Source organism: Saccostrea cucullata, unplaced genomic scaffold (assembly GCF_032062105.1).
Source record: "Saccostrea cucullata isolate Sc308-1 unplaced genomic scaffold, CSIRO_AGI_Scuc_v1 ctg5225, whole genome shotgun sequence".
NCBI classification, from domain to species: Eukaryota; Metazoa; Mollusca; class Bivalvia; order Ostreida; family Ostreidae; genus Saccostrea; species Saccostrea cuccullata.
In genome coordinates this window covers 1-55,939 of record NW_026933398.1, presented here as the reverse complement: position 1 = coordinate 55,939, position 55,939 = coordinate 1, and the positions used below count along the sequence as shown (strand labels likewise).

Here is a 55,939-nt window from a genome sequence, read left to right as displayed (position 1 = left end):
ATTAGGCATTGACTAATTGAAAATGCTCTTTAAAATGCCTCTGAATTCTCAAAGTAATATGTTTTTACCCACGATCATTATTCAAACCTCATCTTTAAAAGTAAATCATATTATATAGGGAAAATTAGAAAATTTCAAATAAATTTTCAGGATATGCGAACATGCATTTTCCAATTCAAATTTGATCAGAAACACATTTTAGAAATAAAAATTATAGGTATCCAGGCTTCCGAAGAAATTGCACAATTTTTACACATATTAGGTACTTAACATGCGCGGATCTAGAGGGGGGGTCGGGGGGGTCAGGACCCCCCCCCCCCTGGAATTTACCAGGTTAAAAAATGTATATACTAAAACAAGAAAAAAGTTCCCATGGACCCCCCCCCTGGAAATCGCTGACCCCCCCTGGTAAACGCGAATATATGTGAAATGGGTATGAAAAGTGAAAGATTTGAGGCAATAGAAGTCACCCCTACCCCCCCCCCCCCCCCCCCACGAAATAGGTTTTTGACTTTTTTTTTTTTTTTTTTTTGCTTGTCAAGAAATTTCTGGGATTGGATTTTTTTTCTGACTGGGGTGGACCCCCCCTGGAAAAAATTTCTGGATCCGCGCCTGCTTAAGTTTCTTCTATTTAATTTGATAATTTTACAATGCATAATGTATAAAGATTTTTCTATCATAGCAAAACACCATATTTTTAAAGTCTTATTTCATATCATGTTAATTTAAAATCGGTAACTATGGTTAGATTAAAAGAACCCCAATTTCATTATATCGGTATACGTCACTTTAGAATACTTTTATGGGTATTATTTTCAACTTTTTATACGTGTAAGACCTTTCTGAGAACTTAAGGAACCTTGAAGCACATTGAGACGCATAAAATGAAAATTGTTGCATGAAAAGATTTAATTTTCAAGCTTCATTATGAGACGTAATGAATTAAATTATAAAATAAAGATTTAACCTTCCTGGCTGAGTATCGAAGTACCTTAAATTTTTTATTTCACCATGCATTACAATTTAAAAATGGCGTATCAAAAAAGGGTTATGTGCTTCTATGACAACTGATTATTATGAAGTGTTCCAATGGTTTTGAATAATTTATTTATGGCAAATGTACATGTAGACGGGAGAAGCATGGACCGCTGGAATGAATTATATGGTACTTGGACACAGATTTGAAGTTAATATTTTCTCAATTTCTCGGAATATTATCACGACTTAAATATTTCTCTGGCATTCAATATGGAAATATAATAAAAAATTAATTTTATCTGCAAGTTATTGAAACCACGAATTTCGGGACGTGTTTGATATATCTTTGCATATAAAAGTAAAATTTTGTTGTGTATGAATGAAAAATATTTAACTATAATCCAAATAATTAAGAGTAGAAATGCGAGAACGCAAAGCCAACTCACCAGTATTATCAGTCCTTCTCAGTGATATGTGCCGAAATGAACAAACCTGTGAAACGTAAACTGTTTTTGTAAACAGGACACGATTCTATTAAATGTATCATCTATGTTTACGTTTCACGGGATATACATGTTCAATTTGTTTAGCTTTTACATTACTGATGAGCTGGTTTAGTTTTTTCACATTTCTTCTCTGAATTTTTAGCTCACCTAAGCCGAAGGCTCAAATGAGCTTTTCTGATCACATTTTGTCCGGCGTCCGTCTGCCCATCTGTCTGTCAACTTTTCACATTTTCGACTTCTTCTCAAGAACCGCTGGGCCAATTTCAACCAAACTTGCCACAAAGCCTCCTTGGGTGAAGGGGATTCAAGTTTGTTCAAATAAAGGGCTACGCCCGCATTCAAGGGGAGATAATTGAGAATGAGAATTAGTGAAAATTTGGTGGTATGTTTTAAAAATCTTCTTCTCAAGAACCACTGTGCCAGGAAAGATGAAACTTATGGGGAAACATCCTCAGGTAGTGTAGATTCAAGTTTGTTCAAATCATGTCCCCCGGGGGTAGGGCGGGGCCACAATGGCCGACCAAAGTTTTATATAGAAATATATAGGAAAATTCTTTAAAAATTTCCTTCTCGAGAACAGCAAAGCCATAATTGCTCATATTATATGGAAGCATCCCCAGGTAGTGTAGATACAAATTTGTTCAAATCATGACCCCTGGGGGTAGGGCGGGGCAACAATGGCCGACCAAAGTTTTATATAGAAATATATAGGAAAATTCTTTAAAAATCTTTTTCTCAAGAACAGCAAAGCCATAATTGAGCATATTTATATGGAAGCATCTCCAGGTAGTGTAGATTCAAATTTGTTCAAATCACAACCCCCGGGGGTAGGGCATGGTCATAATGGCCGACCAAAGTTTTATATTGAAATATATTGGAAATTCTTTAAAAATCTTCTTCTTAAGAACAGCAAAGCCATAATTGCTCATATTTATATGGAAGCATCCCCAGGTAGTGTAGATTCAAGTTTGTTCAAATCATGACCCCCGGGGGTAGGGCGGGGCCAAACTTTTGGTTTTACACTTTTCAATAGTATTGTAAACCAATTTCTACTTTTTCTTAGCCACAATGCTCGGGTGAGCGATGTGGCCCATGGGCCTCTTGTCTGGATTATAATTTGAATACAACACAACAAAATTTTTACTTTTCTTAAGTATTAAGAATAAAGTTTGCTTTATGAGAGTGCAAGGATGTATCAATTAAACGCGTCCTTAAATTCGCAGTTTAAATAATTTCAAGATAAAGTAAGTTTTTTTTAATATCTCCATGTGAAATTCTACCGCAACATATATGACATACGAGGGTCGTTAGAAAAGTTCGCGGACACATTGAATTACGGAAAATCTATTGTGTACTGTGAAGTATGACCTATGTCTGAATAAATTCCTACATTTTGTTTATTGATATGTAAAAATTCAGGTCCATATAATAAAATCTTGAAAATTTACAACGATTTTTACTATGAGATTATGGGATTCACGGAGCAATCACTTGACGTAAGGCGACGTAACAACCAGATTTCAACCCGTTAAGCTTTGTCGCAGTTCTATAAATCTTTAGATTTTTCTGATCTTTTTTCTACTTTAAAATTGAATATCTATATCAAGACATGTTACTTTTCTTCTACAATGTCTTTTGTACTGATTCGGATATTACGGAAATCTTTAAAAAAGTTTATGCAGTTAATCAGTTAATCGATCAGGTATGGAAACTATGCAAAACCATATAGGCGCTACGCAACGTTCATGCGATACGGGGGTATTGATGTATCGCTGGAATTATATCTTTCAAAATGTCAATCCTTCCATTCTTATGAAGCTACAACCATTTGAAAACTTGTCCTTTGTAGGTGTAGGAAATTCCCGGCAGCATCTTGAACATTTTAATCTCTTTTTAGACATTTTCCAGTCTGCATACATAATTTTTACGTAGTGCAGTGCTCCATGACGCTTAATGACGTTCCGATTTTTGGTTGCGTTTTTACGCAATGATCATATACAAACGGCTATAAAACAGTCATATACCCTCCAATTTAGTTCAAAATTTCTCCCAGTGACGTTTCATGAATACTTTAGCGGCAGGTAAAATATCATAAATCTCTTTGCGCTACAATTGTGCAGTTTTTAATTTTAATAAAGAGTCTTTGTGATGTAAACGTGCCAAAATGTAGCATGCTCCGTGAAGCAAGTTTTATCAAAATAAAAAAGCTGTATATTTTTTAATAATCACTGGAGAGCAACAATTTCTTGTACAGTTATTGGAAAAAAGGTAAAGATTCTATCTGGAAAGTTTGACCGATTTCGTGGAAATAGCGCGCTCACAATTGAACTTGTCCGCGAACTTTTCTAACACCCCTCGTATAATACCGAAAATTAAAGAAAATATTAACTTCAAATCTGTGTCCAAGCACCCTTATGTTGTGGAGTGAATAACTATCAGTTAACCCATTGGTTTTATACAGGTAAGAAACGCATATATAAACTTTATATTCCAGAATTCTTTAAGAATATATCCTGGTGAGCTTGAGATAAAAGATACCACAGAGTCCGACACTTCTGCGTCATACTTGGATATTTTACTTGAAAAAGACACTAATGGTAATCTAACAACCAAGCTATATGATAAACGTGATGACTTTAACTTTTCTATCGTCAACTTCCCTTACTTATGCAGCAATATACCTTCATCACCTGCATACGGAGTATATATATCTCAGTTGATTTGATACGCAAGAGCATGCTCTACGTATGAACAATTTCTTAAACGAGGTAAATTATTGACAAGCAAGTTGATGAAACAAGAATATCAACAGTCTCGTTTAAAGTCATCATTTCGTAAATTCTATGGTCGATACAATGACCTTGTCAGCAAATACAATTTATCATTGAGTCAAATGCTGGCTGACGTTTTTCATACCAATTGTTAGTCCATTATTTATACACTGAATTGACGACGGATTTTTTCCGTTATTTCCTGATCATGACAACGAGCACACGGCGGGTGTGACCGGTCGGCAGGGGATGCTCACTCCTCCATGGCACCTGATCCCACCTCTGATGTTTCGGGGGTCCGTGTTTGCTCTGCTCTTATTTTGTATATTGTTTAATGGACGTTGAGATTGAATACTGATCGTTATTTCCATATCCTTCTCTACCAATACTATGCTATTCAGAATTTTAATGATACGAAAAAATTTCAATTTAGAATATTTATTTCTTAAACAGGCACGTAGCAACATGGAGGCCAAGGGGACAATGAAAATGTCCATTGAAAGGTTGGTTGCCCCCCACCCCCCACTTTTTACCACAGTATAGTGACATCTATGAAATGTACTATTGTATGCAAAAGAAATGGAAGTGAAAAGAAGTTGGATTTGAAAAAGTTGGTCAAAAACTAAAGATATAAGTATTGGAATGGGAGTGTAAACAGTGGTAGAGAAAGTTCAATGATTTGTCAGAGAAGTTAGATAAAACTTTAGAAAATTCTGAGCATTTGAAAGAAAAGGTGAGAAAGATTGATGTCAGGAACTCGAACAAGAAATTGAAGCGCAGAGAGGGGAAAATAAAACAAGAGGCCCATGGGCCACATCACTCACCTGAGCACTAAGGGTAGGAAAAAGTAGAAAATGGCTTTTTATTGTAAAGTTTAAATCCAAAAGTAGTCCCATGACCAATCATGGATTTGCTATTTTTTAGAAAATGATTTTTAAAGAATTTTCCTATATATATCTTTAAAAACTTTGGTCAGCCATTTTGGCCCCGCCCTACCCCTGGGGGTCATGATTTGAACAAACTTGAATCTACACTACTTGAGCATGCTTCCATATATATACACGTATGATGTATTATGGCTTTGTCATTCTTGAGAAGAAGATTTTTAAAGAATTTTCCTATAACTTGGTCAGCCATTTTGGCCCCGCCCTACCCCCGGGGGTCATGATTTGAATAAACTTGAATCTACACTACCTGAACATGCTTCCATATAAATATGATGAATTATGGCTTTGTCATTCTTGAGAAGAAGATTTTTTTAAAGAATTTTCCTATATATTTCTATGTAAAACTTTGGTCGGCCATTTTGGCCCCGCCCTACCCCCGGGGGTCATGATTTGAACAAACTTAAATCTACACTACTTGAGCATGCTTCCATATAAATACGATGAATTATGGCTTTGTCATTCTTGAGAAGAAGATTTTTAAAGAATTTTCCTATATATTTCTATGTAAAACTTTGGTCGGCCATTTTGGCCCCGACCTACCCCCGGGGGTCATGATTTGAACAACCTTGAATCTACACTACCTGAGCATGCTTCCATATAAATATGATGAATTATGGCTTTGCCTTTCTTGAGAAGAAGATTTTTAAAGAATTTTCCTATATATTTCTATGTAAAACTTGGTCGGCCATTTTGGCCCCGCCCTACCCCCGGGGGTCATGATTTGAACAACCTTGAATCTACACTACCTGAGCATGCTTCCATATAAATATGATGAATTATGGCTTTGTCATTCTTGAGAAGAAGATTTTTAAAGAATTTTCCTATATATTTCTATGTAAAACTTTGGTCGGCCATTTTGGCCCCGACCTACCCCCGGGGGTCATGATTTGAACAACCTTGAATCTACACTACCTGAGCATGCTTCCATATAAATATGATGAATTATGGCTTTGTCATTCTTGAGAAGAAGATTTTTAAAGAATTTTCCTATATATTTCTATGTAAAACTTTGGTCGGCCATTTTGGCCCCGCCCTACCCCCGGGGGTCATGATTTGAACAACCTTGAATCTACACTACCTGAGCATGCTTCCATATAAATATGATGAATTATGGCTTTGTCATTCATGAGAAGATTTTTAAAGAATTTTCCTATATATTTCTATGTAAAACTTTGGTCGGCCATTTTGGCCCCGCCCTACCCCCGGGGGTCATGATTTGAACAAACTTGAATCTACACTACCTAAGGATGTTTCCCCATAAGTTTCATCTTTCCTGGCACAGTGGTTCTTGAGAAGAAGATTTTTAAAATATGCCACCAAATTTTCATTAATTCCCAATTATCTCCCCTTGAATGAGGGCGTGGCCCTTCATTTGAACAAACTTGAATCCCCTTTGCCCAAGGATACTTTGTGGCAAGTTTGGTTGAAATTGGCCCAGCGGTTCTTGAGAAGACGTCGAAAATGTGAAAAGTTTACAGACAGACAGACAGACGGACGGACAGACGGACGCCGGACAAAATGTAATCAGAAAAGCTCACTTGAGCCTTCGGCTCAGGTGAGCTAAAAAATCAGAGAGTTGAACTTAATGACAAGAATCAGTTGATAAAGAAGAGAGAAAAGAAGAATTAGAACAAATGAGCGATGAGAGTGTAAGAAATTTGGATGAACAACTAGAGAACTTGAAAAAAGAAAAGAGGAATTTGTTAGTTAAGATTTGTAGGCTGAACAAAAAACAAAAAGAAGACAATGATTGCGACAATTTTCTTGCTGAAAATGCATTAAAAATAATGAATCTCAGAGAACAGATAAAGGCAAAAGAGGAAAGATAATTGAGCTAGAAGAAATTAACAGTGTTCTCATGGAATCTGAGATTACCTGCTTCTATGATGGTAAGTATAGAAATGAAATACGGGAAACTATCATGGCACTAATTTAACTACATAGTGTGGAGTTAGTTGTTAGAAGGTTAATCAGGTCATTCAAACAGTCTTAAAAATATTACAGTTAAGACATTGTCAAGACTACCAAGTGCTGGGGTTAGGTCAAGGTTACTCATTGAGGCAAAAGAATAGCTCAATGTCAGGTGGTAGATGCCATGGTCAGTTCTGCTGATGTTGGTGAAATGAGAGGCCATTGTCTGCATCAGGATGGAATATCAAAATTTCACTAGCATTTTCAGTCATTCCAATTAACTACACCAGAACATAGGACATACTTAATTGGAATGACTGAAGTTGGCAGTGCTGATGCAGACACGTTAATGAAAACCTTTGAGGCTAACATGTCTGGCCTTTCAAATTATCTGAAAAATGAAGATCAGGATTTTTCGAAACTTATTGCTACTATTATATCCACCATGTCGAATCAAGGTGCAACCAACCCAGTTTTCAATCGACAACTTGAAGATACTTCCAGATGTCATTGAAAACGGGGATGGAATTCCTAATGCCAACGAAAAGGAATTGGGAAAAGTGTCATCATTTGTTTTTTTTTTTTTGCAAAATGCATGTATTTACTAATATGGCCAGTGAAGTTGACAAATGTTGAACTGTTTTGAAAATTACTAATATGGCCAGTGAAGTTTACAAATGTTGAACTGTTTTTGAAAATAATGTGTGCTCCGGTAAGAACCCTTACAGTTTTGATTGGAAGGAAAGTGGTGCCTCGCGACTGACCAGGACGGCCAGCAAGGCATTAACAATGCATGGATGTGAGAAGTCAGGAGTGGGGTGCCACTTTTCCACCCATGTACAAGATAAAGGGCTTAAAAATAAACTTATTACATTTCGAGATCATAGGTTTAATCACCTTTCCTATGAAGCTGGTGCCACATACCATCATCTGAAAGATATACGCATATTTCTAGACAGTTTTTTTTTGTGGATAAAAATGATCTACTGAAAAGCATCTCTTTTGACATCAATGAGAAAGCATATACAAGCAGTCTCAGAGCTTGAGGTTTTATCGATAAGGTCATTACAGGTCCCCTCTGCAGAATTATTGAGAAAACTGAAAACATCATTGATTTGAACCCTGTATTACTAAATCTAAAACTGAGTTTACAGGACTTATTTTTGACGCAACACCTCTTCTAGGTGGCCACTTAATTTTTCCTGGAGATAGTGTGCATAAGGATGACATTTATGATTCATTATTTGAAATTACAAATGATGCAACTTTCGAAATGTGGCTTAGAGTAAGCTCTTGGTGGTATGCTGTTGATACTGGAGAGGCAGGCAAAGGATCAACTTCCAGGGGGGGGGGGGGGTACATGTATTTCATAAACCATCTGAAAGTGATCAATTAAGAGCCTCAGCAGTACCAACAACAGACATTTGCCCTGAAGGAGATTTTGCCCAGTTAGATGTTTTAATGAGACTCAAACCATCAGCATCAACAACAGCTTATGAGTCTGTGACAATGTGGACTAACAATAAAACCATCTAACTGGCTAAATTCTCTCCCGGACAATGAAACTCCATTGTTGATGATGCAAGAAAATCTGCACCTGAGATAATGAGATTAATTAAAGACAGACAAAGGTCTTTGCATGAAAGAAACTTGAAGTGCTGAGAACCAAACAGGGCAAAATATTATGCACGAAAACAAAATGTAAAACCAAAAGGTAAAATTAACAAACAAGTTGTTTGAATAGGGTGGTTTATGGCAGACAAAAGATGAAATTCAAACTTTCAAGGTCAGTTTGTCTGAAAACTCAAACAAAGACCATGTTCTTAAAGAAAGCTTAGTTGCACAGTTTAGAGAAAATGTTATTTGTAGCAAAGGCCCTAAAGAAAAATTATCGTAAACATTATGGAAAATAATCTTGTGGAGATTATGCAGTTAAATGAAAATTTGGAGAATGTGTCTGAAAATTCAAAACTTTCATACTATTCTTTAAGTCAGAAGGAACAAAAATTTAATGAGTCAAAATCAAATTTGGCTGAAAAATTGAAAGAAAATAGGAAGAAAAAACAACTAATCAATTATTCCTTCTCTCAAGTTTCATTGAGGATCCTTCCAAACTTGTTGGAAAGATGATTCTCCACAAATTTAAAGATCAAATTTCAAATGAAGTTAGTTGGTACAAGGGAGAGGTGTTGCAAGTCAAAAGAATGAATGGAAGGCTGACGTACGTAGTATGAGTGTTTGTTTGAAGGAGAGGAGGAAACGTGAATTTCCTTTATTTACTGATTTTCAAAAGAGTGAAATTGTAATTCAAGAGTAGCTTTAATGATTGAGAAATTCACATTTGTCTTATTGTATTGTTTTTGATTGATTTGTATCAACTCCATATGCAATTAAATCATCATTTTTGAATATAATCATGGCAATGAAATACTTAATGTTGTTATTAATAAAATTAACAATATATATTAATAAAAAATTGTATCAATTAATTGAAAGAAAATTGTTAATTATTAAATATTTTATTTGAATATATACAGAAAAATATATTTTTGCAGTTAAATACTCTTTTTGGGGGTTATATTAGGAAACCTGGTTGTGTAGTCTATGGCGGTCATTTTGGAAATATACAAATTTCCGCCATTTTGGTGGCCATATTGAAAATATGCAAATAAGATTACAGTAAAAAAAATAGATTAACCAATAACATTATGAAAAATATATAGTTTGTCTATGCTGTTTATATTAGTTTAAAGTTTAATTGCTGATTTCACTTAATTTTCCAGCAGATTTCTTGATTTTGGTGCCATATTCATTATATCCAATATATGTAGAAAATGATTTCAAAAATGCCGCATATTACTCAAACTTAAAATGCTATAACGTCGTTTCTACTAAATCTAGTTGAAATTTTTCAATAAAATAAAGTTTTTTAGTTTTGTTCAAGATTGCACTTTTAATAGAGTTTTTAAAAAAAAAAGCTAAATTAAGTAGCGTAAAATTTTACACGAACCCCTATTCCTTAGCAGAACTGCGTTCTGCCTCTCTCTCTCTCTCTATATATATATATAGTTTAATAGTGAAATTCGAGCGAATTTTGTATATTTTTCCTCTTTTTGTAAATTAAAACAAAATCCGAATAGTTTGTGATATAATAGAAACAAAAATTGTCAATGACCAATTTTGAAACTGTAATGTTTTGGTTAATTAAATTTCTCAATCAATATATACAATATTTAGCACATTTCAAGAAATTTTCTGGGGGCAAAAATACGCAATGTACCGCACATAATTCTTTAATGTAGCATCTTTACATTCAATGAAATTAACACTGTCGCAAACCACGACCAAAATGTTTCTTATAAAATGAGGGGAAAATGCACTATCATTTTGTAGTAGATATCCTGAATAGTAAAATATTGAACCACTGCAAGTGTATCAACAAAGTTCGGGTGACATTTTCATGGTTCAAGGCTCACAAACTGATCCAACAGATAATAATGAAAAACATGCTGTACTTCAATGGTTTTTACAATGGGAACAGGACAAACGAGTTGATATTTCAATTAAGATACGAAGAAGAGTCTTATTTATTTGCAAAGAAGGCAAGATATTGTGTCTTGCCTCCTAAGATTTGTTCAGCTCATACAAGCATAGACTAAAATGTTCATATTCTTCAATTGTGCTAAAGAGAGCAAATAATGATTCGACTGAAAATATGTTTCTAAACAGCGCACCCTTTACAGCGGTGGAAATACTAATCCGTCGTTCATCTCATCACAAAAGTATTTTCACCCTGCATTAAAACACTCAAATCACATCGATTTCCTTTTTAGCTCACCTGAGCCGAAGGCTCAAGTGAGCTTTTCTGATCAAAATTTGTCCGTCGTCGTTGGCGTCGTCGTCGGCGTCGTAAACTTTTCACATTTTCATCTTCTTCTCAAGAACCACTGGGCCAATTTCAACCAAACTTGCCACAAAGTATTCTTAGGTAAAGGGAATTCAAGTTTGTTCAAATGAAGGGCCACGCTCTCTTCCAAGGGGAGATAATGATGAATTAGTGAAAAATTAATGGCATTTTAAAAAAATTTTCTTCTCAAGAACCACTGGGCCAGGAAAAATGAAACTCATGTGAAAGCATCCTCAGGTAGTGTAGATTCAAGTTTGTTCAAATCATGACCCCCGGGGGTAGGGTGGGCCCACCATGGCCGACCAGTTTTACATAGGAGTATATAGAGAAAATCTTTAAAAATCTTCTTCTGAAGAACCACTGGGCCAGGAAAGATGAAACTCATGTGGAAGCATATCCTCAGGTAGTGTAGATTCAAGTTTGTTCAAATCATGAGCCCTGGGGGTAGGGTGGGGCCACAATGGCCGACCAAAGATTTACATAGGAGTATATAAGGAAAATCTTTAAAAATCTTCTTCTGAAGAACTACTGGGCCAGGAAAGATGAAACTCATGTGGAAGCATCCTCAGATAGTGTAGATTCAAGTTTGTACAAATCATGACCCCCGGGGGTAGGGTGGGGCCACAATGGCCTACCAAAGTTCTACATAGGAGTATAAGGGGAAAATCTTTAATCCAAGTTTTACATTAAATATATTTTAAAAAATCTTTTTCTCAAGAATAGCAAAGCCATGATTAGTGATACTAGTATTTATATGGAAGCATTTACAGGTAGTGTAGAATTAAGTTTGTTCAAATCCTGATTTAAATTTATTCAAATCATGGCCCTTTGGGGTAGGGAGGGAAACAATGGGGAATCAAATTCAAATTTTTATGAAGTTATAAATAGGAAGAAAATGTTTTTAAAATATCTTTTTATCAAGAACAGTAAAGTCATATGCAGTATTAATATGAAAGCATTCCCAAGTAATATTAAATTCAACCCCCTCCCCCTTCTGATTTGTGCTTTTTCCTAGCCGATTTGCTCAGGTGAGCGATGTGGCCCCTGGGCCTCTTGTTTACTAAAAAACCCGAGCCCGATTTTTATTTTTTGTTCGGTGGATCCAGAATTTTTTTTCTTAGGAGGTGTTGGCTGAAATTGCAAGGGGAAGAGGTCTTAGTAGTTTTACTATGTCAGTTTAAATAAATTTGAATTTTCTTGGAATCCCCAAACATTAGCGATAGCATTTAAAAATATGTTGCCCTTTTTCTTTATGTGTAACAAAATAACAAAAAAAATATATTACCGGTATTACCTAATAACCCTAGACTCTAGAGTTTAACCTCCTGTTTAGAGACTTGATTCTCATGGCAATGAAAGGCTCATGAAGGAAGAGGATTCAGTCCATACAAACTGGTCCAACATCGGAGGCACTTACCTGACTTTAGAGAGGGCTTGGTGCATATGCGGTGACTCCACCTCTTACACAGCCCACATTTCTCCCACGCATTCTTTTGTGACCGTCCAGGAGCATTATAGTCTGAGTCACCACATATGCAACAAGTGACTTCATCATTAGATTCCTCGACGGAGTTCATAGACACGTCAGAGTCAGCGTCACTTTCGTCATCAACAGAATCTCTGTCTAAGTCACTGTCACTGTCCTCCAAGTCCGTCAAATCAATGATCACCGGAGCGACCTCGTCATCCTGAACTCCGTCGTTTCCACAGTTTTGTCTCTACCTCATTAATCACGTGGCCCTTGACCCTCCTCCACAGCGTAAGGTGGTCTTGATTGATTGAATAGCTCCATCACTTTATCTTTCTTAAATGTGGCGTTGCTCCTGGACAAGAAGCTTTTCAATTCAACCATAGTGATAAGGAGCTCGAGGTCGACGCAAAACTGTGTTACCTGTCTGTGAAGCCAAATCATCAATCACATACTTAGGACGAGGATCATGCTGCTTCTTCAACGTGAGTAATTCAGCCTTAATCATTCCCGGAGTGTAACGGATATCCTTTCTATCAAGCCAAGTCTAGATCTCGGCCTTTCGTAACGACTATGTCGGACACTTAGACTCAGGATCCAGATGACTGTGATAGGAAACATTATCCATCATATTGATAATGATTTGATTACCCAGTAGGGTAGGGAAGAACTGCTCAGTGAACCACTTCTAGAAGTTTCCCGAGTTCATCTCATCATGATAATCTTGAGTGCAAGTTTTCTACTAAAAATAAGGCTTGATCCCGGGATCATGCCTACAGCAGAAGAACCAGCTTCCACGATTATCAGACGAGACCCTTTCCCAGGTGGGGCGAATCGCCCATGACCTTCAAGATGTGACTAAAAGGCAGAGGTATATGTCCTAGAAAAGTCCACCCCATCTCCCATTGCTACCTTATTGGTGTTCAACCAAGTCTCATCTAATAAGTACACAATAGGACGACCTGCCTCTCTTAAGTTTCGGATGGACCTCAGGTAAGTGGCGCATACTGACGATGTCATTAAGCTCACCTGTGTACCTCCGATTTGAACCAGATCTGTAAAATCTGCAAAAAAAAGAATAACATTTTTAGAAATAAAAGATTTTTAAAATTCTTTTTTTTATTGCGTGCAAATGTCTCTATGTAACACGAATTGATTTGTTCTTGCTGTAAGATAAAGTGCTTTGTTTATAAATTTAATGATGAAATTGTAGTACATGTATCGTGTTTAATGGATAATATTTCCCCAACTGTTTGCCTCAAGAATACCTTACCTGAATCCAAGTTTCTTCACAAGCTGTCCCAGTGATGACTTGGTGATCCTAATTCCCCTCTCTACCAACACACCTGACTGTCAACGGAGAGAAACATACATGTACTCGCCCTCAACTGCATTTCATGGATGGTGCTTTTCACCAGGTCATCATCGAAGTCATGAAGCCCCTTATTGGAATGGATCCTCTGCTCTACAGGAGGAACTTGCAGATCCTCAACAACCTCCTCAACTGGATCAGGCAAAATCTATGTTCTTAGATTTCTTCCTGATATTTCTAAATTATGTAAAACATTCATGTACTTCACATGTAAGAGGACTGGTTACAAATATTATGTTAATTTTTTTCTAGAGCAGAAGTATTTGAATATGAATGTACATTGTAGCCTATGTATCCATCAAGCTAATTAACAGTTCACCATCATTTTAAAAATTCTATGCATTGATCGTATAACCCCCCCACCTCACCTCCCCCCCCCCCCCCCCGTAAGAAAATTGCAATTTGCTCATGAAAACATTTTTTGTTATAGGATTTATGTATGATACAGCTAAACACAATTACAAAACACATGCTAAAAACAAAGTTATTTTGAATCTTGACTTTAAAAAATATTTAACACTTAATGGATATAATGAATTACACTTATATCAAAGCAAAATTGTTTATCCCAGGCATATTGTTATAGACGTGCTTAACTGTAATCACTTCTAAATACCTGTGGCAGTTGATAGTCTCCTTACAGGATTAGATAGGTCTTTAGCCTTTCCGTCTCTCATTTCTTTATTAAAGGAGTTGTGTACTTTCTTAAGGATGTTAACAACCTGTGGATTCCATAAAATCTGTTAAAAAAGGTTCTAGAGATACAAGATTTTAGTAATACATTCAGTCCATGGTCATGTATTTCTTTTGTTACATGTAGTCCAGTCAGTAGAGTGGAAATGAAGGCCAGTCAGTCTAGTGCAAATGAAGGTCCATTAACTTCAAAATAATTGCAATACCAGAGTTGGATAAAAATCATATCTAATATTCTAAATAGCCAAGTTTAATTGTAAAATTTCCAAATCTCATATAATGTGAAATTCAACTTGTACTCTGAAAGAATATACCACAATATTTTCTGGGTATTTATAAATGTTTAACTACTTCATCTATAAATTTCACAAGACAAATTATCTAACTGTTTTAGGGAGAAAAATGCACCAAAGTTTACAATTATAGCCTTTAGTATTTTTTTAATTGAAATTAAAATACAAAAAAGGTCAAATTTGATGGTACAGAAGGAAAGATTATTTGTTCACAAGGAATACACCTGTGAAATATGAAAGCCATAGCTGCACCCACTTACAATTTAAGGGTAAGGTTAAATTTTGTTTGCTGCCAAACAGACATATAGACGGACAGGGCAAAAGCTATACCCTCGAATCTTCAATAAAAGGAGCATTAAAAAATCTTTGAATGTCTTCAAGAACATCAAGGTCATGATTGAATAAATTGAAATGCAAACATCCTTGAGTAGTGCATTAAAATTTGTTATACATGTATTCATTGTCCTAGAGTATTTGAAAGGGGGGGCATCATCGCAAACCACGGCCAAAATGTACGATCCTCTCTCATTCTGGAGAGAGCTTTATGCGGACTCCGGACCGTGGCTTGAGAGGATTGGGGGGTGGGGGTGGGGGTGTTACTATAGTGGATAATACAGTTGCACTTCAATATCTCGATCTCCGATATCTTGAATACCACGGATATGTCGAAGAAGGATATGGAGATAAAGAACCGTATTCAAAATCAAAGTCCATAAAACAATACAAAATAGGAGCAGAGCAAACGCAAACCTCCAAAATATCAAAGGTGGGATCAGGTGCCATGGAGGAGTGAGCATCCCCTGCTGATCGGTCACCCAGCGTGTGCTTCTTGTCATGATCGGGAAACAACGGTAAAAAATCCGTCGTCAATTCAGTGTACAAATAATGGACTAACTATTACATTGTAGTATGAAAAACGTCAGTCAGCATTTGTCTCAATGATAAATTGTATTTGCTGACAAGGTCGTTGCATCGATCATAGAATTTACGAAATGATATTCTTGTTTCATCAACTTGATTGGCAGTAATTTACCTCGTTTTAGAAATTGTTCATACGTAGAGCATGCTCTTGCGTATCGAATCAACTGAGATATATACACTCCGTATGCAGGTGATGAAGGTATATTGAGCGTAAGTAAGGGAAGTTGACGATAGAAAAGTTAAAAGTTATCACGTTTATCATATAACTTGGTTTTTAGATTACCATTAACGTCTTTTTCAAGTAAAATATCCAAGTATGAATCTCAAAGTTCTTTCTCAGCCCTTCGGATTGGAGATAAAGAAGTTCGACTGTGCATGTAGCTCCATATATATTGTAATTTATTGGATGAAAGTTTCAAAAAATCTTTCAAATGTATTAGGACCTAAAGTACTCCCAGGTGTGGATTACAGTCTTCATAGGTTAAGACACCCCCATCCCTTTCCTCTGGGGGTTCAAATTTTCATGTGAACAAAGAAGGAATAGTTCTTAAAAATCAGCAGCAGATGGACAAAATGTTAATCAGTGTGACTTATGAACCTCTTGTTATTGTCTCTCAGAGTAAGGGGAAGGGTGCAAGTATTGTCATCGGAACAAAGATTTTTACATTAATAATTTTACTTGCCTAAGCTTTTGAGTTAGGTAAGGAAAACTGATTTTAGCTTTTGAATAGATAGCAGATTATCACTCTCTCCCCCTTCCCCTTTTACACTACCAAGATTAGTTTTCTTAATGCCTCTCATATTAAAGTCAAATCTCATTCTTAGACTGAACCAAAATCAACTTTGAGATATTTGATGATTCGAAATAAGCAGCAAGGCCGTAACTACCATTGAGGCAAGTGAGGCAAATGCCTCACTAAATTTTTAGAGTTTCTGAAAAGTGAAAAAAAGTTTAACATTGAACATATGAATTTATTTATATGTTATATGCTAAATTAATATTTTAACTTTTGTTTCAATTTCTGTAAATCGTTCATCTCACAGGTGCCTCATTTTCATGTAGAATGCATGTAAAATATAATTAAAAATGTTCGTTTTGTAAATTGTTTGATTGTTTAACATCCCTCCTAAGAATTTCTCATTCATAATGAGACACCACTACTTGCCGGTGGAGGGCTCCTAGTTTTGAATGACTGTACTGGGCTTTAAGGTCACTGAAGATGATTGAACAGTGAGAGATCTTTTTGTGCCATCACTTACTGTGACATAGGACCGGGGATTTTAGTGTCTCTTCGGAAGGACCGGTGTCTACATCCCGCAGTGGGATTCGAACCCGCGATGTAAGGATCAACTCATAGATCTGCAATTCTAGAGTATACGCCCTGATTACTGTGTCATGCAGGCGACAACTTTTATAAGATTAAATCCTTTATTTTCTAATGCCCAGGTTTCAGGACCCCCTCAACTGGAAAACTGCATCACTGGCCATCATGTACTACCCTTGCCCCGTCTGAGACTAGGAGTGCCCAGCACTCTTGCCTCACTAAATATTTCAGCTTAGTCAGTTAGGGCACATTAACATAGCAGAAGATGTTTGATGTTTAAGACTGCCTAAGTATTTCAACATATCCATAGTATACAATAACTATGATTGATTGATTGATTTATATTGTTTAACGCCGAGGCGGCAATATTTCAGCCATATTTCGGCGGACAAGTTTGTTTATTGACCGGTTTTGTGAAAGTTTTTGGTTTCTCTGGCGGCCCCCAATGAGCCTACTCTTTTTCGAACTCCAGAGAAACGGTCTTTTGCGTGCCAAGGGGGTTGTTATCCTTGACACGGGGCACCATTTAATGTCCCATCCGACGGACTTAAAATTTAAAAATATGTAAACTGTTATAAATATGTAAACTGTTAAAAATAAAATGATCTAAATATATTTCAAAAAATTGCTCTAATCATTTTTATATTTTATTGTAATCAAAGTACTCAGAAGTACAGATACCCGGGCTCATTTACAGAGTAGAATGGGTTTCTAACATGAATCACGTTTATATTCTGATGAAAAAATTATTTTAAAACTATCAATATAAATGATAAGACACTGAAAGTGAGTTTTTCAATCCTAATACCACGGTCCGATTTTGTCAGAATCAGAATTAATCTGGTAAACCGCAGCTGAATGTAAACAAACAGGCCAGTCTGGTTCCCTCTCCTGCTTTACCTCGTATGTGTAGAGAACTACGGTAACACTGATTATCAAAAATCCTTACGCTAATGAACTATGTTCTTTGACTTATGAAGTTTTCAAAGTCATTACTACAAATGTTTATTTTATGTAGATAAAACTTCGTTTTATTTTTGTTGCTTTATTTAGCGTTTGTATTATCTAAAAAGCGGTTGAGAGTAAGAACTATATTTTTGCACGTAACTTTAAAATGGCAACTATTGGGTTAACATTCCGCCTTGAACAGGATCACATAAGCCGGCAATTGCTCTTTGAGCAATAAGCCCGGCTAAAAATCAGTTTCATGTAAATATTCCAAAAACAATAACTATGTATAACTAGTATAAAATAACCAAGTTTATCTGTATATTGTTTGATTTCAAAGTCAATGTCCTTTTGGTCACATTTAACCTGGGAGATTGTTTGAGCCATTGTAGTTATGTATCTGCCACACTGACTCTTTTATAGTCTTGAAATCCGAGCAAACTTCTTCAGAGAAAAATGTTCAATTGAGACATTTCGACAATTATCCAAGAAAAAAATGTACAAATACACGTTGTTGCTTACAGAAAATTTTTAATTTCTAAACCTTAACCTCATTTTTTTCGCAAATGAACACCTGTCCCTATGGACTTTTGTTTTGATTTCAAAATATTTATTTTTTTTATACTGCACTCTTATACTGCATTCTTACATGTATTTGGGTACTCCTGGAAACTAATTGATTATATTTTCTTGTCTAAGAGTTACATATCTTTCTTCTTTACTTAAAAAATTGGGTGTGCTTAATATTTTCAAAAAATCTTCATTTTGAATATATATTTAAGTATGGTTTGGAAAGGGTACGTATTATGTATAGTCAAGAATAAAATCATAACTGGATTTAGTCTTCTATTCTTTCGTTTAATACATAATTCTCTAATTGACAATGTTAATAACTGAAGACGGGTAAAATTTAAGCGGGGTTGAATAGACCTGTCACCCATACCAAAGGGCAAGGTCGTTGTTTGACGCGTTCATGAAGACAACTTGAAAACTTGGCCAAATTATTGCAACTTTAATGTATTCATCAACTGGGAAATTTTCAGTGTGCAAAGTGCTATGAAGGACTGCAATTCAGTTTGGATATACTCCTCAAAATATGGATAACTAATATATATTGGATTTATATAGATGTATGGTTAGGTAATTGCATCGAGGACTCTCCCTGTATTCATGGAATTTTTAGTTCTCGTGAGGTAAAGAAGACTTTTTGTTACAGCTATTGAGATAATTTAAATTAATCAGGATTTTCATTTAGCAATGCCGCCAAAAATTACTTAGGATTTATATGCTTTCAATTTTTGATGACTTTAAGACCTACGGAATATAGCTCAGGCATAGTTGCAACCGACAGTGATAAAAACTGTCAAGTCAACAGATATCTTTCATTACTTTTTTCAATACCTTCAGTGGCTTTGCCACTTGCCGGCTCTTCGATTTCTGTCTTGGCATTGTTGAATTGTGTGTACTGGTATATAAAATATAAAAATATGTATATAAATATAAGTATAAAAGGAAACGGATATCGTCTGATGAAAGTAAACGCATGCCTAATTAATTAAAACGTGCCTTGCGTTAAACCTCACTGACGGAAGGCTCCGGAAAGTAACGAATAAGAAAAAAATAATAAATGATCTTTCCGAAGTGGTAGCCATTTTGGCAATGTTAAATCCTCGTAGACTTTGAATTTGCCGCCGTGTATATACACTGGTTGACCTCGAGGGTTTGAACTTTATTGAGTTCTTCCCTGGAGTTGAAGAGTTCCACTATATGAAGGGCCTGTGTGCAATATTTTTATTGTCTATATATGGATTTGTACACCTCTTCTAAAACAATTTTTGATGAAAAAAAATCTGGAATTTGTTTTGTTATATTTGTTCATTTTTCTTTGAATAATGCCAAAATTTTCAAATTTTGATATCTTTTCTAATCCCCTGGTAACGCATGCTGATTTTTTTGTCTACAAACATGTAATAGTATTATTACTTGAAAGAACTGCGAACGATAGTATTGTTCTCCCACCTACCTCAAAGTCAATTTTCAAAAGTTAACATATTCGAATGATTTTTAAGATTATTATAGATATTTATATGAATTTTCATAAAACATTATTTATTTGGGAAAACAAAGAGAGATAACTCTATAATTTTGGCTTAAATTGCATTTTTCACTATAGAAATCAAAGGAAAACGGAAAATATTTTTAAAACATCTCCCCCCCCCCCCTCCCCAATGTCACACAAATTCCTTTTTACAGTTTTTATAATATGTCATTTTGCAAATTTACACCAAAGCTTTTGTTGTGACATGGGGGGGGGGGGCATATATTTACAGACCAAAACACGGCGAAAATGGTCCTTTTTGATCAATTTCAAATGGCATTTAAACGATCATAATTAAAGTTAAAATCTTATCAAGTTAAATTTATATAAGTTAAATATATTTTTCTTCCATATATTGTTACATTGCTAATTTTAAAGGAGATGAAGGAGGGGTTACTAGTAATCTATAATTATAAAACAAAATGACACTGTTCACTGATTTCTTGTCTTATTTCTAGACTTACTAGACTTATCTAAAATTAATCTGAAGAGAAAAAAGAAAAAAAATATTTACGAAATAAAAAAAAAAAAGAAATCACTGACTAAAAAATTTAACCATATGATTAAAGAAACTTATTAACTTGTTCACACTTTCTCTTGATAATGATCCTCATAAAATTCACTTCTCTCCTCTCGATTTGTGATTTCTTTCTCTTATACATATTGTGTATTTCTTTTTTTTTAATTTTTTTTTTTGTTAGCTCACCTGAGCCGAAGGCTCAAGTGAGCTTTTCTGATCACATTTTGTCCGTCTGTCTGTCTGTCCGTCTGTAAACTCTTCACATTTTCGACTTCTTCTCAAGAACCACTGGGCCAATTTTGACCAAACTTGGTACAAAGCATCCTTGGGTGAAGGGAAATTTAAATTGTTAAAATGAAGGGACATATCCCCTCGCAAGGGGAGATAATCAAGAAAAGGCAAAAATAGGGTTGGGTCATTAAAAAATCTTCTTCTCAAGAACCACTGGGCCAGTAAAGCTGAATCTTATGTGGAAGCATCTTGGGGTAGTGTAGATTCTAAATTGTTCAAATCATGACCCCCGGGGGAAGGGCGGGGCCACAATGGGGAATCAAATTTTTATATAGATATATGTAGGAAAAATCTTTGAAAATCTTCTTCTCAAGAACCACTGGGCCAGAAAAGCTGAAACTTATGTGGAAGCATCCTGGTATAGTGTAGATTCTAAATTGTTCACATCATGACCCCTGGGGGAAGGGCGAGGCCACAATGGGGAATCAAAGTTTTAGATAGAAATATATAGGAAAAATCTTTGAAAATCTTTTTCTCAAGAACCACTGGGCCAGAAAAGCTGAAACTTATGTGGAAGCATCCTCGTAAAATGTAGATTCTAAATTGTTTAAGTCATGACCCCCGGGGGAAGGGCGGGGCCACAATGGGGAATCAAAGTTTTACATAGAAATATATAGGAAAAATCTTTGAAAATCTTCTTCTCAAGAACCACTGGGCCAGAAAAGCTGAAACTTATGTGGAAGCATCCTGGTATAATGTAGATTCTAAATTGTTCAAATCATGACCCCCGGGGGAAGGGCGGGGCCACAATGGGGAATCAAAGTTTTAGATAGAAACATATAAGAAAAATTTTTGAAAATCTTCTTCTCAAGAACCACTGGGCCAGAAAAGCTGAAACTTATGTGGAAGCATCCAGGTATAGTGTAGATTCTAAATTGTTCAAATCATGACCCCTTGGGGAAGGGCGGGGCCACAATGGGGAATCAAAGTTTTAGATAGAAATATATAGGAAAAATCTTTGAAAATCTTCTTCTCAAGAACCACTGGGCCAGAAAAGCTGAAACTTATGTGCCCATGGAAGGATCATGGGGTAGTGTAGATTTCAAAATGTCTAAATTATGATCAGTGGGGTAGGGTGGGGATGCATTATGTATAACAAGGGGGAAATCTGGTAAAGAACAGAATGGTCAACGCTTCTCAGGTGAGCGATGTGGCCCATGGGCCTCTTGCTTTTTTAGCTCACCTGAGCCGAAGGCTCAAGTGAGCTTTTCTGATCACATTTTGTCCGGCGTCCGTCTGTCTGTCCGTCTGTCTGTCCGTAAACTTTTCACATTTTCGACTTCTTCTCAAGAACCCCTGGGCCAATTTCAACCAAACTTGCCACAAAGCATCCTTGGGTGAAGGGGATTCAAGTTTGTATAAATGAAGGGCCATGTTCTCATTCAAGGGGAGATAATTGGGAATTAATGAAAATTTGGTGGTATGCTTTAAAAATCTTCTTCTCAAGAACCACTGTGCCAGGAAAGATGAAACTTATAGGGAAACATCCTCAGGTAGTGTAGATTCAAGTTTGTTCAAATCATGACCCCCGGGGGTAGGGCGGGGCCAAAATGGCCGACCAAAGTTTTACATAGAAATATATAGGAAAATTCTTTAAAAATCTTCTTCTCAAGAATGACAAAGCCATAATTCATCATATTTATATGGAAACATCCTCAGATAGTGAAGATTCAAGTTTGTTCAAATCATGACCCCCGGGGGTAGGGCGGGGCCAAAATGGCCGACCAAAGTTTTACATAGAAATATATAGGAAAATTCTTTAAAAATCTTCTTCTCAAGAATGACAAAGCCATAATTCATCATATTTATATGGAAACATCCTCAGATAGTGAAGATTCAAGTTTGTTCAAATCATGACCCCCGGGGGTAGGGCGGGGCCACAATTGCCGACCAAAGTTTTACATAGAAATATATAGGAAAATTCTTTAAAAATCTTCTTCTCAAGAATAGCTAGGCCATAATTGATCATATTTATATGGAAGCATCCTCAGGTTGTGTAGATTCAAGTTTGTTCAAATCATGACCCCCGGGGGTAGGGCGGTGCAACAATGGCCGACCAAAGTGTTACATAAAAATATATAGGAAAATTCTTTAAAAATCTTCTTCTCAAGAATAGCCTAGCCATGATTGATCATATTTACATGGAAGCATCCTCAGGTAGTGTAGATTCAAGTTTGTTCAAATCATGACCCCCGGGGGTAGGGCGGGGCCAAAATGGCCGACCAAAGTTTTACATAGAAATATATAGGAAAATTCTTTAAAAATCTTCTTCTCATGAACAGCCAAGCCATAATTGATCATATTTATATGGAAGCATCCTCAGGTAGTGTAGATTCAAGTTTGTTCAAATCATGACCCCCGGGGGTAGGGCGGGGCAACAATGGCCGACCAAAGTGTTACATAGAAATATATAGGAAAATTCTTTAAAAATCTTCTTCTCAAGAATAGCCTAGCCATGATTGATCATATTTACAAGGAAGCATCCTCAGGTAGTGTAGATTCAAGTTTGTTCAAATCATGACCCCCGGGGGTAGGGCGGGGCCAAAATGGCCGACCAAAGTTTTACATAGAAATATATAGGAAAATTCTTTAAAAATCTTCTTCTCAAGAATAGCCTAGCCATAATTGATCATATTAATGTGGAAGCATCCTCAGGTAGTGTAAATTCAAGTTTGTTCAAATCATGACCCCCGGGGGTAGGGCGGGGCCAAAATGGCCGACCAAAGGTTTACATAGAAATATATAGGAAATTAAATTCTTTAAAAATCTTCTTCTCATGAACAGCCAAGCCATAATTGATCATATTTATATGGAAGCATTTTCAGGTAGTGTAGATTCAAGTTTCTTTAAATCATGACCCCCGGGGGTAGGGCGGGGCCACAATGGCCGACCAAAGTTTTACATAGAAATATATAGGAAAATTCTTTAAAAATCTTCTTCTCAAGAATAGTCAAGCCATGATTGATCATATTTATAGGGAAGCATCCTCAGGTAGTGTAAATTCAAGTTTGTTCAAATCATGACCCTGGGGGGTAGGGCGGGGCCACAATGGCCGACCAAAGGTGCTCAGGTGAGCGATGTGGCCCATGGGCCTCTTGTTTTTTTTTTTGTATGTGTGTATTCTTTTTTTTTTTTTTTTTGTATGTGTGTATTCTTTTTTTTCTTTTTCTTATAAGATAAAACTACTTCAAATACGAACAGTAGCTTGCACCGCCCGAACTGCCTATTTCGCTTTATTAACATCTTTTACCAAAGATCTTAACTTTCGTTTTGGCTGAGGGTTGTCTACATGTCTTCCATGACCCAAATACCAAAGCACAGATGCTACAATGGGCACAGCAACCGACTGTGCGCATCCCTGCTTTACATTGGCAATACCACAAAGTTATGGGATTATCGTTATTTATCGGAGAATACTGGACCCAAAGGAAATATTTCTTTGATGAGATGTACCTCGATTGTATTCTAACACGAATTATGTCATCGGCTTCATGGTGTACATCAATGTTGTAGTCGCCCTCTTCGTCTAAATGTTCTTGGGTATAATTGGCAGCCTGTCTCAACTGATACACTCCAAAAGTAAGCGCCCTAAGTGTAGATTGACTGAGAATTGGGAAATCAGGAGCAGCATCTGAATCTTGCAGGGGTCTCCACCTACCCCTGCTAGAAAGTGAACCATGTTCAACCCTCTCAAATAAGATGTTTTGCCTTTCCTGACTCTTCCTGATCATGGCATGTGCTAGTTCTCGATCCTCTGTAGAACTACTGCAAAGTGGGGGACGAAACGCGTTTATAGCCGCAGATAAAATGTTATTGACATTGCCGATTATATGAATAAAATCATTTTCAATTACGCAATCAAAAAATTTCCACTTTTTCATTCGTCTATGATACGCTTCCACAACCCACCTGACCTTAGTCACTAGCCTCGATTCATTTGCTCCCTCTATCGAATGTTGGTTTTAACCTTTTTCAAGGAAAGCGGACATTTTGCATTCAAATCCTAATTGTTTGAATGCGTCCAAGACATCCCTAAAATCCCTGTCAACTACACAGACATCCCCAGCCTGTAATAATTCAGTTAGCTCTTTATTAGTATCAATGATATGACGCGTGAGTGCAGCATCATTGTGCTTTCCATCGCTTTGGTATGGACCAAGGGACTCTAAAATGTAACCATCAGGCAATACAATGGACATGAATTTTAACAAAGGGCGATGTTTGTGAGCAGAGTATGTTTTTCTTGAGAAGTCATACTGAGAACTCTTTTGTATATAATAGTAAGTACCGTCCCATACAGTGGCCAATGTCTCCTCGCCATGAAAAACTCGAGCAATATCCGTCATGTGAGTCAGGGCGCCATCACGCGAAATGTGTGAGACACCAAGATGTAATGGGACGAACTTCGAAGACAGTTCTTCAGTTATCATTTGAAAGGCTCTGGACACTGCTATTTGTGAAAAGGACAAGTTTGTTTTTAATTTAACCCAAAACAATAATACTGCCAAGAGTTAAGAACGCACAGAAGTGTTACGACATTTGACAAAAGCCATCATAGCGTTTATCTGCTCACGACTCCAGCCTGTCCATACCTTGCACTCTTCATCAGTTAAAAGTTCTGCCGACAGGTGCGACTTACCCGCATTTATTATTTCAATTAATAATTTGATTATATCTTCCTCATTATTCTGCTCAATAGCAAGTGTCTTTTTATTTGCTATCATAACAAGACCGCTTTTAAGTTTTGAATTGACAATATGCTCATTGCATAATCGTACGCATTTGGGTGCATATGTCTTGTACATAAGAAGAAAATCAATCTGCAAAGATCTTGTAATTGTTTGACAACCCTTTTGAACAGTGCGGCGGCAAACAACACAACGTGTGTGTTGTTTTCCAAGGGAGGTAAACCCCTCTAATACGGTTACTTTGTTTGAAGTCATGTCAGCGTCCTCAGACCTATGTCTGTTCTGGTCTACCGTAGCTTCGCCGGGTGTGACTGTTTCGACTTGTCTTCTTGTTCTAATAATGCATTTCGCACATACAACACTAGATTTGTTGCAGCTTACACCCCTAGCCTCAAGTTCACTTTTCAACCACAAAAAACCCTCCCCGTTAACATATCTGCGCCTCTTGTACGCTTTTTGTGTTTTTTTTAGCATTGCAATTACAAACTACACAATTGTCAGCCATTATGAAACGTTTTCTTCGCGATAATAGTTCTCACACCTTTTATACCCATAGTGTCACGTGGTTTTTCTAGAGTTTGACTTACGGAGACTGAGAGAACTTCCAAAAGACAGTTTGGAGCCATTTTTTGGTTATCAAATAGTTCTCCAAAAATTGAAGATTATCAATTTTTTATTCAATTAAATACAAAAATTTGACAAATAAAACGGATATTTATCCATTACAATAAGAGAAATGAGAAATATAATGTTTAAAAACCTGATTTCAAAGGTCTTTTTTTTTTAACCCCTCCATCAAAAAGAGTAGTAATTAAGAACAATTAAATAATTAACACTGGTATAAAAGATTTTCAAAAATTTCTAATGAATTCTACTTTACAATTAAAAAAGAATCATAAGCAAAATGTAAAAGAATTTTAAAATATTCAAGTCAAAAGTGTAGGCGGGAATCGAGAGTTAGCGTGCGTAGTTCTTTAGAATATCTTGAAAAATTATCAGTAGATAAGGTACCTTGCGTATGTCCTTAAAAAGACAAGTAAGATCCTTCATCAACATATAGAATTTATCCAAAGTAAGATGCATCAGAATAATTTTACACTTTTTATTGGAGCTTTTTATCTTAACAAAAATTATCCTCATTTTTTTCGCTTCATTTATTTTGTTGTACTGGTCAGAGATCAGTACAGCTTCTGCTAAAGTAAGGTACTCCATCGTTCGTCTGTCTATCTGTAAACAATTTTTCATTAACGCTACTCTAAAAATATTGTATTTTTGTGTGATTTAAATATAACTTGAGAAACAAGTAAATTAAGGTTTTTCCACCCTTACAATTGTAATGGTTCAAAGGATAAAAACTGCATTTACTTTCATTTAAGGTATTTCCATCCTCCTATGATGTCATACAGGTAGGTTTTTGCAAGAACTGTTATAAATTTGAATTCATACCCAATAGAAGCTTTTTAGGTCACTTGAGTCACTCAGGTGACCTATTGCTATCCGTTTTCGTCCGTCGTCGTCCGTCGTGTGTTAACATTTGATCATTTTCAGCTTCTTCTCTGAAACCGCTGAACCAATTTCAACCAAATTTTCAATGTATCTATGGGTGAAGGGGCCCGGGAACAAAAATTTTGAATTTCATGACCCCTGCCCCCCTGGAGCCTGAGGGGTGGGGCCAAAACCACTAAAATTACTGAAATCTTTAAAAATCTTCTTCTTTACTCCTGGACATCAATAAGGCAAACTTTTAGCATGAATGTAATGTCTATCGAGTCCTTTACCAAAATTGTGAAATTCATGGCCCAAGGGTCAAGGGTTCTAGTGCTAGGGCGGGGCTATATAGATTATATAGTGAAAATGCATTAATTCTTTGAAAATCTTCTTCTCTGCCCTTGGGAATTAAATAAACTAACTAAGTACATAGTTATTAGTAAAAGTGCCCCTTCCAAAATTGTGAATTTTATGGCCCCAGGGTCAGGGGTTCTGGTGTTAGGGCGGGGCTATATAGATTATACAGTGAAAATGCATTAGTTCTTTGAAAATCAAAATCTTCTTCTCTGCTCCTGGGTATTAAACAAACTTACTAAGTATATAGTTATAATGAGCAAGAGTCCCTCTTCCAAAACTGTGAATTTTATGGCCCCAGGGTCAGGGGTTCTGGTGTTAGGGCAAGGCACTATTGATGATATTGTGAAAATGCATTAATTCTTCAAAAACCTTCTCCTCTGGGTATTAAATAAACTAACTAAGTACATAGTTATGATGAGCAAGAGTGCCTCTTTCAAAATTGTGAATTTCATGGCACTTGTTTCAGAGATTTTGCCATTTGGTGTAAAGGGGGGGGGGGGTTAATATTATATAGTAAAAATACAGTTATTCTTTAAAAAATCTTTTCCTTTGCTCCTGGGTATTATGCTAATGATCCAAATATATATATTTATGATGAAGAAAGGTGCATCTATCAAAATGGTTAATTTCATGCCCCCTGGGTCAGAGGTATCGGAGGGGGGGGGGGGTTACATAGTCTGAAAATAAATTAATGCTTTGAAATCTGCTCTTTGGTATTATATTAGGTATCATTAGTAGTATTAATCAACCATTTAGGATGAAATAAAATTTATGATAAAATTTCCAATATTTTGAAATATGTTGCTCCAGGGTCAGTGGTTCCTTTGGGGTGGGGTGCACAACTGGTAATAAAGTGGAAGTGCATTTTATCTTTGTTACTCTGATCTACCTCTGGGTATTAAGTAAATAGCGTAAGCATGCAAAGTTTATAATTATGATAAGCATTAAGCAATGGTGTCTCTTTAAAATTGTGAATTTCATGGCCTCTGGTTTAAAACACGAACCAAATTCAATTGTTGTAAAGCTGTTACATGATACTCAAGTGACCTATAAGGCCCGTGGGCCTCTTATTAAGAGAATGCTTTGTAATGCTAAATATTGTTAATAGAACTTAAAAAATGAATATTCTCATTATTTAATCAATTTTTCCATTTTTAAAAAATTGTGACAAGGGCAATTACTCCTTCTCAGATACTAGTATCTTCATTCAGACAGTCTCTTTATTGCACTTTTAATGTAAAATAGTTCCCCTGATATTCACGTTTCAAAATTATCTTATAAACAGGAAGTATTTTGGAAATCTTAGCATCAGAATTGAACCAGTTTTCAATTTAGCCAAACTCAAATAAAATCTAAATAAGGAGACGATCATTTGATTCTGAAGGGGGTGGAGTGGGGAGTTGGGTAAATTTAATTTCAAAAGATCTAGCAGAAAATAGATTAGTAGAATAATAGTAAAATTATTGACAAACAAGTTGTGAAACAAGAATTTCAACAAAATTTGTAGCTCTACACCGGCAAATTCTCGAGAGGGACGTTAAACAATATAGAATAAATCATACATAGAGAGAGGACTTCAGCATGTTAACGATAGAAAAGTTAAAGGCATAACGTCCATCATAAAGCTTGATTGTTAAATTACCATTAACGTCTTTTTCAAGTAAAATATCCAAATATGAAACAGATTTGTCAGACTCTGTGGTATCTTTTATCTTAAGCACACCAGGATATATCGTATGGACATAAGAATGGAAATTACCATTTATATCAAATTCATATTTTAAGCTGTAAAATAGTTTTTTAGTTGTGTTTGTTGGTATGACAAATTCAAGTGTTTGTCATAAGTAAGTTTGATTTATTATAGTTTGCAGCTAACTGTAAAGTTTCACGTTACGCCACGATCTTTTTCGTCAGATGCATCCAGCGTAAACAATTCACGTGATTGGTCAACTCAAATTATCAACATTGACATGGAAATAGTCTGCTGTATGAGAAACCAATCAGGGATAAGAAGAAAGGTCCAGTCGTAAAGCTTGCGTAGAAGGCGTGTACAAATTACCTTGAGCACAGCTGTCAACTAGATCGTGATGTAACGTGAAACTTTACAGTTAGCTGCAAACTATAATATACAAATAAACAGGTCCAGCAAACCTCTTGATTAAGCTATATAGCTTTATCTAGCAATGTAGCTTGATAAAGCTATTTAAAATAGCTTTATTAAGCTATTTGAAATATGAAATATTGAAATAAAATTCTTAAAAACAAAAAAAAAGAGAGTCGCATCATGAGTACTTATCAACCAGTTAACCCGTGCATAAAAAAATTTACTAAAATCAAGGTATAAAAGTGATGCGCGTGGGGCGCTCATCTTAATGAAAATTTCAATTGTATTCAACGAAGTTTAAAAAATTCGACAAGTGCATAAAACGAAAAACATCCCATAACGGTAAGTATCAATATTTTTTTTTTATGATGAAATACAGTATTAAGCAGCGATAATTTAAAAATTCATCATTGCCTTCATAAAAATGATATCCATTTCACAGTGTTTTTTGTGCAAAGTTTACAAAACTGCCATGAAAAGTATCAAAATTTAGTTACAAAATCCATGACAACACTCACATTTGAAGTACATGTGCTTTGGAAATCCTAGTCGCCATATACAGGAAATGCACAATCAATACTAAAGCGTTGATACAGAATCAGGCAGATCCTCATCTTCCGGGTGAAAATCTATGGAAGCACGGTATCAAAATTATTGTCTTTGTAACGTATTAAGAGTCATTCTCTGTAAGCATCAAATGGGCTGGAAATTGATTTTCACAGATTTTGATGAAACTTGGTGAAATAACTACATTATAAGCCCGATTTACAAAAATATTATTGAAAGTGACAAATTGGTCTTGTTTCCATGGTAACCAGGTTACCTGTTTTTGCACAAGAGTGGAAAATACCTAAAATGATATTTCTTCTCATTAATGTACATTTAATTAATAAAGGTGATTATTATTATTTTTTCCATTGCAATAATTTGTTATTTGTATTTTCTAAACAAAAAATTCCAAAAAAAAATTTTGGACCTGCCGTTAAATGCCAAATAACATAGAAAATTGCTTTAAAAAAGGGGGGTTGAACATAACAATGTACACAAAAAACGCAGGCATTGGTGGAATATTCTGATGCTCTGAATTTCACCTTATACATTTATGAAGAACATATGAAAAAACTGGAGAGGTATTATTTACTTTAAGAAAATAAATTGATGGTAAAGTTTGTAAAAATCTCTTAATTTACACACATTTTTGTCAAGAGTTATTTCCCCTTTCGGAAATCTTTTGCTTCAATCAATGAAAATGAAAGTGAAAGTACACAGCAGAAAAACGACTTTGAGGAGTAAATACTGTCTGTTTTGGATATTTTCAGGGGTTTTACTCCAATTTGTGAAATAGTTAACATTACCAATACTTAAACTGTTAAATGATTGTTCAGGCTTTACTGTGTCTGAGAGATATACATGCTTGTGTATAAGATGTGAATGTGATAAACTTAAAAATGGATTGCATCCTATGAAATTCCTGCCTATGTGACAAGTGCTGCATCATTGAAAAAAAGTGTTTAAGTTAAAAAAAAAGTAACGTCAGTTAAATGGACTTCATAGCTAAGGATGGGATAATAAGGTTGTGATGAAGTAATATACATGGCAATAAGAAGATCACTAGGCAAGTACCAATGAAATATTTACCATGTACATTGAAAGTTGCACATATTTTGTATGAGTTTATTAATAAAAGGGTATGACTATTTATTGTAAAAATAACATTTAAGTACCCAAAGCATAAATAATGACATGATGCTAATTATATCAATAATTTATAGTTTAGGCAAATTATCAATGTTATTAAAAACAGATGTTGATGAAAATTATATTAAACCATCTGTTGATAAAAATTGTACCTTATAATCTCTATTACCTTGGTAACTGCCCCGGGCACTTAGAAAATTGCGAAGAGGGGCGGTTATTTTGGTATTCTCTTTATAATATTTAATGTCAATTTTTAACTTCAAAAATTTTAAAGAACCGCCAAAATAATGCCTAACTTTACTTTAAGTGAAGATAATCTACCCAAAGTATGCTATATGATTCATTTTCCACCGAGATATTGGATAATAGACAAGTTACATTTTCACTTTCCTCAAATTTTGGTATACTTTTGACACGATTTTAGATGATTTTAATCACTGTACAGGGGGCCCTTATTTTCTGATAATTGAAAAAAAAAACCTAGGGACGCTTATAGGGGCAGGGGCAGTTAATAGGGATTATACGGTATATGTTAACCAAATTAAACTAAAGCAATTCTGTATATGACAAAAGCTAAATACCTCATAACAGCTTTTTAATTGTGTGCTTGAAAAAAAGAAGGGGAGGGGGGGGGGGTAAAAAGTTATTGACATGCATTAATTTTTAAAAGAATTAATTTCATTTATTTATCATTTTTTAAAATTAATTATTTTTTTTTTATTTTACTTTTTGACCTATGAAATCACATCACTAAACTGAACACGTAACAAAACTGCAATTTTCTTTTAGATTTCAATTTATGCAGGGCTGAAATTTTTTTTTGAATGGGGATCGATGATCGTGGGTGAATGTGCCCTTTCATTTGGGAACTTGAAGTTATTGCAAAAAATTGAAAGAACTTAGAAATTTATCTTTTTTAGTGTCAGATTATTTTATTGCAACGAAGAAAAAATAAATTATTTGATTATTAAGATTTTTGTCATAGCAAACGCTGTCACAGTTGAATTTAAGCCAAATTTGTACAATGTGTACACTTTACTGAAACAATATGTAATGAAGGAATACATTAAGGTTTATAGGGAAATATGGCAATTTTCAGTGGAGAGGAGTTCCTTTTACGTACATGCAGAAATTGGGGATATGTAAAATGGTCGTTGTTGAAATCATAGATTTATGTGCCCAAATCTTTTTCTCTCTGAGAGATAAAAATATTATATTTGATTTTGTCATATTTTATGAGGACATCTCAGTTTTCCATTTATCACAGACATTATGTTCTGGAAAATATTTTTAAGAAGCTTTCCAAATAGTTTTAGATAAAAAATAAGTTATTTAAAAAATATTAATACAAATAAATCAAGCCCCACTTTTTTAACATATTGGAGGAGGGGTGGTAACATTTTATCCCCCCCCCTCACTTTAACCCCACAGAAAACTATTTCAGATAATTATATTTTTCCTGTCATATATCGATGTATACTTAAGAATTTAACCCTCTCTACACTGCACACTAAAGAGTTCTGATTCTATGGTATTTTTTGCAGTAAGAGTGATCTGCCCTTAGATCTAAATTCTAAAAATTAGAAATTCACAGTATATTACACAGTTTGTAATGAATTCAAATATTCTTAACATTTTAATAAGCCAAGATAAATTAATTGAACATGTTATTTACATACTAGTATTTTCTCTATGGAAGTATACAGCAATGATTTCTATCTTTCTTTCTAACACTTATACTGTGTTGTGTTTGATTATTTTTCCTGGGGGTAAATGCCACGCACCATATAGTGAAAATCATATAAATAAGCTCAATATTAACACCTTTATAGAATATATTTTTCTCAATGTCCAAAAAACATTTTGTACTGGTGTAGAGAGGGTCCTTAAGGTAATATTACACTCACTTTGAGTCAAAATGAGGTTCTCTGTTGATTGAATTTCAAAAGCTTATAGGGAATTCACTCCCAGGGGCATAGCCCCTACGGACAATGTTTTGGACCTAATAAGAGTGGCGGTGGTTTTTATTATTATATGCTTTCCACCTACTTGCACTTTCCCTAATACTTATTTTAACCTCGGTTCCTTAATGAGAAAGAACAAAATCACAAAATCTTTAAATCACATGCTGAATTTTGATTGTCATTCTTAATGTATATGAAAGACACTTATCTCTGCTGGGAAAACTTCAACGAAATTTTTTATGTATGGAACGGACAGACTCACGGATAAACAGGAAGTTGACATCAGATTTAAACTCAGATGTTACCCACCATGCATATGGCATGCCTTAGCAAATACTGTGCTAAAATTTCAAGCATCTTCAATGAATAGTTGCTGAGAAAACTGCAACCAAACATTTGCTACGTACAGACACACAGGCAGCCAGCCAGACGGACGGACTGACACACAAAAGTAAATTAGTATACCCCCCTCTCCTTCGCAGCGGTGGTATAATGATTCCTTACGAAAGGAACAGTAAAAGATCATTTCAACAACAGCAAAAACAAGTTGAATCGAGGACGATGGGGGGGGGGGGCACTCTTGACTATGTGCTTGTCCTACTTAAACTAAGAAGTGCATGTACAGGTTAAAGCATGTGTATATATGTTTCAATTAATAAAGAAAGTTGCTTCCAAAAGATCGGTCATGATTTTATGTAGGTATTTATTGTTTCCATGGAAACAAATCCTGCTTCACTAATTCAGATATATCACGGTGATCAGTTTAAGTTTGAGTTCATCTGTTTTTGTCCCGGTAAATAAATTAATTAGAAGTATAATCAAACATTGGTGGCAGTGCTATGAGTTTTGTATACTGGTACACCAATAACTAGATATCATTGAGATGGTGGCCATCTCAAAGGGCCCCGCTTTCAACAATGAACATGAAAATGTAAGGTAATTTAAAAGGGTTTATTTTGAAGAGGAACATTTGTGTAATACACTAAAAGCCATTTAGTGCAACTTCACGGATATTGCGAATTTACAGATATATATCGAAGTTATCTTGTATCCTCAGTAATATAAATTTACTGGAAATAAAGGGAAAAAATTATACACGAACAAAGATTTAAACTGAGAGGCTAATTCTGACCATGACCTAGAAACTTCGACCAAGGTCACTGCTCATCCATTAATCAGTGGAACTCTGTGAGTGAAGTAAAAGCCAGATTGGGCCAAGGAGAGAGAAGATATGCTCCGGACAAGGATATTTAATAAAATTCTGCTATGACCTTGACCTTTGACCTAGAAACATGGTTCAAGGTCACTGCACATCGGTTTCCCAAAGGCACTCTGTAGGTGAAGTATGAGCCAGATTGGGCCAAGGAGAGAGAAGATATGCTCCGGACAGGAGATCTCGGACGGACCGACGTACAGACTGATCACTATATGGCGCCCGCCAAGTGGGGCCCTAATTATTTGGATCATTCCTGAATTATTAGCAATTGGTTACCATAGCATCTGTTTTCTTTTCAAATTATAAATTTCTATTTTCATGTAAGTGAAATGACAAGGTTTATATGGAATTGAAGAAGACATATAATCGTGCAATAAAGCAGAAGATTTTCTATATTAAACATATCAATGAAAATGATTCTCCTGAACTATTGGCTGCCATAGCAACCATTTTTAAAAATAAACTATGAATTAATATTTTGATATATAGTGAAATACAATTAAATTCAATTTATTTTTTGAAAAAGAAAAAAAAAACATGAATGAAGCTTTTATATTATCCGTTGTATACTTGTCAGTATCACAAAAATTGTGATAGCAACCATTATAAGGAAGTGTTCAAAAACTATTGGGTTATCATAGCAACGTGATTTTAGACGCTTGAATTTTTATTTATTTTTTTTAAAATGAAGATAAGTGAAATAACAAATATAATGAGTGTTATTTATTTAATTGAAGAAATTAAATCATGCACTGAGGCCACAGATTCTGGATAATGATAACGTCAATATCTAATAAGGCTATAGTGATTTTTCCTTACTTTTTGGTTGCTATAGTAACACATTATTTTTGTTTAATTTATGAACTTACATTTATATCATAATATTTTAAAATTATGAGGTTTAGTAGTGTGATTTGTTTTACTTTTGATTTTTTTAAAGCTATAATGTACAAAAAGGAGCCAAATGTTGAATCTACAAATTAATCCAAAATCTCCATAGCAACCATTTTCATTTTCGTTTTATTTTATTTTAAGAAATAACATCTCTCTAGAAATTTTATATTTTGTTAAGTAAGGAATGACCTTTTCAGTGATGGTAGTTGTTTGTTATGCATTGCCCGCGTTTTCTTGCTACTATGCTTAGAAAATGCCAAAAATTGGCATTTTTTCAAATTTGTTAAAATTTGAAAAATTCACACTTTTCACTGAAAGAAAACTCTTTTATGACCAACTACTGAATAATTTCATCAGTTGTGGAGGTTACTGCATCAAATAGTCTATCAGAGTAGGCAACAATTAAATTTGTAAATGATATGCAGAAAATAGAAATTTATGATTAAGATGGTATACTTTCAGTAGGTTGCTCTGTATATTTGGCCTCAAATGGTGGTTTTGGTTACCATGGCAACCGGGACTCAAAATAAAAAATTAACCCCAAAAATGTTCTATACATGGTGTTTCTACATTGCATGCAAAAAATCAGTCAAATCTGTGATAAACCATTTCCAACTTTTTTCTAAATTCTTTGATTCTTACAGACAATGACTCTTAATTTTTTGCAATTATTTTGCCTATTAAAGAACGGAAGGGATTGAAAAATATATGATATTAAAGCATGAAAATAATACAATTATTTATATTCCAGATACTTATGAAAATTTTGATAATTTGACACTAACCCCCCCCCCCCCTCTTTTTTTCCAATGTTTAATTTTGTTAAAAATTATTAAATAATATAATATATGCTGTTGTAATGTCATACAGAATATTAAAATAAACCCTGGGAAAAACAACAAAGGGAAAAAGAAGAGGGGCATGGCAAGAGGTGGGCCAGCATCAAGTACCTATATTGAGAATGCTAAAAAAAAAAAGACATGACTCTGTGTACAGGAGGAAAAACACACTGTTTAAAAAGGTATGAACATCTAATGCACCTTCGTCATTTTTAACATTATGGGAACTTTCTACAACTTCAGTAATTCTTAGTAGAAATTAATGTCCATTTCTTTCCCACCATTTTTTATATCTCTCTTCCATTGCATTCTCCTGTTTTAACAAGAAAAAAAAATTAATTTTCTTAAAATGCAGATATGCATGCGTATGTATATCTTTATTTGAAAAATGCAAAAATTATAAAATATGCATATCAGCTTTAAAATCCAAATCAAGCAGTTTTTCAATCTGCTCCTCATATAGATCAATGTTGGCTGCTATTTCTGCCTTTGTTTTACTTTCGATAGAATGAAAGTGAGAACGTTCAAGACTTGTAAAGAAAATAGGTTCAAGAGAAAGTGATATTTTGACAGAATTATTTTTCGAAACTTCTTGAATATAATTAAGCCGATTGTTTTTGCATTTCTGTAAAAAAAATTACTAGTTCTTTATCCAAAGATTTGTTGCATAGAGAAGTTTGATCGTTGGAGGAGAAAGGATTGGAGATATATTCTGATGATCTTAATTCAGCACGCCACTGAAATACTTCGTTATCAAGATTGGTGTGGAAAATTAATTCTTCACTGGAGTCCCTGATGATCAATTGGGATTTCATGTTCTTTTTTATCTACAATACAATATATCTTATTACATATATAGAGAATATTACATACTAAAATCCATATCATATGTCATATCAGCCCGAGTGGCCCCATATCAGCCCGAGGGCTGATGTGACATATGATATGGATTTTAGTATGTAATATTCTCTATTTATCATATACTTAGTAGTAAATACACCGATTCTGCACGGTGTGATACGGGTGACGTCACAATACCCCATATCACGGCCCGGTCCGAAAATCCATATCACGTATCGGACCGGCGGGCCGAAAATCCATATCAAACCGGAAGTAACGCTTGTATTAAGTTTAAAAGTTAATTTACTTTATTTTTTTTAAATATTCATGTAAAATATTTCTTTAATGACATTTGTGGTCTTATTTTTTTTCCAGTTACCGAAAATTGGCTCATAGATTTTATAGAAAAATGTCATTAACAAGCACGAAACAGTCTTCAATGACAATATACGAACTCGCACATTAAATATTTTAAAATATATGAACTAAGTATATGATAAATATATATATCATATATTCTTAATTTATTGTTCAACAGGCTAAATAACTCCATCTTACAAGTAAAAGTGTAGTATTCGTTGTTAAATCTCCATCTGGAAAAATGTCCACGTACGTCATGCCTTTCTTTGAAAATGTTAGCATGTAATGCAATACACAAATCTCATTCAATGATATTTATTTAAAGAATTGATTGAATGAATTTTTTCCGCCTTATTTCGTTAAAAACACACATTCTTGATATATTTCAGCACATTCAACGATTCATAAAACTTTCCCCTCTAATGTTTCTAGCTCACCATCCCCTGCCAAAACTAATTCTATGTCCTCCTCTTCCTCTGTTAATACGACTTGTTCATCGTCTACCTCTCCTAACTTATCTCCACCCCACATTGTTCTACCCAGTCAATACCTCCCATACTTTCCTTAAATGCACCATCCCCAGAACCTTCTCTTTCCTCTCCCTCTCCTACTTTTCCATCTCCTAAACCTACTTTTCTCCCCTCTAAAACTAACAATGAATCAGGAGGAAAGGAAAGCAGATCAGATGGATATCAGATTTCAAAGAAGAGAAGGGTTGGCACGATGTTATGCTAAAGCAAGTGCATTCTGACTGAAAGAATCACCAGTAAAGTACCCGACACTTGCAATGTTTGTTTGACCACACAGACACGTGGGCATTGGGTAGTTTGTGACCGTGCCCGGTGTGGGTATTGGGTTCATGACGAATGCAGGGGGTTTTAGTTTTCGTCATTCAGTACTGTTAAGAAAACAAAGTTTAAGTGTCCTATACACAGATGGACAACTATTTTATGTCTGTAATAAAAGTATAGTCCTACTATGTTTTAGATTCTTTTTTCTTTCTTCAATTTAATTTTACCAAAATGTTTGTAAAATACTTGCATTTTTTTCTGCAACATTGCATCCAGTGTTTTTCCTTTGGTGCACCACTGGGAAGCCAGCTTTAAGCCCGTCTTTTTTAGGCTTCCAATATAAAATCACACCCCTCTCCTTTGCTTTCATTTCCAGATTCTCAATATTTATACGGTGAAAAATCATTCTCTTTAACCCAAGGATACAGAAAAAATATAGATATCCTAATAGTCATTGAAATCGTCCCTCATCTTTTTGCTTTCGGTAGAGCCAAAGGCTTCAGTAATTTTTATCAGATTCTCATCAGATATGTTGTTTGTTTTGATCAAATTAATAACTTGATCAACAAGTTCATTTTGAATGTCTTTTTCATTGGAAATTTAATTTTTTTTCACTGTACGCAGCTCATGCTGTACATAAATACACTGCTCTTTTACACAGATGGCCATTTTCAACGAGACCTTCAACAACTGAAGTTTTGTATTTTTTGCTGGAAAGTTATTTTAAAAGGTTCATCTTTTGCAAAGTTTGTATGTTGTCTACAGCTACAAGTTTGCATTTTTATCCTAAAAAAAATAATTAAATGTTCTGTACTAACACCACCCCCTCTCAAATAAAATATTCATGTATAAAGAATGCATTTTCTGTCTTTTATGTACTAAAATCATATATTATACGATTGCTTTATTCCGCCTGTAACATTAAAATCTTTCCTTATTGATCACCAAGTTAACCTTCACAGCAATGATTCATTGATGCATTTATAATGAAAATGCGTTTCCATACTTTACAAGAACACTGTGTAGAAACGGACTAGGGTAAAGTGCGTTACCCTAGTCCAAGATGGCGATAAGCTACTACGCTTCGATCATTTTGCACTTAGTTTCAGCGTTATACAGACTTACATTATAAATTTTGTTGTTAAAATTGAAATATTTCATACAGAAGAGCACAACATTTGCGAAAAGTTGGCATGAAATGACCTAATTAAAGCTAGATTGCGGGTACAAAATTTGAGCATGATTAGGGCAAAGTAATTTTTTGACTAGGGTAAAGATATTCTGATCTCTTTTGGTGACTAGGGTAAAGTAAGTGTAAAATGTCATTTGCCTTGCTTCAGGACCTAAAGGATCCTATTTTGAGGGATGTTTACTCCTTCTAGGCACCTGATCCGACTTCTGGAATTTCAATTTCCAGGGGTTTGTGTTTTATAGCCTGTCCACAGATTTCTATTGTTTGTAGTTTTCAGTAATACATCACTGTTCTTTATCTTCACCTTTTCCATTGAGGATGAGACCCGACACACACTTTAGGTCGTTTCCTAGATTATTACACAAAACACCACGAAACTGAAAAATTCTTATTTTGAAATGAACCGAATGCAATGGCGAAGTACTACTTTTTGCATTTAATTTATGATCCTCTTTATATCTTGAACATAATATAACAAAAAATGAGAAGGAAAAACGGCGCTCTTTTTATTCAGATGCGGCGAGAAAAAAATCAAACATCTACAGATCAATTAAGTATACAGAAAAGGGGGAGAGAAAAATTTTATTAATTTTCAACTTCTTTTCTTTTTTTTTTTTTGCACTGACGTGTGCATAATGGCCAGAAGTGGGGTGTTTGTAGTATTCTCATTGGATCTAAGATCGACAAACGATGCAAAAATTAACACTGTTGTATGTACTGACGTAACTGACAAAGCATTTCTCCGAGAGAGAAAAATTAATTACACCTCTCAATTCTGGCTTCTGCATGATTCTTTTTCAGAAAGTTTGTTTCTTTAACAAGTGAAAGGCCAACTTTTCCCAGACCAACTTCCTTCAGTACATGTACCTTTTTTTGCGTAAAATACTATGTTATTACCAATATAAATTTACTGTAACAAAAATAAGGGGGGGGGGGGGGGGGGTGGCAACCTTTCATTGAACACTTTCAATAGTAAAAGTTATGTCAGCCCCCCTTGTCCGCCCCCTGTTGCTACGTACCTTGGGCACGAACTCTGTTTTGTTAATGTGAAGTTTCACCGGGTGTGTTCAACTACACACATCATTGAGCACGGACTGGCAATACTGATGAGTTGGTTTTGCTTTTTGACATTTCTACTCTAATTTTTACTTCTCATCAGTATTAAGAATAAAATTTGACTCAACATACTAGGATGTATGAATTAAACACGTTTGAAATTCCTTGTTTCAATAATTTGCGGACTTATGAAGTAAGTCTTCTTTAATTATATTTCCGTGTGAGATGCTATGGAAACATAGGAAAGACTCCAAAGTCCGATGATAACGCCAAATTCCGATGGTCTGCAGGAAACCCTGTTGCATGCATGGTGTGTTGTCGCATATGTTATGTAGTCAACTAGACAAGATATTTAACTGAGAAAAAATTAACATGAAGTCTGTTCCCAAGCACCTGTAAAGTTATATAAAAGTACAGTGTAAATAAAACATATAAAATATGTAGTATTATTTTTTGTTTTATTTATCATACTAGTATTCATAAATTAAGAACTATCAATAAAAAACGCGTTTTTTTAAAATTGACTTCTACGACTTTATGACATCACATTTGTCAAACAAAACCGAAAAAAAAAAACATCAAAATCATTTCGTTTGTGGATATTGATACAGCTATGCCCATCATAGTACATCGTCTAAAAATGATTGATTTATATCCATGTACTCCGCAGTTTTATTCAATTTTTTTTCGAGATACATGTACGTGAAACAATTAATTTTGCTTCATTTCTATGCAGGGTACCAACGTTGAAATTGATAGAGTTTTTGTGTATGCCTTGCTACGACCCTGGATAATATAATTACATGTTTGAACACTATGCAATTTCTTCCAGGGGGGTCCATCCCAGTCCAAAAAAATATTCAACCCAGAAATTTCTTGACAAGCAAAAAAAAAAAAACAAACAAACAAACAAACAAAAACCAAAAAAAAAAAAAAACAAACAAACAAAACAAAACAAAAAACAAAAAAATTAAACTCGCCCACACCTCAAAAACCTATTTCGTGCTGGGGAGGGGCTTTGACTTTTCATACCAATTGAACACAAGTTCGCGTTTACCAGGGAAGTCTGCGTTTTCCGAGGGGGTCCAAGGTAACTTTTTTCGTGCTTTAGTATATAAATTTAATAACCTTGCAAATTCCGGGGGGGGGGGGGGTCCGGACCCCCCCCCCCCCCCCCGTGCATCCCTCTAGATCTGCGCATGATTATGATACGAAAAAAAATTACATGTATACTGTGCAAAATTTGAGTAATATTGTGTATGCAAACTGTGTTTAATAAAAACAATCGGTATACATGTACATGTATATGTTTTCTTTGTGGAAGCAGAAGGTTTTGAATGTTTTCCACTATTCCTTTCTCAACTTTATTATTAAATTGTATATATATCATTTGTTCTGTGTAAAGATAGTTTCACTTTACCCTAGTCTCGAAAAAACTTTACCCTAATCGCAAAGAAACACTTCATAGACTTTACCCTAATCTATAGCAAAACTTCGCGACGCGTTTTCTGGTTAATTACGCAGAGTTGAATGTTGTCTCTTTCTGAGCAAGGGAAACTGATGCTGCAATTCAAAATGGTGCAAAACAAAGTAGGGGTTTTCATTAGAATTCACCGATATTTATTCATGAATATCTGAAGCGTATAAACTTGCCGCCATCTTGGACTACGGTAACGCACTTTACCCTAGTCCGTTTCTACACAGTGAAGAAGATGAAGAGATAGATTACCGTTATTCGGGTTTTTTCTGTAACTACGATGAAGACAGCATATCCGGTGTGGAGGGCCCAGGCGGGAATTGAACTATTGATGCTCCAGTGGGTTAGTTTTCGTGTTTTTTTTTCACTTAAATCTGCCAATCTCCACCGTTTCATTGTCAACAACAAACTTTTCATTAAGATGAGCGCCCAACACGCATCGCACTTTTATACCTTGATTTTAGTAAGTATTTTTTATGCACGGGTGAACTTGTTGACAAGTACTCATGATGCGACTCTCTTGTTTTTATTTTTAAGAATTTTATTACAGTATTTCATATTCGGAATAAAGCTATTTTAAATAGCTTTATCAAGCTATATAGCTAAATAAAGCTATATAGCTTAATCAAGAGGTGCGCTGGACCTAAATAAATACAAAACATAAACAAAATATTTATTTGAAAGCATATTTTACTTTTATCCTGAAATATAAGTAAATTTTAATTACCTCAAATATTGTTAACGGGGTTGTAGAGTAACAACGTTGGTTGTTGAAATCATTTGTTGGCTGGATGCAGTTAATGGTATGAACCACATCTGGAGCAACTGTCTGTTCAGCTTCCTTACCCCAAAGGGTAAGGAGAGCTGTCCTTTCACCCATTGATATTTGGATCTCTCGTCTTTTAGACCCTTTTGAGACAATGGTGATATCTCCGACCTAATTTAAAAAAAAAATTATTACGTAGAGAGAGAGAGAGAGAGATTAATTTTCTTACACTCTTGACTCGTACCGGCGAGAGGGAAATTCTGATGCCATTTGCTATGGCAGACGCTTCAGCCGTAGTGTAGACCTTGGACTTGAAAAGCTCGTCCCTTAGCGTCTGATTCTTTTCGTTCATAACGAAGAATGTCTCCATGATCTATTTCAAAACAAATGTGAAATGGGTGAAGTTCATCCTGAATTTATTGTTTACTATTTCGTTACCTTTGTTATTAATCTAAGTTAAATTTAAACTATAATAAATGATTTTTTTTACTTTGAACCATTAAAATTGTGAGGGTGGAAAAACCTTAATGCAGTTTAAATTTACTTATTATTGCAAAAAAGGATAGGATGCCATATCTTTTAAGATGGGAGACATATATCAATAGAGGTTTATGTCAACCTAAAAAACAATACATTTTTTTGTAAACAGTATTATAAAAGTCATGTAAAAACTGGACCACATCATATGCATAATTCTGCTACTGAAAAATACTTGCTACTTAAAACTTATGACACCTTTGAATTTCAAATATCAGGAAAACTATTTTAAATTAGAAGTTTTTAAATTAGAAGTACAATAAAGAATGAAGATACCTTAGGAGTTATTGCCATTTTTTAAATATTGAATAATTGATTAAAACCAGAAGTCTCTGTCGAGACTGAAGCTGTACTGGTTTGTATTAATAGCAAAGGAAGAGAAAATACTTTAATAAGCAGTTAGGAACTGAAACTTTACAACAGTAATAAATAGAATAATGATCCTTGATTGGGCCTCTTTATTTTCAAGTTATATTGAAATGAGACCAAAACTGTTGGAGGAGTAGCATTTTGAAAGAATTTCACAGAAATTTCTATTTTTAGTAACCATGGCAACACCGTTCATCGAAATCAAAAACCGATACAAAGAATTATGTATCTTAGTGTAGTCTACTTGTGTGCCAAATTAGATTGAAATCAGACCAAAACTGTAGGAGGAGTAGCATTTTGAAAGAATTTCACAGAAATTTCTATTTTTAGTAACCACGGCAACAATCAAAAACTGATAAACAGAATTATGTATCTTAGGGTAGTCTACTTGTGTGCCAAGTTATATTGAAATCAGACCAAAACTGTAGGAGGAGTAGCATTTTGAAAACTTGTTTACAGACAGACAGACGGACGGACGCCGGACGCATTACTATCGCATTAGCTCTTCTGGTCTCTGACCAGTAGAGCTAAAAAGAAAGTGTACATCTTTTAAATTCATTTATTTAACAATATTTATTATCACACCTATTGGAGAGCATTCTTCCAAAAGATTTTTTATTAGGTATAAATTTAAATTAAGTTTTTGTAAAAACCTATGACATCATTCGAGGATGGAAATATACCTTATGTCAGTATTGTTTTTATCATGAATATCATTTATGTTTTATATTATTTCCCTCTTAACCCCGTATTAATATATTTGATGAAACATATGGAGATAGGAACAGTATTCAAGATCAAAAGTCCATAAACAATACAAAATGAGAACTGAGCAAACACGGTCCTCCAAAACATCAGAGGTGGGGTCAGGTGCCATGGAGGAGTGAGCATCCCCTACCGACCGGTCACACCGGCCGTGTGCTCCTTGTCATGATAATATAATAATAATAATAATAATAATGCTTTCTTTAGAGAAGGTAACCCGATTAGTACCAGGTACTATTCTTCCCCGGGGCCTTCTAATTTCAAACAACATATTACATGAAATGATACAATCAAAGATAAAACATGTAGAGTTCGTTAGTGCATAATGTAATGTACATCTAAATGAGATATAGATTCAAAATTAATAAAGAAGTCAATATTAATTGTTCAAGAGACATTGTCTTAAACAATAGTAATAGTCAAACATCTTGTACAAAGGACATATTCAAACATTTATTTACATACGTTGGCTAATTATAATTTTTTCTACATTTCGTCTAAAAATAGGTAAGGTTGGTGATAATTTTATATGTAATGGTAGGTTATTCCATAAATTTACACCTGAATATTGAATAGAATTTGTAAATAAAATTGTTCTATGTTTTGGTAAACGAAGATTATAATTTAATTCTGAACGTAAGGAATAGGAATCATTGCTATGAAAAACAAAAAGGTCCTGGAGATATTCGGGGCTCATACCATAAAAAGTTTTGTACAATAAAATACACTTATGTAGTGTGACTAATTCAAATACATTTAGCCATCCCAGTTTTTCAAACAATGGTTTTGATTGTTCGTCGGGTGCTGCATCAAGAATAATTCTAGCAGCCCGTTTCTGAAGTTTATGAATTCTTTCAATGCTAGTTTTAGATGCATTGCCCCATATTGTAAGACAATAGTTTATTGAAGGCAAAATATATGCATTATAAAAAAGTTTTCTGGTATTTAATGGAAGAAATTTCTTAATTTTACGGAGTGTAAATAACTTGTATGTTAAGGATTTACAAACTGAATCTACATGATAATTATAATGAAGATTTTGATCTATATAGACACCTAAGAGTTTTTCAACATTAACATTTTCAAGCTTTTCTCCAGAAATTTCTTTATTAAGTTCTGGAATATCTAATTTTGACCTTTTTTGTTGTGTACACATAAGCATAGATTTTGATTTGTTCGTGTTCAGAATCATTTGGTTCTGTAAACACCAGTTTTCAATTTCGCATAAATCATAATTCAAAAATGTTTCAATATTATGTACATTGTTATCAGATAAATGCAGAGTTGCATCATCTGCAAACATATCAATATTACAGTGGTTGACACATAAGGGGAGGTCATTTATGTACAATAAAAATAGCAGTGGACCTAAAATAGATCCCTGGGGCACCCCTGCTGTGATAGGTAAGATATCAGAAGAACATGCACCAATTTTAACACTTTGGGTTCTTTCATTTAAATAAGACTGAAACCATTTAATTGTAAGTAAATCAAAGTTATAGTGACTCAATTTCTCAATTAAGAGATCATGACTGACTAAATCAAATGCTTTACTGAAATCTAGAAATGCTATGCCAGTGAGATTCCCTTGATCCATTGCTTGCAACCAGCTGTCAGTAAGTTTGGTTAGTGCCGTTTGGCAAGAATGGAATTCCCTAAAGCCACTCTGTGAGTTTGTAATGAGGTCAAAAGCTCTGGTGAATTCACGTACTTGATTAGCAACATGTTTTTCAAAAATTTTTGATAAAGTCGGTAAGATTGATATTGGTCTGTAATTACTTGGATCATTTTTATCGCCCTTTTTATATATAGGGGTGACTTTAGCTTGTTTCAGATGCAAAGGAAAGATGCCATTAGTAATGCTAGTATTAATTAGATGAGTTATAGGCTTAGAAATTATATCAGCAGAGAGTCTTAAGAGGCGGGGACCAATGAAATCTATACCTGCCGATTTATTAATGTCAAGTTTGCATAGCATTGAGAAGACCTCGTCTTGTCTTATAGGAAGTAAGCTAAATACATTTTCATCATTAAGTTTTGACTTTGTGAATTCTTTCAACTTTTCTGGTTTAAAGTTACGCTTTGGTAATTCATTTAATAAATTGCTAGAAATTTTTGTAAAGTGTTCATTAAAAACATTGACAATACCTTGTGTATCGTTAATTTCTGATCCGTTGTCCTTAATATGAGTAGGAAAAAAATATTTTGGCTTTGAGGATAGATGGTTCAGATAGCTCCAGAGTTCTTTAGGATTAGAGCTCTCCTCAATAGCTGATTTATAATAAGTACATTTAGCATTATTAATCAAAAGCGTAACTTTATTCCTCCAATGTCGAAAATTTTCAAAGTCTTTGTGTTGATGATAGTAATCTCGTAATTGTCTAGCATCATTAATTTCTTGTGTTAACCATTTTGGACGAGACTCAGTTTTCACACGTTTAGTCTTTACTTTAGCGTGACTATTTAGAATAGTATTAAACATATTGTAAAAGTTCGCTAAGATATCGTTAGGATTGTCCAAATTCGTAAGGGCATCAAAATTGACACTTTTTAAATCGGAAAGAAATTTTTCTTCATTAAAATTCTTAAAGTCGCGGTATTGAATTTCAGTGTGTTTTCCCTTACGCTGCATGCTGTTAGATCTGCGTGTTGCACAAACAGGGTAATGGTCAGATATAGCTATGGGTGGTACTTGGATTTCACAGATGAGGTCAGGTTGGGTAGTGTAGAAATGATCAATAAGGGTAGATGAGGTGTTAGTAATTCTAGTAGGTGTGGTAATTAATTGAGTTAGTCCAAATTCTTCTAGTGCAGATGTCCAGGATAGAGGGGGGTCTTTTAGTAGATCAATATTAAAGTCACCTGTAAGTATGATTTCTTGGTCATCACAGCAGGAGGCACGATTTATCTCCCTAGCTAGGTCCTCCACCCAGCAGGTGGGTGCAGATGGTGGGCGATATGCAGAACAATAGAGGATAGGCTTTGTGTTTTTTAAATTGATTTCTAACCATATTGTTTCTATGTTACTAATTTCTAAATCTTGTCGACGCTTATAGGATAGATTATTTGAGACATAAATAACTATTCCACCACCTCCCTTATTTTGTCGATCTTTTCTTTCAAGTACATAACCATCTATATTCAAATCTGCGTCACTAATTTGTTCATTTAAAAAAGATTCACAAAGCCCCAACACATCCATAGATCGTTCATTTTGTAAAATTAATTTCATTTCGTCTAATTTTGGTAGAAGATGACACACGTTAAAATTTCCGAAACGCAAACCTTTTTTAACTAGAACAAAACCAGAATTTGTCGGGGCACATTTATTAGAGATGTTTATTGCTTTGGTAGAATTTAGACTTTCAGGGCTAGGGCTTTTGTTTATCTCCTGTTTAGAATTAGATTTTTGCTTAGTTTTGAGATAATGTATATTTTTGGCAGCTGAAAATTCTATCTGAGAATTTTTAAAGATACATTTACATGAATTTTTGTTACATTCTGAACATAAAGTTTCGAGAGGTAAAAAGTTATTTTGCAGACTTAATGAAATACTCTCTGTTTATTCGGCCAGACATTCGTTGCCTCTATTCTAGTACGGACAGAACTTTTGTTTGTGGCCAGGTTCCCCACACTGCCAACAGTCTACTTTGCTCCCATGTCTACAATTCCGGGATGAATGGCCTTGTTCTCCACAGAAGTAGCAGCACGTATATTTCATCGATGCGGAGGGAGCCGGTACTTGATGTTGCTTCAGAACTGGGGCATGCTTATTGTATAGTTTCAACAGAGAGGCGGTTCCTTGGTCAGATAAATGTATACCGTCCTTCCAGTATAAAGGGGAATTCCAGGCTTTGAAAATTTGACTTGATTTAATCACTGTCGCACCATACTCTTCGCACACAAAACGGATAGCTTCATTCACATCAATGATCAATGCATCTTTTCGAGGCATGACTTCACAAATGAAAACATTAATATTTGAATTCCTCTTCTTCAGATCCATTATTATCTCGGAAAAGTCATTTTCTACTGCTTCCATATTCCGTTTATTTGAGGCATCATTTCCTCCAGCCTGAATTATGACATTTTCTAGAGAAGACACATCGTATTGCTGCAATTTCTTACGAATATAAAAAATGCTGGCTCCTCTGTTGGTACTCACACTAACATTTGAACATAACCCACGGGTTTTAATACGTTGCAGAATTGAACTTCCGATCAGGAGTGTAGTTTTCTGCTGGTTGCTAGATGTGGAATTACGTTGTTTCTGGACGGAATTGTTTCCTAGTTTCCGGTGCACAGGTTGTTGTGGTTCTGTGTTTGTAGAGCTTTCTTTCATAGATACTTCTGGTATAACTTCATTACACTGTACATGTCTAGAAGTGACATTGTTAGAAGCCTTTGGCAGATCATTTGTACAATTGCCTTTATGTTTGTGGACTGTACAGGTTGTCTGAGTACTTGAACTGGTTACACGTTTATTTGCATTTTCACTCAGTTCCTTTTTTAACGACTCGATTTCCTGCGTTAAGCGTTGAACAATTGATGAAAGTTCCTCCACGCGTAAGGCAGAATTACAGCACCTGCTGCATTCTTTAGTTTCATTACACGGAACATAATTCGAAAGGTTCCTCCTTGGCGTAGATGCCATTTGTGGCGGCGGTTGGGAAATAATGATATTTGTTTCATTTATGTCACATGCGTAAACACTTATTTCCTCAATGAATTTCTCGCACCATGATGATGCTGTACTCCCCTGAATATGGAGTACCGAGGTACTTCTGTAAATTGTAGCTGTAACAGATCTATAACTAGTCTTAAAAATATGGCCATCTCCCTTAGTAGTTTTCTCACATAACAATTCCTGTTGCAAATATGAAAAAATAGTTTCATATTTTTCTTGGTCAAATATTTGAAGTAGACTACACTAAGATTCATAATTCTGTGTATCGATGAATGGTGTTGCCGTGGTTACTAAAAATAGAAATTTCTGTGAAATTCTTTCAAAATGCTACTCCTCCTACAATTTTGGTCTGATTTCAGTATAACTTGGCACATAAGTAGACTACACTAAGATACATAATTCTGTGTATCGGTTTTTGATTTCGATGAACGGTGTTGCCGTGGTTACTAAAAATAGAAATTTCTGTGAAATTCTTTCAAAATGCTACTCCTCCTACAGTTTTGGTCTGATTTCAGTATAACTTGGCACACAAGTAGACTACACTAAGATACATAATTCTGTGTATCGGTTTTTGATTTCGATGAACGGTGTTGCCGTGGTTACTAGAAATAGAAATTTCTGTGAAATTCTTTCAAAATGCTACTCCTCCTACAGTTTTGGTCTGATTTCAGTATAACTTGGCACACAAGTAGACTACACTAAGATACATAATTCTATGTATCGGTTTTTGATTTCGATGAACGGTGTTGCCGTGGTTACTAAAAATAGAAATTTCTGTAAAATTGTTTCAAAATGCTACTCCTCCTACAGTTTTGGTCTGATTTCAGTATAACTTGGCACACAAGTAGACTACACTAAGATACATAACTTTGTGCATCGGTTTTTGATTTCGATGAACGGTGTTGCCGTGGTTACTAAAAATAGAAATTTCTCTGAAATTCTTTCAAAATGCTACTCCTCGTACAGTTTTGGTCTGATTTCAGTATAACTTGGCACACAAGTAGACTACACTAAGATACATAATTCTGTATATCGGTTTTTGATTTCGATGAATGGTGTTGCCGTGGTTACTAAAAATAGAAATCTCTGTGAAAAACATTCAAAATGCTACTCCTCCTACAATTTTGGTCTGATTTCAATATAACTTGGCACACAAGTAGACTACACTAAGATACATAATTCCGTATATCGGTTTTTGATTTCGATGAACGGTGTTGCCCAGGTTACTATAAATAGAAATTTCTGTGAAATTCTTTCAAAATGCTTCTCCTCCTACAGTTTTGATCTGATTTCAGTATAAGTTGGCAAACAAGTAAAATACACTAAGATACATAATTCTGTGTAACGGTTTTTGATTTCGATGAACGGTGTTGCTGTGGTTACTAAAAATAGAAATTTCTGTGAAATTCTTTCAAAATGCTACTCCTCCTACAGTTTTGGTCTGATTTCAGTATAACTTGGCACACAAGTAGACTACACTAAGATACATAATTCCGTGTATTGGTTTTTGATTTCGATGAACGATGTTGCCGTGGTTACTAAAAATAGAAATTTCTGTAAAATTGTTTCAAAATGCTACTCCTCCTACAGTTTTGGTCTGATTTCAGCATAACTTGGCACAGAAGTAGACTACACTAAGATACATAACTTTGTGCATCGGTTTTTGATTTCGATTAACGGTGTTGCAGTGGTTACTAAAAATAGAAATTTCTGTGAAATTCTTTCAAACTGCTACTCCTCCTACAGTTTTGGTCTGATTTCAGTATAACTTGGCAAACAAGTAGAATACACCAAGATACATAATTCTATATATCGGTTTTTGATATGATGAATGATGTTGTCGTGGTTACTAAAAATAGAAATATCCGTAAAATTGTTTCAAAATGCTACTCCTCCTATAGTTTTGGTCTGATTTCAATATAACTTGGCACACAAGTAGACTACACTAAGATACATTATTCTGTGTATCGAATTTTAATTTTGATGAACGGTGTTGCCGTGGTTACTAAAAATAGAAATTTCTGTAAAATTGTTTCAAAATGCTACTCCTCTTACAGTTTTGGTCTGATTTCAGTATAACTTGGCACACAAGTAGACTACACTAAGATACATAACTTTGTGCATCGGTTTTTGATTTCGATGAACGGTGTTGCCGTGGTTACTAAAAATAGAAATTTCTCTGAAATTCTTTCAAAATGCTACTCCTCGTACAGTTTTGGTCTGATTTCAGTATAACTTGGCACATAAGTAGACTACACTAAGATACAAAATTCTGTATATCGGTTTTTGATTTCGATGAATGGTGTTGCCGTGGTTACTAAAAATAGAAATTTCTGTGAAATTCTTTCAAAATGCTACTCCTCCTACAATTTTGGTCTGATTTCAGTATAACTTGGCACACAAGTAGACTACACTAAGATACATAATTCCGTATATCGGTTTTTGATTTCGATGAACGGTGTTGCCCAGGTTACTATAAATAGAAATTTCTGTGAAATTCTTTCAAAATGCTACTCCTCCTACAGTTTTGATCTGATTTCAATATAAGTTGGCAAACAAGTAAAATACACTAAGATACATAATTCTGTGTAACGGTTTTTGATTTCGATGAACGGTGTTGCTGTGGTTACTAAAAATAGAAATTTCTGTGAAATTCTTTCAAAATGCTACTTCTCCTACAGTTTTGGTCTGATTTCAGTATAACTTGGCAAACAAGTAAAATACACTAAGATACATAATTCTGTGTAACGGTTTTTGATTTCGATGAACGGTGTTGCTGTGGTTACTAAAAATAGAAATTTCTGTGAAATTCTTTCAAAATGCTACTTCTCCTACAGTTTTGGTCTGATTTCAGTATAACTTGGCAAACAAGTAGAATACACCAAGATACATAATTCTGTATATCGGTTTTTGATATGATGAATGATGTTGTCGTGGTTACTAAAAATAGAAATATCTGTAAAATTGTTTCAAAATGCTACTCCTCCTATAGTTTTGGTCTGATTTCAATATAACTTGGCACACAAGTAGACTACACTAAGATACATAATTCTGTGTATCGAATTTTAATTTTGATGAACGGTGTTGCCGTGGTTACTAAAAATAGAAATGTCTGTAAAATTGTTTCAAAATGCTACTCCTCCTACAGTTTTGGTCTGATTTCAGTATAACTTGGCACACAAGTAGACTACACTAAGAACATAAAGAGACTTTATCAACGATCATTATTCTATTTAATGCTGTTTATAAAGTTTCAAATCCCAGCTGCTTAAGTACTTTGTCTTCCTTTGCTATAAGTTCAAACCAGTAGAGCTTCAGTCTCGACAGAGACTTCTGGTTCCTAGCCAATTGCTCAGGTGAGCGATGTGGCCCCTGGGCCTCTTGTTTTTGTCAGCGCAACTCCTCAAAAACCGCTGCACAGAATTTCGTCAAACTTTGCAGGTATTTAGGACACAATGTGTAGATGTGCATATTACCAGGAAATTCCGATTCCATTATTTTTTCCGGGAATATCCGCACTTTTTAACTTGGGCATTTGGCCATACCTTGAATATAGAGATGAAGAGTTTGTCAGCGCAACTCCTCATAAACCGCTGCACAGAATTTCGTCAAACTTTGCAGATATTTAGGACACAATATGTAGATGTGCATATTACCAGGAGATTCCGATTCCTAATTTTTTTCCTGGAATTTCCGCACTTTTTAACTTAAGTTTTTGGCCATGCCTATTATACAGTTTGTCAGCGCAATTCCTCATAAACCGCTACACAGAATTTCGTCAAACTTTGCAGGTATTTAGGACACAATGTGTAGATGTGCATATTACCAGGAAATTCCGATTCTTTTATTTTTTCCGGGAATTTCCGCACTAAAAACTTAGGTTTTTTTGGCCATACCTTTTATATAGAGATGAACAGATTGTCAGCGCAACTCCTCATAAGCCGCTGCACAGAATTTCGTCAAACTTTGCAGGTATTTAGGACACAATGTGTAGATGTGCACATTACCAGGAAATTCCGATTCTTTTATTTTTTCCGGGAATTTCAGCACTTTGAGTTTTGGGGGAGCGTGGGGTATGTGAGCTTGCTCATTTTTAGCTCTACTGGTCAGAGACCAGAAGAGCTTATGCGATAGTAATGCGTCCGGCGTCCGTCCGTCTGTCTGTCTGTCTGTCTGTCCGTCTGTCTGTAAACAATTTTTCAAAATGCTACTCCTCCTACAGTTTTGGTCTGATTTCAATATAACTTGGCACACAAGTAGACTACACTAAGATACATAATTCTGTGTATCGGTTTTTGATTTCGATGAACGGTGTTGCCGTGGTTACTAAAAATAGAAATTTCTGTGAAATTCTTTCAAAACGCTACTCCTCCTACAGTTTTGGTCTGATTTCAGTATAACTTGGCACACAAGTAGACTACACTAAGATACGTAATTCTGTATATCGGTTTTTGATTTTGATGAACGGTGTTGCCGTGGTTACTAAAAATAGAAATTTCTGTGAAATTCTTTCAAAATGCTACTCCTCCTACAGTTTTGGTTTGATTTCATTATAACTTGGCACACAAGTAGACTACACTAAGATACATAATTCTGTATATCGGTTTTTGATTTCGATGAACGGTGTTGCCGTGGTTACTAAAAATAGAAATTTCTGTGAAATTGTTTCAAAATGCTACTCCTCCTACAGTTTTGGTCTGATTTCACTATTACTTGGCAAACAAGTAGAATACACTAAGATACATAATTCTGTGTATCGGTTTTTGATTTTGATGAACGGTGTTGCCGTGGTTACTAAAAATAGAAATTTCTGTGAAATTCTTTCAAAATGCTACTCCTCCTACAGTTTTGGTTTGATTTCATTATAACTTGGCACACAATTAGAATACACTAAGATACATAATTCTGTTTATCGGTTTTTGATTTCGATGAATGGTGTTGCCGTGGTTACTAAAAATAGAAATATCTGTAAAATTGTTTCAAAATGCTACTCCTCCTAAAGTTTTGGTCTGATTTCAATATAACTTGGCACATAAGTAGAATACACTAAGATACATAATTCTGTGTATCGAATTTTAATTTTGATGAATGGTGTTGCCGTGGTTACTAAAAATAGAAATGTCTGTAAAATTGTTTCAAAATGCTACTCCTCCTACAGTTTTGGTCTGATTTCAGTATAACTTGGCACACAAGTAGACTACACTAAGATACGTAATTCTGTGTATCGGTTTTTAATTTTGATGAACGGTGTTGCCGTGGTTACAAAAAATATAAATTTCTGTGAAATTCTTTCAAAATGCTACTCCTCCTACAGTTTTAGTTTGATTTCATTATAACTTGGCACACAAGTAGACTACACTAAGATACATAATTCTGTATATCGGTTTTTGATTTCGATGAACGGTGTTGCCGTGGTTACTAAAAATAGAAATTTCTGTGAAATTCTTTCAAAATGCTACTCCTCCTACAGTTTTGGTCTGATTTCAGTATTACTAGGCAAACAAGTAGAATACACTAAGATACATAATTCTGTGTATCGGTTTTTGATTTTGATGAACGGTGTTGCCGTGGATACTAAAAATAGAAATTTCTGTGAAATTCTTTCAAAATGCTACTCCTCCTACAGTTTTGGTTTGATTTCATTATAACTTGGCACACAAGTAGAATACACTAAGATACATAATTCTGTTTATCGGTTTTTGATTTCGATGAATGGTGTTGCCGTGGTTACTAAAAATAGAAATATCTGTAAAATTGTTTCAAAATGCTACTCCTCCTACAGTTTTGGTCTGATTTCAATATAACTTGGCACATAAGTAGAATACACTAAGATACATAATTCTGTGTATCGAATTTTAATTTTGATGAACGGTGTTGCCGTGGTTACTAAAAATAGAAATGTCTGTAAAATTGTTTGAAAATGCTACTCCTCCTACAGTTTTGGTCTGATTTCAGTATAACTTGGCACACAAGTAGACTACACTAAGAACATAGAGACTTTATCAACGATCATTATTCTATTTAGTTTCAAATCCCAGCTGCTTAAGTACTTTTCTCTTCCTTTGCTATAAGTTCAAACCAGTAGAGCTTCAGTCTCGACAGAGACTTCTGGTTTATACTTGTTGCATCATCTTTTTTATACCTGTTGCATCACCTGTAAGGGGGACCGTGTGCAAAAAATATACGATTTACCTATGTTTTATACGGAGGGGTATAAATGAGAAGAAAAGTCTGATCCTTTCTTCACAATCGACTATCATGTCAACCCTGATACACACTCACTCTCTGATTTTAAATGGGTATGATTGTTTAGTACGATGGGCACAAAACCACCAAGAATCTCTACCCCCGGAGGCAGAACAAGTATTTCGGGAAGCCACCACTATCATGGAAACCCCTCAGGATTTATGGTTACAATGCCTAACCTTATCACATCATGCGACGACCATGGGGAGACTAGCTACCATACATTTTCTATGTCGACATATGAAAACAATTCTGCCCCAGAAATGGTACGGACTGAACCTGACCCGTTATTTCGGAAAGCCTTACAGTTTCCTGACCCATCCCCAAGCGGGCAAAGTGATTTTATTGTGGCAGGACATAGATGCGATGGAGAAAGTATGTATTCAATACGGAATGAAATACCTGGAAATTTCACACAGGCTAGGAAATCCGTGACTTTTAATACCAGCCTCAATCAAATCTACGAATTACCCCCGAAGACCGGAGAAGTCCCTGGGTGGCCCTAGTAGCGGATCGAATAAGATTTCGGAGGAGAATTCGACAGTTAGAAGCATTGTTAGTTTTTAAGAAATAAAAATTAAAAAAAATCATGTAATACTACATCAGTGTTATGTTATTGTATGACGTCATGAATACACTCGGGTTCGGCCTTTCTC

At 35.0% G+C, this 55,939-nt stretch overlaps 1 pseudogene; it reads right to left on the bottom strand.

Moving 5' to 3' along the window:
- Positions 1-13,346: 13,346 nt before the first annotated feature.
- Positions 13,347-37,012, bottom strand: LOC134238173 (uncharacterized; annotated as a pseudogene).
- Positions 37,013-55,939: the final 18,927 nt, after the last annotated feature.